Source organism: Tasmannia lanceolata, unplaced genomic scaffold (genome assembly GCF_043159265.1).
Source record: "Tasmannia lanceolata isolate RefF3 unplaced genomic scaffold, GAP_Taslan_0.1 ptg000019l, whole genome shotgun sequence".
Lineage (NCBI taxonomy): Eukaryota > Viridiplantae > Streptophyta > Magnoliopsida > Canellales > Winteraceae > Tasmannia > Tasmannia lanceolata.
The window spans coordinates 18,984,291-19,056,379 of NW_027518696.1; the positions used below are offsets into that span (position 1 = coordinate 18,984,291).

Consider the following 72,089-nt stretch of genomic DNA (forward strand, 5'->3'; position numbering starts at 1 on the left):
ACAGGAAAAGAAATGAATCGGAAAATCAACGGTACATGAGGACCGAGAATGTCAGGGAAAAGAAAATGGAGCGTACGATAGGCTCAGGGAGCGATTCTAATGAATCAAGCTCAGCGATCCTGATCCGCTAAAGATCAGATAAGTGTCACGATCGTCATAGCCTATCGTTGGGCTCAGCGAGGACAATCCCTGTAAAGGGGCCACGCTACGTCGTCGCCCGTCCCAAAACCCGATAAAACGTCAGAAAACCGATAAAACCGGCAAACCACGATCAAAATCGGAAATGAAATGAAAGGAACGCTCCGAGCGACCTGGCAATCACCATCCTTGCCCATTTTGGTTTTTGTATTTTGAGAAAAGCTTGAAAGATATTTTCAGATGCTGAAATGATTTTTTTGAAGGGTTTAAAGGATTTTATTAAAAGGTTTGACTGAACTTGGGGCGAAAATCCCAAGCTGCCTATGTACCCTGTGGAAAGGGATCAAGCCAACGTAGTTCGAAACAGCTTTTCGAAAAACGCTTTTGAGTGTTTTGAATATTTTTTGATGTTTTTTTTGGATTTTTGTTATTTGATTTTTATGTATTTTTTTATCCCTTTTGATTGAAAGGGAGTTTTGGCTCAAGAGGTTGCCGTCCGTCATCGCCTAAACCCGACGAGTGTGTTCCTGTAATCGATGGAATCCCGAAAAATTGAAAAGGATCCCGAGGAACGTGCAAACAGTAATCCCGAATAAATGAAGTTGATCGTGAATGATAGAGATGATTCAGAAAGTCCCAATGGACGACGAGCAAATTAAGATAAAACCCTACAATGACCCCAAATGTCGAAGCAAAATCAACAGGAGAAACAAAAGAGAAGAGAATGAGGGGTTTGCCCTTTCGACCAACTTTTCCCTACGAAACGACGCTGGGCTTGACCAAGATATATCAATCACTTCTACCGACTTGTTTCACGAGAGACTAAATTGATTCTGCCTTGGTAAAAGAGGTCAACTTGTTCCATATCAAACGAGGCCAACTCAATCAGCAAGCACAATCATTTCAACCCACTTGCCCCATGTGAAGCGAAGTCAGTTCGACCAAGGGAGGATGGAGGAGACCCCCCCCCCTTTTTTATCATGAAAAAGAGAAGGATACATGACAGATGGAGATTCGAGCATTCATGAATGGGCTCAACTTCAAATGAACACAAGACTATTTAGCCTATAGGAACAGATGAAGAATCAATTTTGCGAATGGAGTAGAATATTAAATGCTTTCTAGAAAGGTCCCATCTAAAAAAAAATCACCGCATTTGGGGCAAGGAAAATAGAGTGCAAGGAAAGTATAGAGGATCTTTTCTATCACTTACAGACACACTATCCATGATCCAAACCATTCAATCCCATAAACCATAAAAATGAAATGATAGACATTGTGAGAATTACCTAAGATTGAAGACGATCGGCACGGATCGAATGATTTGCGGGAGTCGGTTGTACTCGAAAATTGACGGATCAAAGCTTGAAGATGGTGGTAGATAGAGGGTTTAAGGGATGATAGAAGAAGAAGGCATGGGTTGATAGTGATGATTGTGGCTGAGTGGAGTGGGTGTAGAGGAGGTGGGAAGATGTGGCCGCCGGCAAGGAGCCTGGTGGTTGGTGGCGACAAGGGTGCTCGGACCCAACTCCCCCTCTATCTCCTTCGGCTCCCTCTTTCTCCTTCTATTCTCTGTTTTTTATTTGGAAACTGAGAGCAGCCCCATCTTATCTTTCCTTATGAAACCCTCTCTAAAATTCCATAAATCTCTTTTGCTTCTTCTCATTCTTATTTTCAAAAACCCTAGACAGTCATTTCCCCAAATCGGTGAGAGACAATGGGAGAGAGAAATGGACTTTGGTGGGATGGCCGGAGTTAACGGCGGGTGCCGGAGTAGGGTTTTGATGGTGGGGATTGGTGTCAAGACGGTGTAGAATGGAGGAAGAAGATGAGGATTGTGGTGGGAAAAGGCTATGGTGGTTTTGATATGGGTTTGGAAGTGGGGTTGGGGTGGAGATGGGTTTCGTTTTTTTGAGTGGTGGCTGGAGAAGATGAGGGTTTGAGAGGATTTTCGAAGTGGGTTTGGGGTGGAGATGGATTTCGGTTTTTGGAGGTGGTGGTTGGAGAAGACGAGGGTGAAAGAGGGGGTTTCAATGGAGGTTTGGGTGGTCGGATTCCGGCAAGCCTGCCGGAATCAATGGAGGTGGCTGGTGGTTCGATGGAGAGGAGATGAGGGTGGAAGAGGAAGAGGGTTTGGGGGTAGAAGAGAGTGGCTGTGGAAAAGGATTTTTTTTTTTTTTTTAAATCTGCAGGGGTGAGAAGGATGGTGGATAGGAGATGGGTACGGGCTTGGTTCGGTCGGATTCTGGCAAGCTCGCCAGAATCCATGAAGATGGTGGTCTCTCCCCTTCTCTCTCTCTCTCTCTCTCTCTCTCTCTCTCTCTCTCTCTCTGTTTTCCCCCTTTTTTTCTTTTTTTTTTGAGGATAAGGGGAGCGGTGGTGGAGGATGGTGGTCGGGGTTGATGGTTGTGGGCGGTGGTCGGAGGTGGCACGGCCGGAGTTTGGCTAGGATTGGTTTGGTCGGATTCCGGCAAGCTTGCCGGAATCAATGGGGGTGGTGGTGGTAAATGGAAAAAATCAAAAAGGGGTTTGATGGGGGTTAGATGGAGGAGAAGAGATGGTTCTTGATGGTGATGGCGATGGTCTTGAGGTTGCCGGAATTAATGGCGAACGGAAAAAATAAAAATAAAAATGGTGGGATGTGGAAATGAAGGTGGGATGGGGTGAAGATGGTGGTTTGGGGAAGAGAATGGAAGAGGAAAAAATGGAGGTTGGAGAGGTAGATGTAAAGCTCTTCTCTCCCTCTCTTCCGGTTGCAAAAAATGATGCTCTCCCTCTTGGGGGAGAAAAATGAAGAAGCCCCTTTTCAATGCCCTAATCGGTTTGCCTTTATGGGTAAGAGGGTGTGCTGATTTCAGCACCTCCAAGCTTTGATAATTACACCCATTTGATTCATGCTTTCTCTCTTGGTTTAATACAAATGGGAGTTAGTATAGGCACACCCATGTTTCGATAATCCACCCTCTTTTATAAAAAAAATGATGTATTCAAGCTCTGTTATTCCTTAGACAACCTACTTTAATATGTTCACACTTGCCTTCTTTTTTCTTTTTTTATTTGCTTGCACACGGGTATTGGTAGTGTCACACCCCTGCTTCATAATTGACCCCTCTTCTGCTTAGCGCAATTGATAATGAGAGACAAACTTGTCTTGTCTTTTCCTCTAAATTTTGTTCGGTTTTTCTAAAAATTTGCAGGGGCATTCCTTAGAGCGGTAACAATTTTTCGGAAGTTTTACATCCACTGAAGGACAAGATGAATTGGATAAAATTTTGGACTTTTCTCACGTTTGGATTTGGTTTTGAGAATTTGGGGATTGGGATTTTATTCGATTTTAGGATTTTTATTCGATTTGGGGTGCCTACACCTCGCTCCTACCTCTATCAAGTGGTTTTTGAAAATTATAAAACGAGTGTTCCTAGGATATAAATGAGTAAATGTTTTCTGGAAAAGAGGTTATAAATATAAGGAAAATGATATGGAGACTGTAAGCCCAAGGGTCTACTCTCCAATCTTGTTTTGATGATTCTAAACATAATTGATTGTGTTTTTTAATATTAATCAATTTGCTTTGAAGTGTTGTGTTTAAGATAGGATTGATCATTGAAGAAACCAACACAACATGGTCATGCTTGAAGATGTACCCAACAAGAGTCAAAGGAGCTAAGTGGAGCTCACATCATCACTCAAGCAAGCATACAAAGATGGAAGATCAATTGAAGACCAAAGCTAAAGAGGAATTGAAGGTTGCATAGGTATCATTGTACATCCATTCTCTTTAGATTTTCAAGTCAAGGCAAAACGTTTTCAAAGCGTTTTTCAAAATTGTGTTCACACAACACTTAAAGAACTTCAACGGTTTAGTGAATGATTATGTGGTGGACCAACATGTTGGGACCCTCATAAACATTCCATAATTATCATAGGAGTTGAGTTCTAAAAGCCAAAAATCAAACAAGAAATAAAATCTCAAAATATACAGATTTTTAAGCTTCTCGGAACTCCGAGATTTTTCTCGGAGCTCCGAGCTCGGAACTACGAGAGTTCTCTCGGAACTCCGAGAAATGGTCCAGTAGCTTCTGGCCATTTTCTCGGAACTCCAAGAAATGGTCCAGTAGAATATTTTGTTCTTATGGCCGTTTTCTCGGAACTCCGAGAATGGTTCTCGGAACTCCGAGAACCTCGCGACAAGTAAGAATATAGCCGTTGGGATTTGAATTAATTTGTGAAATTTGATATTTCCACCCCCAAACGGTCATATTCTCTTGAGAGATTATAAATACAACATCTAGAGGATTTTTTCCTCTCTCTTGTTCATTTTGAAAACATACTTGAGCATCAAAGAAAACTTGCAATCTATTTGTGCTTGATATTTTGTTTTCTTCCCAAACTTGCAAATTTCTTGAGTTGGCATACTTAGAGCTTTCACTTGCAACTACTATCATTGAAGAGCAATCAAGGATCTACAAAGAGCATCAAGCTTTCAAGAAGAAGCCAAGCTATTCAATCTTCACTTCTTGTATAGGTGGCTAGGGCATTCCTTTTTTAATTCCCTAGAGAGCAGCCGCTTAGAACTCGGCGAAGAAGGAGAGTCTTTGTAAAGGTGTAAGGGCATCCTCATTTAATATCCCTTGGAAGTGTAACCGCCTCGGAGCCGGGCATCGTGGAGGTCTCCAATAGTGGAAATCCTTAAGGACGATCTTAAGAAGAGTGGAGTAGGGCTTTCCCCGAACCACTATACATCGGTGTGTTCTTTCTTGTCTTGCACTTTCATTATTGTTTTTGGTTTGGCATTTCATTTTTCTTTCAATTATATTTGCAATAACCAAATATTTAATTAAGTGAAGAAAAATTTCAATTAGGGTTCATAGGTAATCATCAAAAGGGCTAATTTAGTGTTAAAATCAATTCACCCCCCTCTTGAGTATTTCAATTGGTATCAGAGCCTCGTCTCTAATTTTTAGAAAACCCTAACCGGTCTAGAGTAAAGATTCTAAAATGGCAAACTACCCTCAACACCATGAAGGTTATTCAAACACTAGGCCACCCTAGTTTGATGGAACAAACTATGGCCTTTCACCAGCTTATCTATATAGTATTTATATATATCATCTTTGTTTGGTAGTATCTACATGAATGAGATGTCAAATTTTTAATCTTAAAAATCACTCAATTGGTACTCTTAGCCTTCTTAGTTCTCTAAGTTGGAGGTACCTTCACTTTAATTAAAATACCTAACATTTTGACGTATGTCAACATCTCGATCATGAACAGGTATATGTGCATTACTTGGTTATATAATTTTATACCATAAGCATTGATTTAGGGGGAGTTATCTACTCCTAAATTATTTTTTTACACCCTTTCTGTCGATGACAAAAGGGAGAGAAGGTTTGAAATTGATTATCTATTCAATTGACTATATGCACCACATGCTTATAACTTGTATCATTTATCTGTGTGCATATAATTGAGGGGGAGTTCCAGTATTCACTTGCCTACTATGTCACTCCACACATACCTCATAATCAATTTTGTTTGTCATCATAAAAAATGGGGAGATTGTAAGCCCAAGGGTCTACTCTCCAATCTTGTTTTGATGATTCTAAACATAATTGATTGTGTTTTTGAATACTAATCAATTTGCTTTGAAGTGTTGTGTTTAAGATAGAATTGATCATTGAAGAAACCAACACACAACATGGTCATGCTTGAAGATGTACCCAACAAGAGTCAAAGGAGCTAAGTGGAGCTCACATAATCACTCAAGCAAGCATACAAAGATGGAAGATCAATTGAAGACCAAAGCTAAAGAGGAATTGAAGGTTGCATAGGTATCATTGTACATCCCTTCTCTTTAGATTTTCAAGTCAAGGCAAAACGTTTTCAAAGCGTTTTCCAAAATTGTGTTCACACAACACTTAAAGAACTTCAACGGTTTAGTGAATGATTATGTGGTGGACCAACATGTTGGGACCCTCATAAACATTCCATAATTATCATAGGAGTTGAGTTCCAAAAGCCAAAAATCAAACAAGAAATAAAATCTCAAAATATACAGATTTTTAGGCTTCTCGGAACTCCGAGATTTTTCTCGGAGCTCCGAGCTCGGAACTCCGAGAGTTCTCTCGGAACTCCGAGAAATGGTCCAGTAGCTTCTGGCCATTTTCTCGGAACTCCGAGAAATGGTCCAGTAGAATATTTTGTTCTTCTGGCCGTTTTCTCGGAACTCCGAGAATTTCTCGGAGCTCCGAGAATGGTTCTTGGAACTCCGAGAACCTCGCGACAAGTAAGAATATAGCCGTTGGGATTTGAATTAATTTGTGAAATTTGATATTTCCACCCCCAAACGGTCATATTCTCTTGAGAGATTATAAATACAACATCTAGAGGATTTTTTCCTCTCTCTTGATCATTTTGAAAACATACTTGAGCATCAAAGAAAACTTGCAATCTATTTGTGCTTGATATTTTGTTTTCTTCCCAAACTTGCAAATTTCTTGAGTTGGGATACTTAGAGCTTTCACTTGCAACTACCATCATTGAAGAGCAATCAAGGATCTACAAAGAGCATCAAGCTTTCAAGAAGAAGCCAAGCTATTCAATCTTCACTTCTTGTATAGGTGGCTAGGGCATTCCTTTTTTAATTCCCTAGAGAGCAGCCGCTTAGAACTCGGCGGAGAAGGAGAGTCTTTGTAAAGGTGTAAGGGCATCCTCATTTAATATCCCTTGGAAGTGTAACCGCCTCAGAGCCGGGCATCGTGGAGGTCTCCAATAGTGGAAATCCTTAAGGACGATCTTAAGAAGAGTGGAGTAGGGCTTTCCCCGAACCACTATACATCGGTGTGTTCTTTCTTGTCTTGCACTTTCATTATTGTTTTTGGTTTGGCATTTCATTTTGCTTTCAATTATATTTGCACTAACCAAATATTTAATTAAGTGAAGAAAAATTCCAATTAGGGTTCATAGGTAATCATCAAAAGGGCTAATTTAGTGTTAAAATCAATTCACCCCCCCTCTTGAGTATTTCAGAGACCTAGAGTACCACCTAAAACGGGACCTGCAATGAGAATGCCACTTGTTAAAGAAAAAATTACTTTTTGGTGATTTCCCTAAACTTAAGGGATTGCTCACGTCATGAGTGATGCTGTGGCTTGAAAAAAATTGTTCGGTCCTCTTTTAGGTCCTACTCTCGGTTTCCCGAGCATTACTCTAAATATAAAAGTCATTAAAAAAAGTAAACTTTCTTACATTGTTCTACACGTGTAGCAAGAGAGGAAAACCTACTTTATTTTTTAGCATTGGGAGAAGTTAAAAATGGGAAGCAAAGTAATAGTTGTCTAGAAAAGTTCATAACAGTTGTCTACTTTTGCGGAAAAGAGATTGCGCCGTTATTTTCAATGCATATTCAAAATATTTTGGTATTCAACAAAGACAATTCAGGTTTCGGGTCGGGTCGGGTTGCCCGACACCCCAACCCAACCCAACCCAACCCGATTTCCAATTCGGGTTGGTTTTTCCCAACCCAACCAAACCCAATTTGAGAAAAAGCTTAACCCAACCAAACCCAAATTCGGGTTGAACCCGTCAGGTTCTGGTTGAACCCGACCCGAGTTGCACCACTAATTTTAAGCCATCGGTGTAGCTAAGTTAGCTACACGTATGTATAGCTACACCTGTGTGTGTGTGTGTGTGTGTGTGTGTCCTAGCTGATCCTAGCCTTCCAATCTATAGAGGTTTCGATATTTGTTGTTCCTCTTAAGGTGCTAAGAATTCGTCAATATTTTTACAGGTGTCCTGCATTCGTAATATCAAACTTTTCGTAATTTGACCCGCACATAGTGAATAAGGAAAAGTAGTTCCCGATTTCCAACCCGACCCAACCCGATTTGCAATTTCCTTAACCCGACCCAACCTGATTTCCAATTCCGGTCGGGTTGGGTCGGGTTGACCCGATTTGATATGGTACCAATTGTTGACCACTTCAACTCAAGCCGGGTTGTTTTGGATTTTGAGAACCAATAGTGAGTCACCAATAATCAGTTTTTAACTCACAATCGGTTCTCAAAATCCAAACCAAACAGGGACTAACAATTAACAAAGGGGAATGTTATCCGCACTACAATATTTTGATGATCACACTCCTCACTTTATTAAAGTACGGTGTGGCCCGCACTATAAGATTATCCAAACCGTCCATTGTGCACTGTGGAGACTATTTCAATGTTGAAAATGAAAAACACATATACAGAACTTCTTCAGATGGAACCCAAATTCGGGTTTCGGGTCGGGTCGGGTTGCCCGACAGCCCAACCCGACCTGACCCGACCCGACCTGATTTCCAATTCGGGTTGATTTTTTCAAACCCAACCCAACCCAATTTACGAAAAAGCTTATCCCGACCCAACCCAAATTCGAGTTGAACCCGAGCCGTGTGGGAACATCCAAGTAACAATGATGGTTTCAAATTATATATAGTGCTAATGTCCTCACTACCATATTTTTTAATGGCACTACTCACCATATTTTGATGATCGCACTCCTCACTTTATTAAAATGTACGGTATGGCCCCTACCATAGGATGATCCAAACCGTCCATTAGATGGGCCATTGCCTACATAGGTTGTGCCCCAAAAATAATTTTCATAGGTTGATTCGAACCCTCCGATCTATAGCGGTATAGGTTGATCCAAACCGTCCATGAGATGGAACACAATATCAATTGGTTGTGCCCGTAAAATTATTTTCATAGGTTGATCATAACCCTCCAATCGATATAGGCTGATCCTAGCCTTCCAATCGATAGAGGTTTCCATAATTGTTGTTCCTCTTCAGGTGCCTTGAATCCGTCAATATTTTGCAAGTATCCTGTATGAGTAATATAAAGTAGTTTTTTCGTCATTGTCATATCTCTTTACCTCTTCTTGGTAGTTTTTTTCGTAATTGTCATAGACAGTTACCATGGGTCGGTACTTTTCGTATGTAGATTACGATTTTACCCTCAAATAATTCCTCATAGAGATAGATGTTAGATATCAGCAAAGGGGTTAATGGTAAAAGAGTAATGCTTATGTGTAAATCTCACAGAAAAAGAAAAGAAATTCCTTTCGTATGTAGATTACGATTTTACCCTCAAATAATTTCTCATAGAGATAGATGTTAGATATCAGCAAAGGGGTTAATGGTAAAAGAGTAATGCTGATGTGTAAATCTCACAGAAAAAGAAAAGAAATTCCTTTTTTCTCTAGCTATATAGTAGTAGATAGATAGTGTATATATATATATATATATATATATATATATATATATATATATATATATATATGAGAAAACGGTTTCTACACACAAGTGTAGATAAGTTATCTACACACTAGCTTAAAATACAGTGGAGGGCATCTTGTTTGGGTGATTCAAACCATTCATTTGATTGACCCTCACATAGATAGGGTGTCCACAAAAAATCAGCTTCATAGGATCATTCCAACCCTACGATTTGTGGAGGTAAAATGTACGTGTAGAAACCTTCACAAATTTGTCCATTTTTTGCCTCCACGGCTCGAAGGGTTAGGATGATCCTATGGAGTTGATTTTTTGTGGACACCCTATCTATGTGAGGACCAATCAAATGAATGGTTTGGATCACCCAAACAATATGCCCTCCACTGTATTTTAAGCTCGTGTGTAGATAACTTATCTACACTTGTGTGTAAAAACCGTTCTCTCATATATATATCAAGCCTAAATTCACACCACGGTGATAATCTAGATTATATTCTTTTACATTAAATATTTGTTTTATTACCCGTTTTGACATTCTCTTCTCGGTTCAGATTAGGGTTGGTACAAAATATTATGTATTTGAAGCATGACAATAATAGAAATAAAAGGATTGGGAGTTAAAAGAAAATGTTAGGCTATGTTCGTTTACGATTTTGAGAATTGATTTTTAGCCCAATACCTGCTTCAAGTCTTAAACCCATGTTTGTTTTGGATTTTGGGAATTGATTTTGAGTCCAAAACTAATTATTGCACGGAAAATTGCTCCATGCCCTGTTCCCTTCGGATTTTGAGAACTGATTTTTTAGTCCAAAACTGAATATTGCACTGAAAATTGCTTCAGTCCCTATTCCCTTCAGATTTTGAGAATTGATTTTGAGTCCAAAACTGATTATTGCACTGAAAATTACAGACAGTCTTCTTTCTTTTTTTCCCTTGGATTTTGGTGACATCGACTGTTATGTTGTTACAGATACGGAATTAGGGTTTTCTATTGGGCCTTATTTGGATTGCAAGAAACACACTTATGAAGGAAAAAATTACCTCTGGAAATATCTTTCCATAATTTAAAGAGAAACAATATGGTAATGGTCAATTTAGATGGATATCATTATAATTTGAAGGGCTATTAAAAAGAATCATTATAATTTGAAGGTCTCTCTGAATAAAAATTGAATATTGTTTGTTCAAGCTACTTTTTTAGTCGGTAAAAAAAGTAGCAAATTTTAAAAATATTTTTCCCTTTCCAAACTTTTCCAAAAAATTATTGAAATTCAAACCGGGGCTTTTCCATAATTTAAAGAGAAACAATATGGTAATGGTCAATTTAGATGGATATCATTATAATTTGAAGGGCTATTAAAAAGAATCATTATAATTTGAAGGTCTCTCTGAATAAAAATTGAATATTGTTTGTTCAAGCTACTTTTTTAGTCGGTAAAAAAAGTAGCAAATTTTAAAAATATTTTTCCCTTTCCAAACTTTTCCAAAAAATTATTGAAATTCAAACCCGGGCTTTGAGTATGTTGAATCTCTCTCTCTCTCTCTCTCTCTCTCTCTATATATATATATATATATATATGAGAAAAGTGTAGCTACACATACGTGTAGCTAACTTAGCTACACCGACGGCTTAAAATACAGTGGGCCCCACATTGTTTGGGTAATGCAAACCATTCATTTGATGGGGCCTCACATAGATAGGGTGTGCCAAAAAAATCAGCTCTATAGGATCATCCCAACCCTACGATTATATATATATATATATATATATATATAGTGTGTATGTATTTCCCTTTTGTTCTATCGCAAATGAAGGGGAAGTCTTCGTAATGTTTATTCTTCTTTTTAGATATATATAAAACCATTCATTTGATTGGCCCTCACATAGATAGGGTGTCCACAAAAAATCAGCTCCAAAGGATCATCCTGACCCTACAATTTGTGGAGGTAAAATGGACGTGTATAAACCTTCACAAATTTGTCCATTTTTTGCCTCCACGGTTTGAAGGGTTAGGATGATCCTATGGAGCTGATTTTTTGTGGACAACCTATCTATGTGAGGGCCAATCAAATGAATAGTTTGGATCACCCAAACAATATACCCTCCATTGTATTTTAAGCTAGTGTGTAGATAACTTATCTACACTTGTGTGTAGAAACCGTTCTCTCTCTCTCTCTCTCTCTCTATATATATATATATATATATATATATATATATATATATATATATAGAGAGAGAGAGAGAGAGAGAGAGAGAGAGGAAACTGTTGGTGAGCTTAAGCGCACCAAACCTATGGTGCGCTTAAGCTCCCCAATTACATGGCTCCCCAATCACATGTGGTGATCCAAACCATTCATTTGCAAGGCCTTATGATAGATAGGGGGTGTACCAAAAATCAGCTCCATAGGATCATCCTAACCCCTCCATTTGTTGAGGAAGTCTGTCCATTTTTGTCCTCCACAAATGGAGGGGTTAGGATGATCCTATGGAGCTGATTTTTGGTACACCCTCTATCTATGTAAGGGACTTTAAAATGAATGCTTTGGATCATCCTAACAAAATGGGCCCCCATGTGATTGGGTGCTTAAGCTCACCATAAGTTTGGTGAGCTTAAGCACACCAACAGTTTCCTCATATATATATATGAGAGAACATTTCCTACACACTTGTGTAGGTAAGTTAATGGACTAATTTGTGAAGGTTTAAAGACATCCATTTTACCTCCACAAATCATAGGGTTGGGATGATCCTATGGATCTGATTTTTTGTAGACACCGTATCCATGTGAGGGCCTTTAAAATGGATGGCTTGGATCACCCAAACAATGTGGGCCCCCTCTATATTTTAAGCTAGTGTGTAGAGAACTCTCTACACATATGTGTAGGAACCGTTTTCTCATATATATATATATATAGAAAGAACATTTCCTACACACTTGTGTAGGTAAGTTACCCACACACTACCTTAAAATACAGTGGAGGCCCACATTGTTTGGGTGATCCAAACAATTCATTTGAATGGTCCTCACATAGATAGGGCGTCCACAAAAAATCAGATCCATAGGATCATCCCAACCCTACGATTTGTGGAGGTAAAATGGACGTGTATAAACCTTCACAAATTAGTCCATTTTTTGCCTCCATAGTTTGAATGGTTAGGATGATCCTATGGATCTGATTTTTTATGTACACCCTATCTATGTGAGGACCATTCAAATGAATTGTTTGGATCACCCAAACAATGTGGGCCCCCACTGTATTTTAAGGTAGTGTGTAGGTAACTTACCTACACAAGTGTGTAGGAAATGTTCTCTCATATATATATATATATATAACTTTTTGTCATTAGTCAATCAATCTTTCTTTTTTTCTTATCCTCTCTTTTGCTCCTTAATGGCCAAACGATTGGATCTTTCATAACCATCCAATTTCTCTCCTGGGATCCCTGGGGAAGAGGATCAAGTTGGCCCTTGCAAACAGTTTGATGCACTATTTCCCTTCAACCCTTTGAGCGAAATGTGGCAAAAGAAAAATCCATAGACAGACCCCATCGTCTCCACCCCGTATCCCTAACTATGCACAGCTACAATCCTAACCCTGGAGCGTCCTATGGCTTCCCGCATCCTTAGGGGGCGCTCGGACGAAGAACCGGCAAATCGAGTATGGAATTATAGCACGGGTGGGGCATACGATTGAGCTTGCCAACTATTAAACAACTTATTAGAAACACAAGACAGCCAATAAAAAATGTCACGAAATCCCCTGCCCTTCGAGGATGTCCTCGGCGTCGAGGAGCATGTACTACGGTGTATGTGCGACTCATTCGGATCAGCAATACTACTAGAAAATACAGTTTCAATATTGCCCATAAGTAATCCTTTGTATAAACGTTGGGGCGGGCGGACACTAAGATGGAATAGTCCCGCATACCATTTATCTTACACACACACAAGGTGTTTTCAATTGAATAAATGCATTTTTCCAAAATTTCCCAAACAATTCCGAAACATGTCTGGGAATTTTTTAAATATTTGCCTCATTGAATTCTTCTTGAATCAAAACATTGTAATTATGGATATGACTAATAATCGATTTGCTTGATTATCGCATCATGAAGTCAAATTACATAGAAATCTCACCAAGAGCCTTTCATCCATTGTGACACTGCTCACATTTTAAGCACTTTCTCCCGTTTGTAAAGAGCACTTGTAAGGAATACATGTTGCAAACTGGTAAAGCACGGTTCATCATATGGTTAGTGAAAATTTGCAAAAACTAGCACATTACGAACCAGAACAAGGTATGTGGTTCAATGCTAATTTTCACGTTCTTATTTACAATTCCTATACATATTTTTTAGTTCCTACCTTTGATTCTCAACTTCTTGCATATTCCTCTATATATTAGGATTTGCCGTAAACGGAAGAAGCCCATCACAAAGGTTCTAATTGGTTGCACGTAGTTTCCTAGGGTAGTGTTGAATTAGAACTGAAGTAGTCAACATGTGCAATAGCGGCGAAGTAGTCTCCTCGTAAAGTAGTGGTAAGCAGTTTTGGTTGTCAACTAAAGTAGTTGGATGACGTGCCACAGCAAAACCAACCAAAACACCTAGTAAAGCTCAGAAATTGTACAACCGAATAGACCCTAGGGAACTAGGCTCATATGTTGCAAACAGTGAACCACTGACCAGAAGTAAGCAAGCCAATGAACCATATAACATAAAACATGGCCGGGTTTCGGTAGGTAATTTCGGACTGAGTCTGCAACTTCGTGGCTGTGACACAAGGCACCTTCCAACCGAGCTAATTCAAGCTGTGAAGGCATGGCCCATTTTGTAATTTTTTCACTTGCATCTCTTTTGATCAAATTTACTCTTCTACAATAACTTAAAACATGCCTTTTATAGGAGAAGAAAATCTAGAAACATTGCTTTTTATAACTTAAAAACGAATTACATGTATGTATAGAAAGTATAAGCACATATATACATGTATGGGCAAGTTTCTTACAGTGAGTAGAGCATGTCACTCACAAAGATTCTGCGAACTGAGCAGCATCCAAATCAAGCTCTTGTCTCATAACACAATTCATGATCCAGTCGCTGGTGTAAGTACACACCCCTTTCTTTGCCGCTGCCAATGCCTCCTCCATGTCTTCTTCACATGCTATAAAGATTGTTTTCGATGGCTTTTGCACTTCATCCAACCCATGAAGAAGCTGAAAGTATGAAAATTAATCTGGTGTGTCTATGCATGGAGTTTAAAATACAAGGCAACACTTTGAGACCATTTCATTTGCACCAGTCACCATTGTAAGCATTCATATACTTCCAATAATCAATATTGAGCCTCATGTGGGTAGGGATTGGGTAGTCAGCAACAAAATTCACAGCACCTATGTTACATGCATGAGTATGGATACAAGTGTCGGAATTTGACAAGGTTATTGATTGTCGGATTCAGCTAACCTCAAAAAAAGGATTCATGGATTCGGCTAATTTTATTTCTTTTATAATATAGATGGTTATACATTGGAAAATTTTGAAGCATTCATGTTCTATGTTATCCAAGGTCATAACAGAAAACATGACCTTGGATAGGATAGAATGGAAGCAAAAGATCTGCGTAGAAGAAGCCAACTAGAGCCAGGATTAGAGCCGGGTAGATTCCTTTGACCTTTTTCATGAAATTTTTCTAAAGGACTCATTTAGCCCACCCCAACTAGTCTGGGGCAAAGGCTTTGTTGAGTTGAGTTAAGTGTAATGTTCTATTTTCATATTAAAAAATTATTATTAGTATTATAATGGCAAATTTGTTGCAGTGTTTATAAAAAACAGATTAAAGAGATCTAGAAGTTTATAAAATAAACAGATTAAAGAGATCTAGAAGTGTCGCAGTGAATCGTAAAGTATTGGTGTCCAATAATCAATATTGACTTTTGAGTAGGGATTGTGCAATCAGTAACAAAATTCCCAACACCTATGTTGCATGAGTACGGATGCGAGAGTCGTAATCCGATATGGGTATTGAGTGTCAGATTTGGCTAACCAAAAAAACAAAGGTTTGTGGATTCGGCTAATTTTAATTCTTTTAGAAGATAATATGGTTATATATTGGAAATTTTTGGTAGATTAAGTATATGTAATGTTCTATTTTCATATAAAAAAAACTTACTATTAGGATAGATAACATGTTACAATTGTAAATTTGTTGGGAGTATTTAGAAAAAAACAGAGATCTAGAGGTGTCAGTGAATCCTAAAGTATTGGAATCCGACAAATGTCCAACATGGGTAATTCTCCGGGTCAGAAGTAGTCATGTACCATAGCCCAACACTGATATCTTAAACATCAATCTATTCCATGGTTAGATTTGGCAATAATCATTAGTCACTTAAATGCTACACAAATTCAAAACCACGATACTGTAATTTTGTTGTCGAAATAGACTCGACAACAGAGTCAAGTGGCATCAGCCACTCTTTTTTTCTCTTAAAGGTGGAGAACACTGAGAAGAAAGAAACAAAAGGGAAGGGAGCCCTTTTGTAATAACTGAAATTCAGTTGCAGGAATAACCCTGGATTCAAGAGTGCCACAAAGAATCAAAGGGAGTAGAGCACCAAAGGTAGAAAGATTCATCCATCTATAGCTTAAAGCGAAAACCCCGCTGCAATTTATCATGGAACTATAGAATAAATGTGAAAAAAAAGTCAAGGCAAATTCTTTTAGCAAAAAAGAACTTGCCCAGTTGGGAACTCTTTTAGGCCATGAAAAATCATTGGGATTATTTCTTCAGAAAACAAACAAACATTATTCATAAAATGCTGGAGGTTACAAAGAGACCAAAAAAAGATAAGTTCATAAAAGCTGAGAAGTACATTCATAGTTATCAAATGATCAAATATATTTTAACCACTTGGGAAAAAAGGCGCAAGCGCATCATACCAGCATGACTTTCTATGTAAATACGCATATATGTATATGAACTTTTCTAAATATGCAAATGTGGTTATTGTTGTGTGTATATGATTTTCTATTGCAATAAACATAACCAATTCCAATGACGGTAGATATGATTTGATCTAAATCCCACACCTTATTTAAATGATGTTCACTTACATTTCCACCTGCAGACTTGACAATGGCCATCAGGATATCAACAGGAGGCTGGACATGTGGACCAAGACAGAAATCATATCCTTTGAGTAAAGCATGAGGCCTTGCTTTTGCCCTAAGTACTGCATCTTTCAATTCCGATCTGTATTTCAATACATAATCTTCATCCTTTAAAATGAATGGCAACTCACCTATAAAAAGGAAAAAAGAAACAATTCAGAACAGGATTATCAAATGACTTTATTTAATACCAGATACTAAATGGCACTTCAACTGACCCACAAATCTGCTCTCCCTGAAACTGGTCTTTAACCAATTGGATGAGATTACCCAAGCTCTGCATCATAGGTAATAAATCACACATTAAGATGACTAATAAAAAATACATGTACATTTGCATAAATAGAACCATGTAAAAGTGTGCACACTAACATGGAAGAATTCCCATCCATCTGTTGGAACCCTAAGGCTATCCCTAAACCCTAACCTCATTCTCATTCAACCCAAAACCCTAACCCCTATACCTACCCAATTTAAAACCCTAGACCATCCCTCACCAATTGAAAACGTTAAACACCAACCCATCCCTCATCAATTCAAAATCCGAAATCCGAAATCCTAACCGTAACCCTCACCAATTAGAAACCCTAACTACATCCCTCACAAATTTGATTCCATGAATCCTATACTTATCCACACCCCAATCAAAACCCACCCTCCCTCCCTCCCTATCTGAAACTCTAACCCTATCCCTCCTGAATTTGAAACCCTAGTCCTCGTCTTTCTTCTTGAAACCGAGGGTTCCTTTTCTTGTTCTCTGCTCTTTTTTTTATTGGGTAACAGAAAACCCATGGATGCTCAATGTTTGTTGCACTCTAGAGTCCTCCAGTTGATCTACTCTTTCGGAGTTAAATTAAGAAGTAAGATGTGCCATGAAGCTGTCTTCAAGAAAACTGGACAGTGGTATTGCTGCACCTAAGCTGTGAACTGTTGTGCCATTGTCTGAAGCCTAGTGTGCCTGTGTAGCAACCACGGTTTGCGGGAAGACTGTTGTGTCTTAGTGTGGATGTTGTGGTCTCTTAGTGGGCTGCTGTGCCTCTGTCTAGACTGTCATCCCTTCATGTGGGTTGTTGTTGTTTGTACGGACTGTTCTACTCTTGTATGGACTAAAGCCCCGGTACATGGATTGCTGCGCTGCAGGGTGCACACTGCACAATGCTATCCTTCTAAAGGTTGATGTAATCTTGCTGTCCTATTGTTTTATGAGTGAGTTTCAGATTATTAGTACTCCGGTTACTACTATCATTGTGAATCTCCATGATGAGTGAGAATAAGCTCAATCTTTCAAAAACTATGGAGATGCAAGGAGTACAATTTATTTCAGTTAAGCTAGATGGCCCAATTATCTGATCAAGCAATAAAGGTAGCCCTGAGTGCAAGGGGTACACTGCAATTTGTAACTGAAGGCAGACCTAGTGTATCTGATAGTAAAATCAAGAAATGGCTCAAAGAGAGTTAGCAGATCATGACTTGGCTTTGGAATAATATCAAAACACAAGCTAGCACGAATGTGATGGTGGTTAGAGAGTTCTTAATCGAACTATTTACTATCATTTGATGGGAAGCCTCATTTACTTTGCCATTATACATCCTGACCTTGCTCACGCGGCACATATAGTGAGCCAGTTTATACTGAATCCTTTTCGCTCACATCATACTGCAGTACGCTGCATCTTTCGGCATGTTCAGGGTATTACAAATTGGGACTTTTTCCTCCCCACTCCATATTCATTAGATTTGGTTGCCTAAGCTAAATTGGTAATGTTAAGGGGAGAGGATGTTCTAATTCCTACTGATTTTGTACTGGATGATGTATGTTTCTGGGTACTGCCATCTTTTTGGAAACACAATAGACAAGACACCACTTGAAAATCGACTGTAGAAGCTGCATAGAGTTCATTGTCATCCACATGCAGTGAGATTATATAGATATGTGCCTTCTTGCTGAATTTTTTTTTCTAATACTACACCACTTTGCTCGATCCAACTAATACCAATGCCAATCAAAATGATATCTGCCCACCCAACATCAATAACGGCACACTCAGTTTTGTCATTTCTTGAAATATATGGGCTGTGGTGGTAATATTTTGATTATTTTCCCTCTGTAGGCTGTCCTACCCTTTTTGATATTAAAAAACTGAAGAATGTTGGCTGCATTCTCTTCCGCAGGCCTCTCACACCCACAATGATGGTATTTCCTTCCGTAATGTTTGGTTCCATTTGCTTATGACACCAAACCAATGGAAGTTTTGATAAGTCTTGAGATTAGCTAAAGCCAACACCACCATCTCCATTGTGAAAGAGTTTCTGATCGAAGCCAACTAGGGACTGAAAGTTGTTGCCGATGGTGGCAGCTGGGATGCCGGTAAGTGTGAGTATTGCAGGACACCATCTCTTTCTCCACTGCTCTTCATTAAGGGGCTTTCAAACTCAGGCCATTGTATGCAACTCCATACTCTTCAAGTCTATTATTTCTCACTGTTATTTCCTCTTGAAAAAAGCCATAAGATGTTCATGTTTCTGAACGTTTCTTTCATTTCTACCGTGTGTTACAAGAAGTTGTCTTATATGCTAATCAATGCTGGTAATCAACATGAACCAAGCCATTTACAACATTTTCCTAAACTTATCAGACCTTGTGTTACCGACTTACTGGAAGTTGTCCCACACCTCCGTTCTATAATTCTATATTTCTATTAACCTAGCTTAAGTCACAAGTATCATTCTCAGGAATTTTTCGGCAAAGGAAAATTTTGGGATATATTAAATTTGTTTTATATTTCGGGTTTGTATAGGGAAGAAGACAAAAAAATTATTTAAAAACATAAATTAAGAAAAAATAAAAAAATAAAAAATCACATTAAAATCATTTTCAAAAAAAAAAAATCTCGTAAAAATACTGTAAAAATATCATGATATTATCGCAATATTATCGTAAAGGGCAGCCCAGTGCACGAGGCTCCCGCCATTGCGGGGTCTGGGGAGGGCTAGATGTACGCAGCCTTACCCTGCTTTGCAGAGAGGCTGTTTCCATGACAAGAACCCATGACCACCGTGTCACAATGGAGCAACCTTACCGTTGCCCCAAGGCTCGCCCTCTATCGCAGTATTATCGTGGTAAATGAAAATATCGCTATATTTTTAAATTCTGGATATTTTATCGTTTTATCGAAATTTTGCAATAAAATCGCTATATTTTGAAAATATTGGAGATATTTGAGACAGAGAACCTAGCCACAACCAAAATTTGCATGGGTTATATGCCTAAAACTGGGTATCAAGTTATCAACGACCTGTTTCCCTTCTCTTTTCCTTCTTTCTATATCTTGCCAGTTGTTTCTCAATTTCTTGACCATTCTGGCTTTAGAAAATCAAACTCCAGCAAGAATTTAACTCTAATAAAAATAAAGGGAATAAACTCTACGAAAATTAATATAATATACCCAAAAGCTATGATTTGGCCGACACTTCGAATTTATTACCGGCACGCATGTCGTGTCGTGTCCGACACGACACCCGTGTCCACACGTGTTTACACGCCTTTAAACACTTTTAAATGTACTGCTAGAAGTGTCAATAACTTTACATGCATGTACGTGTATGATTGTGCTACTATTCCTATATTTTTAGGGGTTGACGTGTCATATACCCCCGTATCCGTGTCAAAACTCGGCACACTAATCTGCGTCCACAAATCATGATTACATATATGTAAGCCCAAGGGTGCAACCCACCCATATTTTGATGATCAACAAACCCAAATTGATGGTAGATTACTAATGGTTGCTCTAGTGTTGTGATCAAGACAGGAATAATTGAAGTCATCACTAGAAGCAAAGAGAAGAAGGGCTCAACTTGGAGCTAGTCAAGCCTTGGTGGTCATCCTACAAACATTGAAGACCCAAGGAAACCACATGCACAAAAGCAAGATAGAAGACTCCTCCAAGTGAACATCTCATGCAAGTGCCTAGAAGACAAAGACTCAAGAAGACTCAAGGTTCACATAGTGTATAATAGAGTCCTCTTGGCATTAGTCATTTGCATGGATTTATATTTTCAAAACCCTTTAAAATGTATTTTGACAAACTTATAAAAGTATTTGAAAACATAGGACAAAAGCCCAAAGACCTTAGCCCATTGCCCCATGGTTTTAAATTGTAAAACTAAATTTCAAAGCAGGGCCGGTCAACCGGGGTCCCACGGTCGACCACAGAAGGGTTGCTGGAATTCCAACAAATACCTTTCAAAAGCGGGTCGGTCGACTGCGGATATGCTCCTGGATTTATTGGAGCAATTCAGAAAGGTCTTGGCGGTCGACCGCACCTGGCTAGGTCGACCGCGAATAGGTTTTGAATGAAAAAAATAAAACAAACAGGAAGCCCTCGGAGGACGACCGCGGCGGTTCGAAATTCAAAATAAAAAATGAGCGCCCGATAACGGCGGGCGACCGCCGTAGCTTAGTCGACCGCCCCGGTCTGGCAAAAGAGCCGTTGGGGCTTGCGCAGTTTACTTTTTCTTGGTCAAATATTTACAGTATTGCCCCCAAACGGTCATAAAAGCACTTGGGCTATTTAAACCTCATTCAAGACCCTTCCAAAGAACCTTTTAAACAATCATTTTGCAAACCCTAGAGCTTATACTCTCAAAATCAAAAGGATTCTTCTTCAACCTCTTGAAAGCATTTAACCTTGCATTTACTCCTAGTCAAGAGGACTCCATAGGACTTTGCAATCATTTGGAGTTGTCAGCTTGAGAGATTTGTATTTGCCTATTTAGAGGATTGTGAGCTTGATCTTTCCTTTTCTTTCTTGTATTTGCAAAGAGGAGTTGAACCCTTTGAGGCGGTGTGCGAAGAGGGTTGATTCCTTGGAGGCGGTGTTTGCAAAGAGGGTTAATTCCTTAGAGGCGGTGTTTGCAAAGAGGGTTTGTTCCCCTGGAGGCGGATTTTGTTGTAAAGGCCCGGAGATTCGGCGTGCGGAATCTCAATATAGTGAAGGAAAATCCCAAGGAAAAGACCAAGTACTTGGGTAGTGGAGTAGGTTCGTTTGTGACCGAACCACTATAAAAATCTCCGTGTGGTCTCTTTACTCTTCTCCTCCTCTCCTTGGTGTTTGATAATTTCTTTCCTTAACTTGAAATTTTATCTTGAACAAGGGTAAGCATAATCTGGGTTTAAATCTCACACTCCTTGTAGTTATTTAGAAGAAATTTTTAAATAACCCAATTCACCCCCCTCTTGGGTTGCCCTTTGGGATTTCAATGTACTTCTATTTTAGCCGTGTCCCCGTTTCTAAATTTTAGGAGTTTGTCGTGTCAGACACTCCGTGTTCGTGTCGACACGTGACACTCGTGTCCGTGTCCACAAATCATAGCCCAAAAGAATTATAAAATAACAGTGACAAAAAATAAGCTAAAGAAGTCCAGAAAAAATTTGTAGAAACCTATGATTTGTGGACACGGACACGAGTGTCGAACACGGCAAACTCCCAAAATTTAGAAATGGGGAGACGGCTAAAATAGAAAGTACATATAATCATGATTTGTACACATAGATTTGTGTGCCGGATTTCAATAAGGATATGAGGCATCTGTCATGGAATCCCCTAAAAATCTAGAAATAGTGGCACACTCATACACGCACATACATACAAAGTTACTGACACTTCTAGCAGTACATTTAGAAGTGGCTAAAGGAGTGTCGACACGTGTGGACACGAATAAATTCAAAGTGTCCACCAAATCATAGTTAGAAACAGATTAGCATGTAACCAGAACTTTAAAAGCACATGAATAAATAGCTGGAAACATATAACTGAAGGTAATAATTTGACAAAATTGAGTGTTAAATGAATTGAAAGGAAAATTGGGTATAACTAATTTAGTCTACTTGTAGCTATAGTTTAAGCAATATATCCCTCCACACTATAGTTCAAATAATTCAAATAAGACTAACCCAGAACACAAAGCAGTGCAGAAGTTCATTGTTCTTCTTGCTATTCCCGTGACAACATGTGTGCATACACTTCCATCCAAGGTAACAACACCACCAAGCTCTTCAACTATCTGCAATATCAACATCAAATCCAAGTTAAATATATCTTCAAAAAACTAGAACTAGATGAACCACAAACTGAAACCACAACATATTGTCTAAACATTTTGATAGAATATCCAGTGAACATTATAGAAAGTATCCAAGATCGGAAGTATATGAATAAAAATAAAGGAAATATATTTCTCAACCTCAATTCATGGATGTTAATGCATTGCAGGAGGTGCAACTCCAGTGTCATATAGAAAGAAGTATTTCTCAGAGGATATTTGATGTAGAAAATCACGCAAATATCAAAGGGTCAAGTTGACCAGTCCAGATCCAACAATTTGAGTTAAAAGGTAGGCAAACTGGTGGCATAGACTAATTGATCCAGGATTACACATTAACATACAACTTGTGATGCATTATTACATGGAACTCGAATACCACGGCCCCACAAAGCCACACATCAGATTCTCTGTAAAAATTAACCTCCCTGAGGTAAGCATAGATTAACATTTTACACTTAAACAATATATTGCCAGAGTGAGACAAATCATTGCAGAAGCACAAAATCCTACAAAACATAAGTAACACAAAGGAAACTAGATGTTTGGGAAGACTACAGTCGAGCATTATGCACCTCGTTGAAGTTATAAACACAACTTTATGTCACAGGGCTTTTCTGTTACTTGGCTACCCATGTCAACTAAATTTCATTTAGTGTTTGCTACCACTATTTTTCAAGGAACTAAACAGCTGCTTGCATAGCCAATAATCTGGTGTTTCATGAGCAGATAAAGCACATTGCAGTAGATTGTAACTTCATTTAGAAAAAGGTTACTCGCAAGCAAATACTTACTTCATGTGATATGCGAGACTGTGAGGTCTAAAGATAGTAGACAGATATTTCAACAAAGTCACTCGGTCGAAATAGGTCTACACATTTTGTTCAAAGATGGGTGTTAGAACTTAGAAGTGTGTAATATGCATAAGGGCAATTTAGTCTTTGTACCCTCTCGCTTTATATAAATATATAAGTGAGGGGGAGTTCTCTCTAACTCACTAATTCTCTCCATTCTCTTCTTCTCAACATCATATCAGAGCCCTAGGGTTTTTGGTGCCCTAGGGACCACCATTGGAAGCCTCCCCTTGCTTCCTTCTTCTTCACGCCTCCACCTCTCGCTCCACCACACCGTAAGCTCCACCCTTCCTCCACAACCAGCGTCGTACGCTCCATCTTCCTCCATCAGAGCCATACGTCCCACCCTCATCTTCCTCTCCTTCACCACCACGCCACCAACATTGTTCTCCTTCACTCACGCCACTACCTCTAAACCCTAAATCCAGGCTAAACCCTACACTCTCACGCTGTAAATCCTACGCAAAACTCCCTACACCACTCCACGACTCCACACCTTCACTCTCTATTATTGTCAATCCAAACCTACTTCAAACCCTAATCTAAAAGGACACTCGCTTTTTTTCCTTCTTTCTCACTCGGGGTTTAATCCCCTTCTCTTCAATGGCCTAAATCTTTTTAGTACCTTTTTTATTCCTTCTCACGGCTCCGGTCTCCTTGATTGTTTCTCCTCCTTGGTCGGCGTACTATGTCTCTTCTCCGGAGCCACGGTGCCTGCCACGTGTTTGATGAAATGTCCGAGTGAGATGTTGTGCCTCCGATTTCTCTCCTAGCCTCTATTCTCCTCCTGACTAGTGATCATATGTCTCGTTCTGCTATGTCTCTTCATCGGCGACGCTGTATCATGACCGGACTCACCGTGTGATTCTCAGTTTTTTGTTGGCTCTTCTGTTGTTGTTGTGGTTGCGAATATTCTTCTCTCTTTGTCTTCATGGTGCCTCCGGTCAGTGTGGATCCCTTTCTCGGCACGACCCATGAGGTCCGTGCAACTCCACCTTCAGCATCACCTTCATCTCGCTATTCTCATTCTGTGGAGGGTTCATTCCCCCAGATGACTTCCGTCGCTCTCGATGGGTCCACTTCATCCATCCCCGAGATCTTTTCTCGTGCATCGTACTGTATGCAAAGACATAGGTCTCGTGACCCTTCTCTTGAAGATTCTATTCCTGTCATTTACGTTGGTGGTGACCGTCCTGGCCGTGGCGATCCTAGTTTTGCCCGTGGTCAAGATCGTCGAGGCCGTGATCATGACCGTGATTATGGGGGGGTTGCTAGTGGGCGTGGGCTCCCTCTCAGCACTAATTGTCAAGTAGCGGACCATACTGTGGGTACGTGCTATGCCTTACATCAGGAGCTCCATCCGGTCTGTTCTAATCAAATCACCTGTGTTCGCCTTCCTGGTGCCTCTACTTCCTCCTCCTCCGGCCCAGACACTACAACCACCAATAGCAGTTGTTGAACCAGTAGCTCTAGATCGAGAGCCGGATGCACCAGTAGTCAAGGCCTAGCCAGTTTACCATCACTAGAATGGATTACATGTAGCACTGAGGGAAATTCCCTGCTGTGATCGAGGAGGATTACAGTGACGCGACTGGAATTCAGATCATGAATATTCCAAGTCGGTGTCTGCCTGGGTCTTCATGTACAGAATGAAAACTTCATTCTCGATTCTACGAGAATTTTTATGAAAGCGTTTCATTTGCTTCTCTTCCATGACTATGTCCACGTCTCCAGGGTCGACTATGATGAGTTTTTACGCTTGCATGCACACAGTTTGTCACCTGTTGCGCCTTCTGCCAAGCCTGATAGTTCACCTACTTCACTTCTTACTACCTCTGGCTATTGTATTATTGATTCTGGGGCCTTTAACCATATCACAGGCAACCCTACTTCCCTTAGTTCATTTAAACCCCTTCATCTAGTCTCTACTGTTACTCTGGCCGATGGGACCACTGCACCCATATCTAGTATTGGTACTATTTCCCATCACTCCGGTCTTACTTTATCTTCGGTAATTTGTATTCCTAAGTCGCCCTTTAATTTACTTTCTGCTAGCCAACTTACTAAGAGTCTTAACTGTTCTATCTCTTTCTTCCCCTCTCAATGTGTTTTTTCAGGATCTTTCAAATAGGAAGATAATTGCTTCAGGTCGTGCGGTGAATGGTCTCTATGACCTTGACTGTAACCCTCCTCGAGCTGTGTTGCATAGTTCTGTTGATGCTATCAATGGCATCGCCGTCTAGGCCATCCCTCTATTTAGTGACTCCAGCAGTCCTCAGTTCTTTCTGGCCCTCTTCAGTCCTTTCAGTGTGAGTCCTGTGAGCTTGGGAAACACCATTGTATGCCCTTCCCGTCCAGGATGGTAGATCTCCTTTTTCGGTCTTACATCCTCACCACGATTCCTTTCCTCTTACTCCAGGGGTCTTTGGTTGTGTTTGTTTTGTTCGCAACCTTACTCCAGGTCTGGATAAATTAGACCCTCGGCGGAACACTGTGTCTTTCTGGGCTATTCTTGTACCAATAAAGGTTATATGTGTTACAATCCTGGGCTTCGCCGGCTCTTTGTTTCAGCCGATGTCACCTTCTTTGAGTCCGTCTCTTTTTTTACTGCTCCTGCTAGTCCCATTGTCTCTGCCCCTTAGGTTCGCCTTCCTCTTCATGTACTCCCTGACCATGTTGAGTCCCCTTCCTCTCCATTGCCGGTGACTTCGGCTCCTACTCTTGCTTCTGATATTCATGTAGACTCCTCTATTCCTTCCTGTACTCGTTCTTGTTCTACTGCCCATCCTATTTCTCATTTTGTTACCTATGATAATCTCACTCCTATTTTTCGTAGTTTGTCACTTCCTTGTCTTCTGTTTCCTTGTTGCAGTCTGTGGCAGAGGCCCTTGCTCATCTTGGCTTGCGTGCTGCTATGGACCTTGAGATGGATGCCCTTACGACCAATTAGACTTGGGATTTGGTCTCTCTTCCTTCAGGTGCTCAGCCTGTAGGGTGTCGATGGGTTTTCTCCATCAAATATTTGCCAGAGATGATAGTTGAGCACCTCAAGGTGCGCTTAGTTGCAAAGGGGTATACGCAGACCTTTGGAATCGACTATACTGAGACTTTCTCTCCTGTCACCAAAATTCCATCCTTTCAAGTGTTGCTCTCATTGGATGTTAATCATGGTTGGCCTCTCTATCAGCTCGATGTGAAAAACGCCTTTCTTCATGGTGACCTCAATGAGGAGGTATACATGGAGCAACCTCCTGGGTATGTTGCTCAGGGGGAGAGGCACTCCTGAATTTGTCGCTTGCGAAAATCTCTCTATGGCCTAAAACAATCTTCTAAAGCATGGTTTGGGAGATTCAGTGATAGTGTCATGCGGTTTGGCATGAAACAATATGCCGTTGATCATTCTATCTTTAGTCATCGATCTGTTACTGGGTGTGTTCTTCTTATAGTATACATTGATGATATTATCATTACTGTCAGTGACTCAGTTGGTATTCAGAAGTTGAAGTCCTTCTTGCAGAAAGAGTTTTCCACCAATGATCTGGGTCGCCTGAGATATTTTCTTGGGATTGAGGTAGCTATTCCAGCAGAGGCCTTTCCCTCTCACAGAGAAGGTTTGTATTGGACTTACTAGATGAAACAGGTTCTCTTGGGGTGAAACTGGTTGCTGTGCACATGGGTCCAAATGTGAAAATTCATCCAAAGGAAGGAGATTTGTTAAAAGACCCTGGCAGGTACAAGAGGTTGCTTGGAAAGCTCATATATCTCAGAGTTATTCGTCCATATATCTCTTTTGTTGTAGGGGTAGTCAGCCAGTATATGAGCTCTCCACATACCTCTCACTGGGCAGCAGTGCGTCAAATTATCATGTATTTGAAAGGTGCTCCAGGGAGAGGCTTATTGTTCAAGAAGCATGGCCATGATAGGATAAAAGGGTTCACTGATGAAGATTGGACAGGATCCTCAGTTGACAGATCTACTACAAGATATTGTACCTTCGTAGGAGGTAACTTGGTGTCATAGCCAAGAAACAAGATGTCATAGCTAAATCCAGTGCCAAAACCGAATACAAGGCCATGGCTCACACGAGTGGAGAACTCATCTGGCCACGCTCCCTTCTGTCAAAGATTGGTCTCACCCCCTCCTCTCCTTCTTCGTTGTATTGTGACAATAAGGCCACCATTCACATTGCTACAAATCCGGTTTTTCATGAGCGGACTAAACACATTGAGGTGGATTGTCATTTCATTCGGTCAGAGAATCCAAAAGGGGGAGATACACATAATTTTTACTAGATCAGCGGATCAGTTGGCTAATATGTTTACCAAGCCATTAAGTAAGGCTAAGCTGAGTGACATTTGTAACAGGCTAGGAATGTATGATATATACATTCCAGCTTGAGAGGGAGTGTTAAAAGTGTGTAATATGCCTAAGTGCAATTTAGTCTTTGTACCCTCTCTCTTTATATAAATACATAAGTGAGGCGGAGTTCCCTCCAACTCACTAATTCTCTCCATTATCTTCTTGTCGACAATGGGCATGGATGATATCGACGCTCTGGTGTGTTAAGAATGTGTTCAAAGTGCGTTGTAATGAGACCTGTCGTTGATGAGTGGCATGCTTGTAATTTGTAAGCCCAAGGGTTCCCATGGGTCTAATCATTCACCTTACCTCTTGTTTTGATGCTAGCAAACACAAATTGATTAGCATTTATGGACTAATGTGTTGCTTTGAGGTGTTGTGTTATATACAGGAATTTCATGTCATAATCGCCATTACACAACTCATCTCAACACATGGCTTGTGGATCTACACACATGATGATCAAGAGCTTGCACTCATAGTGAAGACATCACCATTTGGAGGATGTTCAAAGTTAAGACGCTCAAGTTCAAGATCCCACAAGTTCCCTATCAAGTGTCAAGAAGGAGCTTGGAGTTGAACATGTTATGGTGACACCTCATGTACCATTCAACATGTATTGAAGATTGAAGAAGGTCACAAGAGCTAAAACGAGGTCAAGATGTTCACTCAAGCCGAAGTAGTCCAAGGAAGTGCAAAGGAGCCGATACATTCCAAGAATACTCAATGTTATCATTTTTAGAATGTATTTAGAGTCCTCTTGATATTTTGTAAAATGCACTTTCAATAGGTTTTCAAATGGTTTTCATACTTAAGTTTTTATATCTTTGAAAACCATACACATACTCAAAAATATGTTTGAAAACCTAGGACTAAAACCCAAAGACCATGGCCCAAAGCCCCTGAATTTTAAATGTTAAAAAGGAATTTCAAACAGGGTCGGTCGACCGGGGTATACCGGGCTACTGCGGAAGGATGGCTGGAATTCTAGCATCGTCCGAACAAAGGCAGGCCGGTCGACCTGGGTAAGCCGGACGACCGCGGAAATAGTTTTGTGGAATCAGAACCATTCCGTCATGGGTTGGTCGACCGAGATGGTTTTTGAGTTTAGATTTTGAGCGGACATGGGGCCGGTCGACCGCAACGGTAAGAAATTTGAAAATAAAAACGGGCACCCGATAGGGGCAAGCGACCGCTGTGTTTCGGTAGACTGCGACGGTCGGGAAAAGTAGCCGTTGGAGCTTTCGCAGGTTGACTTTTTCAACCTAGTTTTTTACAGTTTTACCCCAAATGGTCATATTTTCAAATACACTATATATATATATATATATACATATATATATATATATACATATATATATATATATATATATATACACACAATCAAAACCCATCTAAACAAGCTTTTGAACATTTTGAAAAGATCAAATCCCATCTTTAACCTTCAAATCAAAAGCTAAAACCTCTTTGAGCTTGTATTTCCACATTCTATCAAGAGGCACTCCATAGGGCTTCCATTTGCTTATTTTCTTGGAGTGATTGTGAGCTTACAAAGTTGTAATCCGCCTATTAAGAGGCATTGAGAGTTTTTCATTGTTGTTCTTCATTGTTGAGGGTCTTCTCTTCAGCTCGTTAAGAATTGTGAAGACATTGTGAGGGTCTCCTCTTCGGCTCGTTAAGAATTGTGAAGACATTGTAAGGGTCTCCTCTTCGGCTCGTTAAGAAAAGTGAAGACATTGTGAGGGGTCTCTGATTCGGCCCGTTAAGAAAGGTGAATCATGTAAGAGGGTGTGTCCCCTCGCAAGGCTTCGTGCCAAAAGGGTTTGTCCCCTTTGGAGATGGAGAAGGTGGTTGTAAAGCTTCGAGATTAGGCTTGAAATCTCATTTTTAGTGGAGTACCCAAGAAGCTAAACTTAGAAGAGTGGAGTAGGTCTTGTGATAGACCGAACCACTATAAAAATCTTGTGTTCCTTGTGGATGGCTCTTCTTCTCCTTCCCTTGCACGTGTGGTGATTGGTAAACTCTAACCCTAACTTGTATTTATATACTTAATTGAACAAGGGTTAGTAAATGTGCTTGATTAGTTTGTCTAAACCCTAGATTTCACTAGCATGCCTATTTGAACAAGGGTTAGACTAATTAGTGCTTAATTAAGTGGATTAACTTTTAATCTTCCACCTAATCAAGCCTAAAAATTTTAATTGACCAATTCACCCCCCTCTTGGGTTGTCACACTTGGATTTCATAATTGTTATTTCTAGAGATAATATAGAACAACATGGAGAGAGTCATGGGGTTTAACTTTCAGACTACAAATCCCCTGATTCTCTTCATGCTCTTCTTGCTCTTCTTTTTTTTATTTTTACCTACACTCTAACCCTTTCTTCTCCTCTCCTTTCTTTCCTATGCCTAGCATGTTTAGGCTCTGTTTAGGTGTTCCTTGGGTCGGAAAACTCTCGGAAAAGACGTGGTGAGAAGAATTAGAAAAGGAAAAGAAAATAAAAAACTGAGAAAAAAGCATTTTATTAAAAGGAAAAGAAAAAGAAAGATAAAGAGGGGTGGCTAGCGGGGGAGGGTGGTGGCTGAAGCAGGAGAGGGAGCGAGGTGTCGCTGCTGCTTCCTTCGCTGTGCCACCAGATTCTTTCGAGGAGACTCCAGGACCTTCGTGTAAGCGTTGGACTCATGACAGAGGTTTGAGAGAAGAAAACGAAACTGGTGAGAGAGAGAGATGTGAGCAAAGAAATCGGCTTACCGCCGATTTCCTTTTTGTTTTCTGCTTCTGTGAGAAGAAAAAGAAATAGAAGAAATTAGGTGACCACTTCAGCCAACAGGGAAAACACAACAGCTGACACGTGGAGATAGAAAATGCCACAGATGGTATCTTAACATGCGGTCAAATGAAATTTGACTGAAAATCACCTACTTTCTGTGTTAGTTTAAGACATAGTCACAAATATCTTCGATATTTTTTAAAACATCGCAACCCAAGACAAATATCTGCGACTATGGTTTGAGCTTCCTTCATTTATCATAACAATTATAAACACTAGAGAATGTCCCCTCCCAAGATAAATGTAGTATTGAAGTTGTTTTCACCCCTTATAGGAGCTTAGAATACTCTTGGAAAGCTTTACATCTACAAACACGGCAAAATCTTATGCATTTATCTAGTATCAAAATAGAAAACTGAAGAGGTCACATATTGAAACTTAAGAAAATAAAACCAGTTATTCCTGACAAATTATCTTACAATTGCTCATAAAATAAACAATTTCAAGGATTTACCTTCCTAAGGGATGCTTTCTTAATGTCATCAGCAATATTCATTAACATGATCACAGGATGTGCTCTTTCTAAGGGTGGATCCTCACTAATGTGATCTTCAGTTGATGTGATATGAAGAGGTCTATTTCCTTCAGCATGAACTGTGAAACAACTAGTCTGTAGAGAAACTTTAGGAGTTATTTTCACCAAAGATATGTCCCCAGAATAATCCAAGGAGCGGCCACCAAAATCAGCTTCATTTTTACAATCATTTTCATGAACAAGATCCCAACTAGGCTCCAGGTGACAGTCAATATGATGACCACCCTTGACTTTCTTTGACTTTAATGAGTATAAAGAGGCCTCCCAAACTCTCTTCTTTTCCCCTTGTCCATAACAGGAACAGTGTTTTACATCAGCATTGCATCCATTTTCGGCTATCCCTAAATCACTGGCAACATTGTTACAATCCACACCATTCAACGGAACCAAGTCTGTGCGACCCTTTATTTTATCACTTATAGGAAAGGACCCTGCCAAAAGCAGATGAGATTGTAAACAGATGGTAGAAATACGCCAAGATTTATTTGAAAAATGAAAGCATGTGAATCTAAAGTATCAGTATCATGATAGTAGAGGGTTATTTAGACAGACGTGAAAAAACCAGCATGGAAAATCACAAGACTTTACCTACCATAAACTTTTTGTTCACCCATTGAACATCCGTCATTCAATAAATCTTTGGATTGATGATTTTTTAATTGGTCAGTGATTAGATTCACTGCATTATCATCCTTAGAAAGATCAATCTCTGGGCAAACAAAGCATTCAGATGAAGGTGGCTTCGCACGAGGGTCTAACGGGAAGCATGATTTTGCCTGTTTTGGGGAGATAGCTGGAATCGAAAACTCCTTAGCAAGATGAGAAACCATAAGAGTGGAACCACCAGGAAAGCACAATGCCCTACGGATATCCGCTTTGATTGGAAGCCTGCCAGCTCTACCTTTGGTGTCCACCTCTGCTATTGATATAAAACCCTGCATCAAATCCATTATAACAATTTTAAGAGGGCGATGATATTGTCACCCCCCCTAAATTACGCATTCGCTCCCCTTTTGGCTTGATTTGACGTCAAAAAGCATTAATAAGGGGGGCGAATGCGTACGCAGGGGGGGTGACAATATCATCGCCCTTTTAAGATAGAAAGTATCCATTATAACAATTTTAGGAGGGAGATGATTTTTTCACACCCCACCCCCCTGTAGGATTATTCGGGCCCCTTTTAATGATAATTGTGGCAGACTTTAACGCTTTTTGACGTCAAATCACGTTAAAAGGCGCATAATCCTACAGGGGGGTGAAAAAATCATTTCCCCTTTAAGATAGAAAGTTGCCAAGGCAACCTGATTTTACAAAAAAAGTACTTTGGGCTTAAAAATGACAAAAATATCTCAAATATTCTCAAAGTGTCTCAACTTTAGCACCATGGATTTTCAAGGATAACCCAGATGCCTACCCAAAAACAGAAATGGAAGATTAAATTACAGTATGACAGGTTGACTCAAAACAGGAAACCTGTATTTCACAAAAGCCAGGTATCAGAGTCTGCCGTTCAGGTAACCTAACCATCTGGGAAAATAACCCTTTCAGAAGATGGATAAAAAATGAAAAAAAAAAAAGGAAAAAAGAAAAACCTATTCGGATCCTGAACTAATGTTTATCTTGTGTGAAAATATTGATTGTGTAATTTTGGTGCAGAAAATGTGGGGATACTTTCTCACAGAATTAGAGAAAGCAACTACTACTTTTGGATTGTGTAGTTTTGCTTTACTGATTTCCCATATAGGTCCACTGCCATCTTATGTCAAGCTCCATTCAAGATACCTGCTTAAGCCAAAATCCTTCAGATTCCTGATCTCCCCAGCAGAATATTGTTGAAACACCAACATTGTGAAGTCTCTTTCTCAACTCCATATACAAGAGATGACCAATCCCCTGAAATTTTCTAAGGTTCCATTAGTAGACTTGATAGAAAATGTAGAATGTGGTAGGATTTGTTTACACATGAGACATGACATTAGACAAAATAAATGAATATATGAATGGTGGCTGGATTTGTTTTATAAACACGACATCAAACAAGATGAAAAGACAAATTCATATATGAAAGGTATATTCAGTCCATATGATCTAGAAATTTCTGCATGCCAATTTTAAAAGAAAAAAAAAGTGCAGGCATATCAAGGCCTCCTGTGAGGACACGGGGAAAGATGAAGACATACAAATCTTTCCTGTAATCAACCTAAATTTTTGAGGTATAGATGCATGTATTAGTTGCTTGGGTATTAAGTTACTTTTTAGGGTTTCTTTTATTATAAATATATGTTTTGTAAGCATTGTAATGGACTTTGATTATTAAGTGAAATTTCCCTTTAGGCTTTTGAGTTCCTATGAGAACTTTTGGTTGCTTGGATTAGCACCTGCAGGAGTATTTTCTAGTTTCGCTCTGAGAAACTCGACTTCGACGGAATCGAAGTAAATCTCATCCCCTTCGACAGTGATCGAAGTATTCTATTCCCTACGACGGTGTTCGAAGGGCCCCTTTTTTCATTTATTTTATCAATCTTGCATCTGCTGCTGTGCAACGAAGAGCGTTCAGATTTTTGGACTGCATCAGTTGGTATCGGAGCTGACTCCTTCCTTGCGTTGAAGAAAAAGTTTGGTAGCGAAGTTTGCGTGGATTCATGATGGCTATAGATTATCTTAGATCACTTCAGGGAAGAATTGTCGAATACCAAGATTAGGAGGTAACACCACACTTAAAATCATTTTATTATTACCAAGAGGAAGAAATAATAAATTGGGACTCACCAGCAATTTATGATGAATATTCAGAAGATGGATATTTGATTATTGCTAAAAGTTCAGATCAGGAGTCATTATCTTTTGATGGTGACAAAGTGATCGCCGAATCACTTGAAGCGATGATTGTTGTGCCTCTTGAAATCAAGGATGAAGAAACAAAAGAAAATAGATCTGATAGTATAATAGAGGAACTATGGGAGATTAGAGAGATGGGCAAACGGAAAAATATTATATCAATTTCTTCATTAAATTATATTGATCCGTTTTTATTGGATGTTGTGCCGAAACCTACGGTGAATATTTATGAATTCAAGCCAGTTCAAGTTCAAGATAGATTCTATTTTCCTCTTCGAGATTATGAAGAAAGATTCGATGTTCGACAGTTTCAATTGATGAATGTTCTTCAGCACTTTAAAACTCGAGGACGAGTTTTTTTGAACCGGGGGAGTATGATGCGGACGTAAGTCACCAATAATAGTTCGATTCGTTGGCATGGAAGAAGTTTCTTATTTTTTAATTTTTATTTGTAGTATTTTTTGAGGTCATCAAATCTTATTCTTTTGGCCTGATTTTGGTGTTTTAAGAAAGGTTTTTCGATTACCTATCTAAAGAGCCTAAGATTACACGATTTGGACTTGATTTGACAAAGTTATAGGCGTTTTACAAATATGGTATATGAATATTACGAGATTACTATTTTAGGTAAGTTTTAGTTGAGTTTTAGGTTTTATTTATCTTATTTTAGATGGACGGTTATGATTAGTTGCTTGGGTATTAAGTTACTTTTTAGGGTTTCTTTTATTATAAATGTATGTTATGTAAGCATTGTAATGGACGATTATTGAATGTAATTTGCCTTTAGGCTTTTGAGTTCCTATGAGAACTTTTGGTTGCTTGGATTAGCACCTGCAGGAGTATTTTCTAGTTTTGCTCTGAGAAACTCGACTTCGACGGAATCGAAGTAAATCTCATCCCCTTCGACAGTGATCGAAGTATCCTATTCCCTACGATGGTGTTCGAAGGGCCCCTTTTTTCATTTATTTTATCAATCTTGCATCCGCTGCTGCGCAACGAAGAGCGTCCAGATTTTTGGACTGCATCATGTCTGCACAAGAAGACTGGTGGAGAACGCCATTAGTCGACAGATAATCCTGAAAGCCATGAGATCTTGAGAAATACTCGCGAGCATTATCTGTGCGTAAACACTTTAAATTGCAATTGTATTGAGTTTTTATTTCAGTATGAAAAGAGCAAAAAACAGAGAAGACCTCAAAACGGTCTTTAAGCAAATACACCCATGTCATACGTGAATAATCATCAATAAAACCATTAAAATACTTGAACCTATTATTTGATGCGACCCTAAAGGGTCCCCATACATCTGAATGAACTAAAGCAAATGGATTAGAGACTCGACTAACAACTCGGGAAGGAAAAGACACACGATGGTGCTTCCCGAGTTCACAAGACTCGCACAAAAACAACGACATAATGCTAGGGACAAGAGACGTCTGCTGGAGCCGCTGAAGGGAAGGGTGGTCAAGGAGACAATGCCACTGAAAAGCATCAACAGAACTTTGTAAGGCAGCAGATGGTGGTCGACAGTCGAGACGGTAGAGCCCATCCACCTCATGACCCGATCCAATCGTCCTCCCAGTTGAGAGATCCTGAAACAAATAATAAAAAGGGTAAAATGGGATAGAGCGATTCAAAGATTTAGTAATCTGACTAACAAAAAGGTGATTTAGGAACAAATAAACCGAAGACGATGGAAGACAAGGACAGGAAAACAGTACCAACACCAGTGATGGGTGTAGTGGACCCATCAGTAAGAGTAATGGACTGAGAAGCAGATGGAAATGAGCGAAAAAGAGTAAGCTGAGAAGGGTTGCCAGTCATGTGGTTCGAGGCCCCTGAGTCGATAATCCAGGACCCGAAACTAGAAAGAAGGGTAGCGGGTGAACTACCTGGCTGTGCAAAGCCCGCAGTGGGAGGGCGAGCAATCAAGCGAAGTAGTTGAAGCTCCTTATAGTGGGCACTTGAGATGGTAAATGAATCATCAGCTGGGACAGGAGCAGCAGTGGATGAAGCAATAGACGCCTCAAATGGGGTAGTGGCAGTCAGATGCGCCGAGCGAGACTAGGGAAGCTCGACATGAAGAGTCTAACATGTGTCGATCTTGTGGCCCTCTCTCTGACAATGAGTACAATAAGGGTGGCCATGGCCACATCCTCGACCTCGGCCAAAGGAACCGCCACCACGAACAGATAGACTACCATCACCATAGGCTGCTAGAGCGAACCATTGGAAGAGATGATGGGTGAAGACTCTCCAAGACACTATTGGGCACATGAATAGACCTCAGTAAGGGACAAAATAGAACCAGGCCAAATGATCTGATGGGGTAGATGTATGAACTCAGGGCCCAGACTGTCAAGATAATGAACCACACGAAGCTGGCCCGCTAACGACGAATCACTGTAATATCGGAGGTAAGGGGCATTAAAACATCTAGCTGCTGGCAAACAGAGATGAACTAGCCATAATGTGCAGCAAGACTCATATCACCACGACGTTTTCATAAATTTGGGTCTGGTAACGAGACAGGTGGTTGTGGTTTAGCAACTGACCTACAGGTCTAGTGTGGAAATACTTGAGCTTTACACATGAGGACAAGATCTACGTTCTGAAGGCCGAAGACTACATGAAGAGGAAGTTGTCGTAGAAGCTTTGCCCTTGCTTTATAGAGATTGTTATGAACTGACTAAATGACTAGATTCTCCCGGAAAGCTAGAAGACATGGCACAATTACATATGAGGTTGTCAACCACTAGACAGCGGTGTGGTATGATCCCAGATCTGCTTCAAGGTGGGAAGAAGCATCATTGTGGCAACAATGACGGGGTCATACTCTGCCAAAGCGTGTGAATCAAAGCATCCTCCTGCTCCCAACCAGCATAACTAGGATCTGTAGTAGAGGGAGGATCCTGACAAAGAAGACTAACCATGCCCCGAGCAAGGAGATATGTCTCAACAACAACCTTCCATGATAAATAGTTGGTTCCATCTAACTTATCAGTGGTCATCTGTGGGAAAGAACCCTCCACAGGTGACAAGTATGAAGCAGACGAAGAACCCCTAGGCGGGTGTGTGGCACGGACCTCAGTGGTCGAGCCAATAGAGGGATCCACAATGACAGGTGGATCCATGACGATAACAAAGGACTAAGAACGGAGAACACCCACGCAATCGGAAAAATAAAGAATGAAAAACAATCAAGAAACCAACTAATGAAGTGGAGATATCATATCGCAGCTCCGATGACGAAGGAGGAGGAGACAGAGATAGCCATAGATGATGAGATCGAAGCCGCGAACGAGAAGAGAAGATCAATAATAGAGGATCTAGGACATAGGTGTTTCCTCCCTTTTTCTATTTTGATATTTAGGGTTTGGAAAGGAGGTTAGGGTTTGTGAAGGAGGGGTATGGTGCAGGGTTAGGGGGGGTAAGGGATGGGGTGGTGTCCCGGGTTAGAAGGGGGTTAGAGGATGGGGCGGGGTGCAGGCGAGGGTCGCGAGGGGGGCTAGAGGATGCCGTAGGGGTCGGGAGGGAGGGTGGTGTTGCCGCAGGGGGTAGAGCGGGGGGTAGGGGTGGAGGTGGGGGTCGGGAGGGAGGGAGGTAGGGGATGCCGCGAGGGGGTAGAGGGGGTAGGGGTGCAGGCAGGAGAAGGGAAGGCGTAGTGGTGCAGGCAGGGGTAGGGGATGCCGCGGGGCATAGGGGTGCAGGCGGGGGTCGGGAGTGGGTTAGGGTTGCCGAGGGGCGGTGCCAGGGGTGGTGGTGATGGCTGCGGATGTGGGGGCAGCAAGGGTGGGAGTAGGGAAGAAGAAGAAGAAGAAGAAGAGGAAAGGAGAGGTCCAAGGTGGTCCTTAGGGATCCAGAACCCAAGGGCTCTGATACCATGTTGAGAAGAAAGAATGAGAAGAATGATACCATGTTGAGAAGAGAGAATCGTGAGTGGAGAGAACTCCCCCTCACTTATGTATTTCTATTAATGAGATAAAGTACATAGACAATTATACCCTTATAGTGACTACTCACTCTAACACCTCCTAAGAGAAGGAACACTAGTATCTTATGTATTCAACAAGTAGAGAATTTGCTAAACCTATGATGCTTCTACATCCTATACTATGTTTCCATTATGAAACCGAAGCCCACCATCAATTAGTGCAACAGACAACATGTAACAGAGAGATGATTTTACTCATTACAAATTAAAATAAATGATCTCAAAAGAAACAACACCATATAAGGAAAATGATCTTGAAGACAAGACATACCAAAGATATTAGACAGACGGAAATTTGAAATGATGTCTCTAACCTTGTGATGGTAGTTTGAACTAACGGCAGCAAGAGGAATTTCAGCATACTGGGTATCAGAGGAGATTATTTGAAATGACACTGCAGCTATGACCTGCATGTTTCACAAAAAGAACAAAATAAATAATTAAGTTAGAAGGAATGTCTAAACTTGTTTTTATTCGCATGCATCACAGTCAGTATATGAATTGCTGTTCCTAGCAACAATTATACCATAATTTTGTGGGGAAAAAGTGTAAAGACAAATATGTACCATATCCCATAAAGAGCATGAAGATATGAAGAAACCACATGCAAATCCGTGAGGAGAAGTCATGCAACTCCAAGTTAACTAAAACACATAGGACAGTTATGTTGTGAGGTTGAGTGGTCTTTTGGATTTTTCTTATTGGCAATATTGATTTTTACGTTTTTCATCTCTTTTGGGTTCTAAACTCCTAGTTTATATGGTCGTGTAACCAATGACATTTCAATCTTTCTTTGCAACATGTGTTGTGTGATGTTGTTTTCGTGGGAAAAGTTGTGCCCCATCTGTTTCATTTTGCTCTAAACATGACTTTATGTGAATTTAATCATCTCAGTTCAGTTCTTTTTAGGTATGGTCAGTGAACATTCAGAACAGAATGCGTGTGGTTTGGTTATTTTGATCTCTCTTTGGTCAGAAATTGGCGGTCCGTGTTGTTGCAAAGGGGTTTGCCGAGGAAGATGCAGTGGACTATCAAGAGATATTTGCTCCTATGGCAAAACTGAGTTCCATCCATGGTTTTAAATTTCGGTCGAAATTTGGGATTTCGGTCGGGACCGACACCGAAAGTACATAAATCCGAAATTTCGGCAAAAATGCAAAATTTCGGAATTTCGGAAATTTCAGCCGATATATTGGGAAAATGAAATTTTTTTATTTTTTGTGAAATTTATTTTTTCCAAAATTTCGGCCGAAAATAATGGAATTTATTTTTTACCGAAATTTCAGTTTCGGCTATGTCTGAATTGATGCAAGTGCATCTTCCATGCTCATGAAGATCAACGGTCCAAGATTGCTCATGGAAGATTTACTTTATTAGGAAATTAATTTAAATGTAATTTATTTTCTTTTGGTCTTTTACGCTACGTAGGAATTTGTGTTGAAGTAGGAGTTTAAGTGGCGTTTGCAAAGTCCTAGTTTCAATAGGATACCTGTTTTGAATTGGATTTGTGTTTGAGTTCTAGCTAGAGTAGGTCTTAGAGTTTGAGTAGGATTAGGAAATAAGCTTTACTTTGAATAGGATTTCTTTTGCAAAGTCTATAAGGGTCCGTTTGGATACCTCATATTTTGTATTTGGATTTGGAATTGAGTTTTGAATACAAAATGAATAGATCCGCCAGCTCATGTTGAGGGAGGCAGAGAGGGAAGGGGGTACTTCCGACTGGAGGGGAGAGGTTGAGGAGCAAAGAGGGTGAAGGAAACTGCCAGATCTGTGGATTTCCAAGCACTTATTCAACAGCATATTTGGAAATCTGATTTTTTTCACTGTCAGTCGCTGATTTGGAAATCCAAGGATTTGAGCCGGATCCAAATCACAATACAAAAGGGCTGCAAATGTGAGAAATCCAAATCAAAATCTTCTCGGCATCCAAAAGGACCCTAAATAGACTTCATCGTAATTAGATTTGACAGCTTTATTGATGAATAAAATTTATTTTTAGTCCCTGTCTGTTCCGTCTAATTCGCAAGCCACCCGCTGCTTGTGTTCGCAAGCCACCCGCTGCTTGTACGTTGCCTCAAGTCCCACCGGAAAACCAGCAAGATAGCCATCCGAAGGTTAGTTATCTTCTCAGCCTCTTCCTCCATCTTCCAACACAAAACCCCTCTAATAGCAGACTTGAACCCATACTTTTAGCCTCATATATTTCCTTAATCCTAACCAAAGCAAGACCCTCATAATTCTTAGCCCTCCTTTATAACAGTTGCAAATCATCCGTATTCAACCTTCCATTAGTCACCGATACCAACACACCACCCTTATAGCCTTTATTTTCAACAGCCCATTACCACTTTATTCAACCGATTAACCATTAGCACCTCAAACAATTTCACCAACCTTTCCTGATATTTAGTTTATAGAGACTTCAAGATCTTGCTTCTTTAACCCATGCACCCTTAACCAAGCCCCAACCGATTGCCCACAACCTTCTGGATCCTTTTCATTATCATCCCATTAAACTCCCCAAATCCTTCCCTAAATAATTCACTTGCCTTAAAAAAAAAAAAATATATATATATATATATATATATATATATATATATTTGCATTAATTTTTGCTTCCGCTATCCCACCCCTGCACTATTTAGTATCAGAGCTCAGCGAACAAGAGATTACATCTCTCATGTAATCCTGGAGAAGAAAAGATGACAAGGAAAGCCCGATATTATCACATCTCTGGATCGCACATACCATTCTTCTACGGCGAAGGCGAAGACGAAGACAGGTGCCTTGATTGGATTGATGCCATCGATGAGTACGTTGAAGAAGAAGATCTGAATCAGGAAGAGATAATTGAGTGCATCGAAGATACTGTCAGAGGCTGTGCCGAACGTTGGTGGGAACATATGAATTGGTCTCGAGAATTCTTTAGCGAAGCACCTTGGAATAAAATTCGTGATCACTTACTAAAAGCTTTTGCACCAAAAGCTTTCGAAAGGTTACAAGATAAATGGCTACACAAAGAAAAAGCTCACCGGACATACTCTCTTGATCCGCCACGACAAGCTCCAAAGATGGATCAAAGCGTCAAACCACAAAATCCGACGGAGTTATTGAAACTCAAGATCCAACACGAGACAATTAAAGTATAAGCTCCAGCCGTTATTGAAGATTTTCAAATGCCAGAAGAACCCCTCCTTGAGGATTCACTCGTGGAAGAAGAGGGCATTGATGAAGATGCAGATGCGGATTCGATTGAGAGTGAGCTCATACCAGAAGAACATCCGGTCCGCCTTCACGAATACAAAGCCATTGATGCCGATCAAAGCGAGAGCTACTTTTTGCCGACACAACCAAAGTTCAATGAGCATATGAGGGCTTGCTTTCCAATCGAATCAAATCTCACCGCCAGTCGAAGAATGCTAGAGTAATTAACTGGTGGAAGTATCTAATTCGTTGGAAAGGCCTCCAATTCGAAGTTGGAGCGAGAACCACATCCGACTTGCCGATTTTTACTTCATTGACCTTGATCTGAACTTGTGGACTAGTTCTTTTCAAGAAGGGAGGTATTATTCAGGTGCATCTTGCATGCTCATGAAGATCAACGGTCCAAGATTGCTCATGGAAGATTTAGTTTATTAGGAAATTAATTTATTTGTAATTTATTTTCTTTTGGTCTTTTACACTAGGTAGGAATTTGTGTTGAAGTTGGAGTTTAAGTGGCTTTTGCAAAGTCCTAGTTTCAATAGGATAGTTGTTTTGAATTGGATTTGTGTTTGAGTTCTAGTTAGAGGTCTGGGATTAGGAAATAAGCTTTGCTTTGAATAGGATTTCTTTTGCAAAGTCTATGAATAGACTTCATTGTAATTAGATTTGACAGCTTTATTGATGAATAAATTTTTTTTCTAGTCCCTACTTGTCCCGTCTAAGTTGTAAGCCACCCGCTGCTTGTGTTCGCAAGCCACCCGCTGCTTGTGCATTGCCTCAAGTCCCGCCGGAAAACCCGCAAGATAGCCATCCGAAGGATATCTTCTCAGCCTCTTCCTCTATCTTCCAACATAAAACCCCTCTAATAGCAGACTTGAACCCATACTATTAGCCTCATATATTTCCTTAATCCTAATCAAAGCAAGAGCCTAATAATTCTTAGCCCTCCTTTATAACAGTTGACAAATCATCTGTATTCAACCTTCCATTAGTTACCGAATACCACCACACCACCCTTATAGCCTTTATTTTCAACAGCCCATTACACTTTATTGAACCGATTAACCATTAGCACCTCAAACAATTTCACCAACCTTTCCTGATATTTAGTTTATTGAGACTTCAAGATCTTGTTTCTTTAACCCATGCACCCTTAACCAAGCCCCAACTGATTACCCACAACCTTCCTGATCCTTTTCCTTATCATCCCATTAAACTCCTCCAAATCCTTCCCTACATAATTCGCTTGCCTTCAATAAAAATAATAATAATAATATTTGCATTAGTTTTCGCTTCCGCTATGCCGCCCCTGCATTAGAAACCAAAACCGAAATCTTAAACCTTGGTTCCATCAAGGTGAATTTATCTATAGCAGCCACTTATCATGGCCTCTATATCAGCTTGATCTTTGGAACGGTGTTTCTTCATGGGAAATTCAAGAAGAGGTATATATGACTTCCCCCCTGGATTTCAGCCAAAAAGAGAAAGGGAGGATGTTTGTAGACTAAAAAAGGCTATCTAAGCCCTTAAACAGTCACCTCGAGCACCGTTCAAAAACAAAAAACAGTCACCTTGAGCATTGTTCAGTAAATTTATTAGTGTTACAATAAAGACAGGATTTCAAAGGAGCAGTAGAGATTACAGAATGTTTGGAAGAAGGGTAATGACTAAGGAACTATTTACTCATGGTGAGTGTTGATAAAAAAGTAGTCAGAGGTGACAATCCTAAAGCCCTTCATGACATGAAATTATTTTGGGTAAGTGTTTGGCATCATGAACCTGGAGGGCATTGAGGTATAATGATCCAAGAAAGGAGACTTCATTTAACAATGAAATTATACTCTTGATCTGATGCAAGAGACGAGAAAACTTGTGGCAAAAGCTGCAAACCTTGTGACTCTCCCTTGGAATGGAACAAAACCATCAACTTCACAATCAGAAAGGACCGCCATTTGATGATGTTGCAATGCATGAACTTGTTAGAAACAAATTAATGTAGAAAAAATATACAATTGACGCTCTGATACCAATTTATGATGAATCTATTTACCAAACAACAAAAACCAGAAGTCAATGGATAACTTTTGGTTACAGATCTAAAGAAAATTTATCAATCTTGATTCAATTCAGAAATAATTCTCAGAAACAAAATAATTACAGCACACTGTTTGTTATTAACACATCCAATAGATGAATAACTGCTGTAAATAGATTGTAATTACGTTGATTACAGTTGTGGTCAGATCTGGTAAAACTCTGCAAAATACAGCTGCAGGAATTTCCATACGGAATTTTTTACCAAGAAAGAATCCCAAGAACAAATAAGAAACCTGAAGAAAACCCTATGCAAGACTATCCTGCAGAAAACCCTATTCAAGCCTATCTTTCATCTCACATTCCAAAAAGCTCATCTAAACTGTTTTAAAACCCAAACCCGATTGCATATATTAACCTCCCTTGGACTTCTTGCAGTAAAATTAAAACTAAAAAACCCACGACATTTAAGCTGATGATCATCAATAAAATAAAGTATTAGAACTTAATAGTTGAAATAAAGCAATAAAACTAATGGAAATAAAACAATGAATTAAAACTGCAGCTGTAAGAGTCAAATAGCCTCCCCACAAACAACAGCCTTGAAGTTGAACCCATCATCATAAAGATACTCATCATTGTAGAAAAAAAAAGAGATCTTCAATCTCACAAAATAAGATCAAACACGATGCGCAGCAAACGTCAAGAAGAGATGCAAGAAAAACACAATCACACAAAGCAAGAACACAAGATTTGCGTGGTTCGACAGTGTGCCTATGTCTGCGGGAGAAGAGTTTCACTATTTCGATTTAAGGTTACAAATGTGAAGTTAGTGGCCACCAAATTGCACGTGTATGCTCTGGTTTGGTAGGAGTGTAGGACCGTAGGACTAACTCCAAAATAATATGATAAGGCACGGGAAAGAAAAGATCAGATAGTGGGAGAAGATGAGGAACTCAGAAAAAAGTTCCTATCCATCACCTATGTCTGAGTTCTCCATCCACAACCATCCCAACAACTCAACAACCTCTTCTCAAGGAGTCTAACGCCAAATGACTTGCTTGAAAGACTCCCACAAATGCATACTTTCAGCACTACAATGATATAGTGCATGGATCAGCTTTGTCACCTTTGCTGCATTACCGGGTGAATCCAACGAAGCATGAAGGACTTCATTGACAGGTAATCAGTCAACTGAAGAAATGATTGATATGAATAGGGTTCTAAATTTCAGTTTCAATTGCCATGGAAACGGAAACATTTCGATTTTGGTTGGAAATTTCAGTGCAGTAAAATCACAGAAACGTATGGAAACATACAAATGATAGAATTTAAGATGAAACTTCGGGAAATGATAGAATAAGCGCAAATACACACTTAGAAACCATCACATAAGCAAGATAACCATCCACAATGGTTTAAAAACATAGGACACATATTGACATGCCTTATTGTGTAGGTCTAATAATTTAGTACATCACTCATTTCACATGTAATTCATATAAATATAAATATAAATATTATATTTTACATGCAATTCGTATAAATATAAATCTATAAACTTAATACTAATAGTATCCACTAATACACTTACGATTTTGGTTTCATTGTGAATTTCAATTTCGGTATCGGTTTCAGTGAGGAGGGAAATGGAAACATTTCAGTCATTTCGTGTTAGTTTTGGTAGAAATTTAAAACCATGGATATGAGAAAGCAGGTTTATTTTAAACCAAGTTATACATCTGTTTTAGGCAGGTTTGGAGTCATTTACTTTAATGACAATCATACCCCAATAGTGGTTATTCAACACCAAAGATTACATGTTTTCACCAAAGGAGATTTAGTGATAGTGTATTATTGACGAGAAAGGTCGTTGGTAGTAACCTACAATGGTCTGTGCTGAATTCTAATAACAAATCAGCAATAATTCCTACAAGGTTGAACAACCAGAGTGTCACAATATCTTCCCAACATTCCAGGTTGTTGACTTGTTCAAGTTTCAAAGCAAGCACTACAGATGACATAGAAGTGCATATTCCCCCTCTGAAGAAGTCAGATGAGCATCTTATCTATATTCTCAAAAAAGATACAAGATCTCGCATAAAGACTATTAATAGATACATTGTCCAATGGAAAGGAAGGCCTCTAACTAACAATACATGGGCGACAAAGGAACAACATAAAAAAAAATGTGAGTTTATTTGATGAATATTTGGAAGACAATTCAAAGACGAATTCTCAAAAAAGATACAAGATCTCGCATAAAGACTATTAATAGATACATTGTCCAAAGGAAAGGAAGGCCTCTAACTAACAATACATGGGTGACAAAAGAACAAAATAAAAAAACATGTGAGTTTATTTGATGAATATTTGGAAGACAATTCAAAGACGAATTCTTTCTAACCAGGGGAGAATGATGCAGAATTTAATCACCAAAAATACCCGAATATGGTCAAAATTCAATTTTAGAAAAAAATAGGAGGGGGGGAGTTGGCATTACCAGTGCCCATATGAGGCCCCCAAATGGTTAGTATGGTAGATACAAACAACCGCAGTTTGGTGATTTTTCCAATAATTTTTGGAATTATTTAGCAGATTTTTAAAGTGTCCCTACTTTAGAAGGTATGTACAAGCAGCACAGCTAAACCCTTGAAGAGGTTGATTGTATAAGGACTCTTTGGTAGACCCTTGAATATTTTGAGCATATCTGAGTCTTGATTTTCATTGTTAAGGATTCTAGGGGTGACTATTTTATAAATAAGGGCTATGGGAAGCCCGAGCAACAAGTTTCATAGTATTTTACTGTTCATACAAATTGCTAAGTTTTCCTCTCCAGCTCGAGAGATGCCACATTCTCTTTTATTACTCTTTCAGAAAAATTTCTTGTCTGCATTCAACTTCAGATCTGTGATTTCTTTTTGAGATTAACTTCTTTCATTGCTTATAATGTTTTGGAGGTTTCTCTAAGGTAAAAGATTCATTCACCACTTGCGATGCTCAGAATTCACCTCTTAAACTCCTTGTTTACACGGTTGTTTCCCCATGCAATCTTCAGTTTTCAGATGAAGTTATAGCCAGTCTAAAATATTCAGGGATCTGAACTTTCATGGATCTGTGATTCCAGAAAAAAATATTGTTTTAGAGATGCACCTTGGATCAATAGATTAGCTACTGAAATTGTATACAATAAGATTTGCGGACAAGCAGAAATTCATATATTTTTCTGAAAATTTATAAATGATAACAGATATAATGTATCAAAGAATTAAATAAGAAATTTCCAGTAAATAAAGCATAATTTAGCCTGGGTTCTTAGCCAGTTTGTGGCTGTAAAGTACTCCTCCACGCGAAAGGGGCGTGAAGTTGAATTCGTTTTCTCAAAATTCCCTCCCTACCCTGATTTCTGATTTGTGAGGTGCGTGCAAAGACCATGGGAACAGTTAGAAATGCTAATGTACAGGAATGGACCCCAGAGGGTTTATAGATTAAATTTAATGGTACTAGTAAGGTCATTTAGTATGTGAGTGACAAGAAAAGGACAGGCTTTCTTGGCTTCATTTCTGACTACAATGACGTCATTATTCTTTCTTTTGCCGGCCCAGAAAGGGACATGAAGTTGAATTGGTTCTCTAAAACTTCCCACCCTACCCTGATTTTTGATTTGTGAGGTGCGTGCAAAGACCATGGGAACAGTTAGAAATGCTAATGTACAGGAATTGACCCCAGAGGGTTTATAGATTAAACTTAATGGAACTAGTAAGGTCATTTAGTATGTGAACGGCAAGAAAAGGACAAGCTTTCATGGTTTCATTTCTAACTACAATGATGTCATTCTTCTTTCTATTGCCGACCCAGCAGCCAATGCTCAGACCAGTCTTGGGGGTCTGGACAAGTAGCAAGTGGAGTTAAATGGAAATAGGTAACTCTTTGCAAATACACATGTTAGAAGTTCCTGGGTTTTATGTAGAAGTGAACTTTCTTAACTGAATAATCCCATGAACCGCCAAGACTTTTGGGTTTTTTTCTTGAAGCTCCACAATATTAGACTAACAACTCCACAAGTTCAGCTCTGTTTCATAGTTTTCAAAGCACGGGTGATTTGCCTACATCTACTGTAAACATAAAATATTTTCCAGAACCTTATGCAATCACAGTCTATACTCTATACTACTCTGTAAGGGGTATTTGTTTATGTTTTGAAATGTCTTCTCCATATTTTTAAGGACTTACCATTTGACCAAAAGTACCTTAAGTCATATACTCATCCCTAAGCGTTATTGTCACTTCTCCCTTCAAAAGCATCCAGCACTCATTTATAAGAATCTAATCCATTTCCAACTCAAAGATTCATTTTTTCATACCTTTGGTCAAAAACCGTAGAATGCCTTTTCTTCTGAATACGACCGTAAGGGTTTCTAATATGACGTATAGGCTATATTTTCTCATAAAACTCTTTCAAAATTCCAAAAAAAAAAAATCCAAAATTACGAAGTTCTTTTAGTTTTATAATTTCTATATAACATATAATGTGCGCGCGCCGTGTGTGTGTGTGAAGATTCCCCCCCCCCCCCCAGGATTATGCGCCCCCCTTTTAACGTGATTTGACATCAAAAAGCGTTAAAGTCTGACCACAATTCACTTAGTGTGAAAAAATCATCTCCCTATATATATATATATACATACATATAGAGGAAAGTGTTGGTGAGCTTAAGCTCACCAAACTTATGGTGAGCTTAAGCGCCCCAATCACATATATATATATATATATATATATATATATATATATAGAGAGAGAGAGAGAGAGAGAGAACGGTTCCTACACATATGTGTAGATAACTTATCTACACACTAGCTTAAAATACAGTGGGGGCCACATTATTTGGGTGATCCAAACCATTCATTTTTAAGGCCCTCACATAGATTGGGTGTCCACAAAAAATCAGATCCATAGGATCATCCTAACCATTCGAACTGTGGAGGCAAAAAATTGACTAATTTGTGAAGGTTTAAAGACATCCATTTTACCTCCACAAATCGTAGGGTTGGGATGATCCTATGGATCTGATTTTTTGTAGACACCCTATCTATGTGAGGGCCTTTAAAATGGATGGCTTGGATCACCCAAACAATGTGGGCCTCCACTGTATTTTAAGCTAGTGTGTAGAGAACTCTCTACACATATGTGTAGGAACCCTTCTCTCATATATATATATATATATATATATATATATATATATATATATATATAGAGAGAGAGAGAGAGAGAGAGGGACACAGTACTTTCAATAGAGTTGTAACACCTTTAGCTCAGTTTCTAATAGTGGCTGTGTCTCTAACGTTTCTCAATACATAAATAATAGGAAAAAATATGATGAAACATTTTATTCAAACCATCTTTCAGGAACCCCCAAAAATGAGAAAAAGCCTACCAATAGTAATGCAACAACTCACCTCTCCAGATCCTTTGACAACATGGGATTTCATAAGCAATGTGCGATATTTCCTGTAGAATTGAAAAGGATGAGAAACTAAAATATTACCAAAGGTCACATGACTTCCTCAAAAATGAGTATTTTCAGCGTACAAAGCTATTAAATCCAAAAAGAAGAAACAATTCGTTTGAGGAACCAGTATGGGCACATTAAGAGTTTCTAACAGTGTCTAGAATTCAGCCAATCACAAAGAAAAGCAATTTGTGCATAGTTAGTAAAGATCCGGAAAAAATAAAAGGGAAGAAAAATCTATCCTTACCCACTTAATACACATCTTTCAAGGAAAGCTGATTCCTTTCCAGTGTTTGCGGCATAATTCATCATAGGCAGCTCTTTCTTGTAAAGGTTTAGTACTTTCTGCAAGCACATTCAAGTACAAGGTTAAGGTCAACGTAGTTTTCAGAAAAGAGTGGTGATTGAAAATTTGTCGAAATAATATGAACAGGGGAAGCAAAAAGTTCCCCGAGATAACTAAGATAGGAAAGCGTATCATAAGCAGAAAGTGAAGTGCGTATGCAAGTATCATAATCAGAAAGAGAAGTGTGTATACATTAGCGATGACCAATGGGATATTAAGTGCCTACTTTACTCACTCTATTCCTCCTTTTATTATCATGAGATTTTGTTTTTAATTATAAATAATCAAAGTCATCGAGTTTTATTCTCATGTATTAGGCATTGAGCCATTATGCCATTGACACATGACGACAAAAATACACGTCTTCTCAGATCTTGAGAATATAAGTTCTGAAAGTTACAAGGCAGTATCAATGTATAACCATTATGGGGTGGGCAGGTCTCTTGGAGGCTAACAAATCCAATAGAGGAGATCTCTAGTATTAGTGAAACATTTCAGTTCTTCTTCCATCGCATGCATCAAAAGGCAAATACGAACACAGATGTGTTTGCGGCTTGCCAGGGAAAGTTAACTAGATCTCAGATTGTATTTAACCTTCAATTTCCATTATCTGAGTTCATAAGGCTCCGTTTCCTTCGATGTAAAATGGCATTAAACAAATTTCACGCCCATTTTTAACTGGAAAAATGAGCCAAAATTTTGTTTTACCCCCCCCCCCCCCCCCCCCACACACACACACACACACCCATTTTAACAATAAGTTTCGTTATCAGTTAAAAAACGATATTAACCATTGTAAGCAGTCTCTATGCAAGTTGGCATCACAATACATGTCTATTTCATTCTATAAGGATGGAGAATGAAATGACAGCCACTTGAAGAAATCTCAAGCAGTTAAACAAAAAGTGCATACACTGATGAACACAAGCAAACAGTGTACGCTATGCACAAACATCATTCATGCAAAAATATGTGCTTTTATGACCAAGTTATGAGATAAAAAGAGAGAGACAGATGGTATGATCAAGAGCTTAAATTGATGAGTTCGCTACCCAAACAATGAATGTTAAGATCATGGTTATGAATTTTCTATAACATTGTTATACTACATCAGTATGTATTACATAATTGTTTATATGAATTGCATGTGAAATGAGTGCATGTACTATCTATAAATATTTATGTGAATTACATGTGAATTTTGGTCTGTACCAAATTATCAGGCATGCACGGCAGTGCATGTCACTAGGTGTTCGATGTTTTTAAACCTTTATGTATCGTTGTATTGCTTATGTGATAGTTGCTAAGTGTGTATCTGTGCTTATTCTAGCTTTTCCCAAAGTTTCATCTTTAAATTCTATCATTTGCATATGTTACCATGACTTTACACGGCTTCCACCACAATTCCAAACGAAACCGAAATGTTTCCATTTCTGTGGAGACCAAAACCGAAATTTAAAAACTTGATTAAGATCTGATCATAATGATCAACCTTGGGACATGAAGCAACCTACATGATCTTGGTCCCGTGCCACACAGGCACTGCATCTGTAAAATCAATGCCAACAAAAACAATGGTTTATCTTCTTTTGGTGGGCTACTGAAGATGCTTTATTAACCAGGGTCCTAGGATCATCCAATTGTTGCGGGACCAGATGCAATGGACTATGTAGACACCCCCATTTTGCTCCACTTTATCCAACAAAGGTTTTTTTTCTCAAGTCTTGTCTATATTGTAGGGTTATGTTCTCAGCTCCTCTCTAGCTTCACCCGGTTTCTTGTTTTCTTCTCTTTCCAGAGCCCTTTGAGTCTCTTATAGACTCTCCCGGGATAATTCCCTAATATTTCTGACCTCCAGAGTATTTTCCAGGGTATGTCTATGATCTCCATTTACAATTTCCTATTTGTTAGGTATTTTCTTACTTTTTAGAAAAATTTCCTAATTTCTCTTATTTCTAGGAATATCTCTCACTTCCGGAGATTTTTCTCATTTCCAGGGGCTTCCCGGGAGGTCCACTAGTTGTTCCTTACTCATTTTTCACTCTTCCTCCTTTCCCATTTTTCCATGGGAACTTCTTAAAAATTTCCATGGAATTTTCCTCTATTTTTCCCCTTTTTCTTTCATTTTCTTTCTTTTCTTTTCCTTTCCCTCACCTTCCACCAAAACAGTCATAACTTTTCAACCACTTCACTAAATCAAGAGTGTGAACATCCGTTAGAAAGAGCTTTTAAAGGGCTACAACTTTCTAGTTTATGACTTTTCCAGATTCTTCCATCTAATAGTCCAAAAACAGGCTTCAAAATTAGCTAGAAACATTGTGACGGGAATAAGACAAGTCTTCTATAAGATGGGCCCACCAAAAGGAGTTATAATTCAAATAAAAGGAGGAAACTAATGAACCTAATCCAAATCAAATCCAAACACATCTAATCATATTCTAAATAATAATAGTCTCTCATAACCATTAGATCAAAGATCAATGGTCCATGAGTCCTTTTCTCAAAACAAGCCCAAACCAAGTGGGATTTGAAAACAACTAAAACAAGGGTTTGATACTATAATAAGGGACTTGTTCCAGCACTTCGAAAAAAAAAGGTGCAACTCCCCATCTTGGAGAAAACGTCCAACTCCCTTCGCTCTCTCTATTTCATCTCTCATCTCTCTTTCTTCATCTATCTTAGAACAACAGTCACATATTTCAAATTCTATTGGTAGTTCTTCTCAAATTTGTTGGGATTTAACTCAAAGCTTTGATTAATCTTACATTTTGGTTGATCCAAATCTACCAAAAAAGGTATGTTTTAGTTTTTGATTTCTTCTTATTAGAAATTGCATGCTTTAGATTCTTTTATCTATGTTTAAATTCTATATTTTGATTGTTTATGCTTTAAAATCAAAAGCTTGATTAGAAACTGATTATAAACCATGTTACGAACCTTAATTAGGATGAGTTTTCATTCATAATTCGAGGATTTTAAGAGTTTATGAGCAAATTTGTAAAAAAAAAAAAGTGTTTTTCACCTAAAATGGGAATTAAAATTTTGATTTTGATCTATAAGTTCTATGAAAGATTAGGTTTTTCCACTAATTCTCAACAAAACAGAGAAGTCATTTCTAGAAACATAAAAAAGATTGAAGATTTCATTAAAAACTAATAAAAGATTAATTTTTGAGAATAAATACAAGAAAAATGTCTATTTTCGGGGAGAAAAATGTCTATTTTCGGGGAGAAAAATTTACAAATTTTGCAATTCATCAAAAATTCAAGAAATATGCTTTATTCTGCAAGAGAATAAAAAAAAATAAACAATCCTATCCGGTTAGGACCAAAAAATAATAAATTTAAATCAATTTCCTTTGAAAAATAGGCAAAATAATGGAAAATCTAGATTTCATGTTAAAACTAATGCAAATTACGGTTTCATCTCATAAAACACTAGGATAAATAGCTTCAAGTAGAGAAAATATTTAAAATATAATTTAAAATAATTTTCCTTTGTAAAGATCAATTTTTAGGCTAAAAATTAAGAAAAATAGGACTTTGATGTAAAATTTGGAAAAAAATTTATTTTCATGATGTAAAATAATTCAAAATAGTTCTCTAATCAATTGATTGATTTTTCATAATTTTTCATAGTTTTCATGATTTATTAAGATGGAAATTCAATTTTTTTACAAATATTAGGACAAATTGCTCTTCTTGTGATTATAAGCCTAAAATTTTGCAACTTAGGATTTGAGTCTCTGTAAATTCAACAACTTTTTCAACTTTGAACTTTCAAAGATGAAAAGCAAATTTTCATAAAATTTTCCATATATTTAGGAAAATTTTCATTGTTTTTTAGGGTTTTTAGGGTTTTTATTATAAAATCAGTTTTTTGAGCTTCTTTCTGTTAGAATTTAATTTATTCATGATCACTGCTACTGGAAATTGTAACCTCTAATTTTTCAAGAATTATAGTAAATGGTTTCTAATTTTAAGTATAAAACACCAATTTTAATCAAATTTCTTTAAGAAGAACCCCTTATTTCGAAATATAGTTAATAGAAATAAAATTATTTTTCGAAATTTCTTTCCTGAACTTTGTTTATATGGATAAGATCAGTGTTAAGAAATATTTTTAGGATTTTTTAAGAATATGAATCTAATTTTGGTAGATTTATGTGTTTAATTCAGATTTTCTTAATTATTGAATATTAATTGGTTAAAATTCTAGAAAACTATTGAAAATTTGTAATTTGATATGAAAAACCTGAAACGTTCACTCTCTGATATCATAAGCATTTTATATTATTTTTCATCATTAAAATCGAATAAAATGGATTAATAAGATCAAATTCATAGAAAATACCTAAAAATACTTTTAAATACTTAAAAATCACTAAAATCCGAAATTCCAAAAAAAAATATTGAACCAGAACTTTCATAAGATGTTAATTACTTAAAGAGAAATAAAATTCAAATAATAAGAAAGCATTCAAACCCTAAAAGATTCAACAAACCAAAAAACTGTCAAAATTCCAAAGAGTTGTGAATTCAGAATTCATTAGAAACCTTAGGAATCTTTAGGTATTAGGTTAGATGAGCCTTAAACTAATCCAATCTTAGCTATAGGTCGCATTTGTTGTCCCCTTGAACCCTTAGGTCAAGCCTAGTCGAACTTAGAAATTTAGGTCCCTTGCATTAGTTTTGGGTGCATGTAGAATGTAGATAGATCCTAGGTGGAACCCTCACTCACTCAAGCACTAACAACAATTCAAGCTAAGTCAATCGTTCATAAGCTTTAATCACAAGTCACAATCCATAGGTTAGGCACCTAAGCATCTTAGGTAGGCACCTTAGGACCGTATGAACTACGTGATGGCTTGATCCTTGATGTTCAAGGTACGTAGGCAGCTCGGCGGCACCCAAGTTCAGACACACTCTTTCTTTTCTTTTTCTATCCTCATTCCAGATTCATTGCCTATGTGATTAATTTCTTTCATGTATTGACTATTCCATTGCTTGTATAATTAATTGTTTTCTTCTAACAAATCAAATAAAACATTAGGCCCTGTATTATACTAGATCATCTTAGGTTGCATGTCACGTAGCTCTTATTTGTACATAGATCAAATAAAACACTAGGTCAAATTGCAATTAGATCATTTAGGTTGCATGTCTTGTAGTTCTCACATATCGGATCTAATAACCCTTTTAGTCAAGTTTAAGTGAATGAATTCTTGGAATTAAAGACCGGTTTACAGGGCGAGAATGGTGCCTAACACCTTCCATTCTCGTAACCAGGTGACGAACCTAGACATATGGGATCATAGACTAGTTTTACAGTGTCACTTATGGGTCTTAGGTCCCTAACTTAGGTGGCGACTAATGACTATGGTCATCTTTCTTTTGCGTGAAGTTTGGATTTTATTTAGTCCAAAATTCACGAAAAAGATAGTCTATTCACAGAAAAATCAATAAATCAGAAAGGGCAACAAAACAACACCCTCCCATGGGTGCGGAAGGGATAACCTGCCGAAATGGTACCACAGCCTAGACTTGTGGTTGCCCACCAATTGAATGGATATGATTCTAAAGCTTGCACATTTGGAATGATAGATCATCTGATTATAGAGGAATCAAACATCCTCTGATTTCGTAACTTGGCAAAAGCCCAATAAAAGAAAATGAAAAGAGAGGAGACCCACTTGCAAATTTGAAGGAAATCATTTACGGCATAACAAACCTAATGTAGAAGATTGAAAACTGAAAAGAGTCCATTAAAATTTTGGAGTTTCACCACCTCAATGAACTAAAAGGTTTGATTCGTAGGCATACTTTTTTTAGTCAAAGCGTGGCTTCTAATATACCAATTGAAAGATTTTTCTGTCTAGTTTCCAATAGATAAAACGGATCATCAATCGGAGTTTTCTACAACAACGACCTAATCAAGGGGCTAACATTACTTCTATGTCCCGTACCGGCTCGAAGAAGTGTGCGGCTTATATGATGGGGGATAAAAACCCGATCCCCTCAGATTATGACACATGGCGCAAGATCAAGAAGCGTCCAAGCTAACTTCCCAAGTACGTTGCGAGTAGGGGCACATAGATTACTTTAATATAGTTGTTTGTAATGTAAGGTATTTACTAGTTATTGAGAAATTTGCACAAGATATATGGTACTAATGGCTATAAAGAAATGTACATTTATAAGGTATTTGATATCTATAAAGAAATTTATATTAATAATGTTTTAAATAAATTGAGGCTTTGTCCATGTCTAACCGAGTTTTCTCTTTGTATAATACTAATGGCTATAAAGAAATCTACATTTATAAGGAATTTGATATCTATAAAGAAATTTACATTAATAATGTTTTAAATAAATTGAGGCCTTGTCCACGTCCACACCGGTTTTCTCATTATATATAGTATAAAATTGTGGTTGCCCACCGTTTCAATGGATATCATTATGTCCACGTGACATGAATGGGCCTAGAGCCATCTTTGTTTTTCTTTTTCTTTTTAACTAGACAACCTTGGATTTAGACTATGGGATAGTCTAACTTTCATCTTTTTAGGAAATTTTGTTGCTATGTGGAGAAGTTTCCATACAAATATATATATGGGAAAACATATATATATATATATATATATATATATATATATATAGAGAGAGAGAGAGAGAGAGATTCCTTCAGGGTGCGTTTGGATTACAGGAATTAGGAATCAGTATGGGAACCGAATTCCAATCCTATTCCAATTCCTCCCGTAAAGGGAATGCCGATAGCAATTCTAATGTTTGGGGAGACCATTCTTGGAACAGGAGAGAGAGAGAGAGAGAGAGAGAGAGAGAGAGAGAGAGAGAGAGAGAGAGAGAGATTGAGAGAGGGTTTAGAGAGATTTTTTAGGGTGAGCTTTTCTCTGAGAGAGATATTAGGGTGGAAGAGAGATATTTTAAAGGGAGAGAATTCTTGCAACTAGAGAGATAAAGAGATTGAGGAAGGGTTTATAGAGATTTTTCCTAAGGAAAGAGACGTGCGGTGAGAGCTTTTCTTAGTGAGATTTTAGAGAGGGAGAGAAATTGTAGAGAGAGAGAGATAAGGAAGGAGGGAGGTGGAGAGAGAGAGAGAGAGAGAGAGAGAGATTTTAGCCTTTTAGGAAGGGGGGAATCTAGAATACCACCTCTTTTGGCGGTAACGATAGACCCCCTTCTTTTCACTGTTTTTTCCGACTCGCCTATTCCAACGGGCCAAAAATTAGTTCCAAACGCCTGAATTAGTGGGAAGGGTATCAAATATCGATTCTTCATTCCAATTCCAGCGAACCAAATGTGCCCTCACTGTAGTTTTTTTTTTTTTTTTAGCATTTAATAGCCATGGGGTAACATACATTTATAGGATATACGATAATTGATGGCTAAAAAGAAAGGTGCATTTATAATGGTTTTACTAGCTATAAAGAACTTTACATTTATAAGATTTTATAACTTAGGGCATGTCCACTGCCTCCCAAGTTTCCCCATCAGATTTAGTGGTTTTAAATTTCTCCAAAACGATCCATTTCCATCTCCTCCGAAACAAAATCCCAATGAATTCCTTACACATAATTATTTCCAACCGAAATTCCCAAAATTCGACCGAAATGGTCGAAACGACAAAAAAATGGAAAGCTAATGTAATTTGCATTTCATTTAATTTCATTTCATTAATGTAGAGAATGATATTTGGTAGGCAATATTATTGAACTGCATGACAAAGTGACTATATCTTATGCATGGGATGTCAAATCTGCATGGAACCAATAATACCCCGTTACTCTATGTGGTATTGACATAGAATTGGGGTCCTTGGAGATGAGACTCGTCATTGCATTTTCTTATACTTCATTACATCGTACTTCTTTATTGACTTTATTGTTCCAAAAATGTGCGACAATGCATGTCACTGGGCGTTCGGTGTTTAAGCCATTATGGATAGCCTTCTTCCTTATGTGATAGCTTCTAAGTATGTATTTGTGCTTATTCTAACATTTTCTGAAGTTTCATCTTTAAATTTCATCATCTGCATATTTTTCCATACATGTCCGTGACTTTAGAAGAGTTCCATCAAAATTTCCACCGATTGAAATATTTATGTGCTGACTGAAACCCAGACTGAAATTTAAAACTTCTGTATAGATACACAACAGGTGCTTCGATTACTCGTGGAGAGGGATTCCCTCAATGTCAGTAGATGGATAAAAGATCGGAAAGGTTATATGTGGCAATTAGCGGTTGAGATCAAGAAAATTTTGGTCAAGAATTAGGGTCATGCCACTTCTTTCCAATAAACTTTTCGTTCTGCCAAGTGTAAGGCAGGTGCCTTGGCCCGTAGTGTTGTTGGAAGTTCTGTCCTTTTGGTGTTTGACAGTCTCCCACATTGATGTTGCCTTGTATTTTCATTTTCTTCCTTTTTTAATGGCTTTTTCATTTTCTTCCTTTTTTGTTTTGTTTTCTTTCTCTTCCTGAACCATCTCGGTCTAGGGCGTTGTTCTTTTGTTTGGTTTTAATGTAATTTTACCATTCAAAAAAAAATACGACATAGAATGTTGAGGGTAAAATTGGTCCTATCCTCTATGATTTCGACACGTGGCTGAGTATGATCTGGCGGTCTAAAATAGATCACCTGTCGCCTTCCTTCCATAACAAATACCATGATTTCTTTTAAGCCACGTAAGCTCAGGTCGTTAGAGATCGGATCTCACGATCACTTGACAGCGACAGCTACTTTAGCTAGTAGATATACCGAATATGATCAAGGTGGTGACAGACAAATAAGAGAATGCGATGTTGATGATATACAAGAATAATATGTATGATCCCCTCTAGTATAAAAGAGGACTCTCCCGCTCATTTAAGGGGAGAGAAAGTAAATCAAAGAGAGAACATTGTCCTGGTGAGAGAACTTCATCTTTTCCGATCTGTCTCCGATCTGAAATCCGATCACCAGAAGATATGTACTCTAATTAGTTTTCTCCTTGCTATTACTCATTCATTTGCTTTGAACTACAAATGTATTCTTTAGATTCTTGTTCAATCAATAAGAGAATTTTGTGTTTGTGATCTCAGTTATTTCATAAATTTCCGTGATAATTCTCTATTAACCGTCCGATCTAGAGGCAGGAATTTGACGATAACATAGAAATCATTACTCATATCTGTAGTGAGGTAGCTGTGTGTTTATTCACAAAAACACAATTTAAGAGAAACTATGAGATAGAGAGGGTACCTTAAGAAGCAAATTGGTGCGGCTATCTACGTCTTTAGGATTGATTAGCAAGAAATAACAATCGTCCATAGGGGTATCTCCATCTATTTCACTCGAACGCACTGATTCTTAAAGGAAAAGAGAAAATTAAACTCATGAAAGATTGGATAACCATGAAAATGATAAATAAAGCATCCATACTTCTTTCATGGAATGTAACACTCAAGAAATTGCAATATTTCTTAGTCTTACATACTCTTGATGCATTCAGTTCCCAGAAATAGATCCCATTTTTTTTTGTAAAGGAAAATACTCTTGATCCATTCAGTGCCCAGAAATTTCCTTCAACTCCAAATTAACCATAATCACATCATTTCCCTCTAAATCATCAAAAGAAAATATTTTCCCAATTAACCTTTTCCATCAGATATGTTTTTTCTGGCAATCCAAACAGGGTTTAAGTAAACATAACCTACAGAATCCCAAAAGAGGTGGATACAATTGAATAAAGGAAATAATAAATGAAAGAGATTTACCATATATTTTGATTTTTGCTGCTTCCGAAACTGAAATGAGGAGATTTTTTTTGTTCGATTCATAAATGAAATCGTTCCCTTCGATCTCGACCTTGCAATTTCCTGTGGAAACAGAAAAAGGATACGGTGAAGATCAGAGTTCGTTAGAGAGGAGATTGGGTTTTGAATCTACTGATTTTTAAGGTTTAGGGTTTTTTTTTTAGAGATTAGGGTTTGTGTTTGAAGGTTTTAGGGTTTGGTTACCTATTGAAAATGTCGAAGCAGAAAATCGCCTTCTTCCCGCCATCGCTCCTTTACTTGAGAATACGAAAAATGAGGTGACCTTTTAATACCGCGTTGGTAGAGAAAGATAGATTTCCGCAGTCCTCTTGTTTGATAACGGCACTCCTCGCTTTTATGATGTTAGAACTTAAAACTTAGAATATGTGTGATTCAACGGTTGGATTGGATTATGATCTCAACATTGGATCATCTTGGAGATAGATTAGGCAAGTTGGCTAGAAAGGGGTAACTTAGCTAGATTAGGCAAGTAGACTGGATTAGTAATTAGGATAGATTAGAATATTCTACCCTTATCTCTTTCCATAGTAAATCATCCAAGAATAATAGAAAATCTCAGGTTTTATCATATGAGTGAGAAGAAAAACAAGTGGGTCCTGTTTGTTTTAAGATCAAAACCGTTCGTCAGGATCCTCTCCCATTGGACGATTCCAACCGTCCAATTTGTGGATGTGAATATAAGTGAATATAAACCTTTGTTTCTTTATTTTATCCCCGTCCATTAAACTGATACAAATTGAAGGGTTAGAATTATTTAAAGGAAGTGGATTTTGATGCATGGACCCTCCATAGCAAGGCCCAGCTGGTTAATGGTTTGAATCATATTTCAAGTGGATCCTACCTGAAATAAATTATGTGCATCATATCCAGCATAAAACCTCCCAATGGGCTGTTTGGACTTTGGACACATGTTTTTTTAAGGGCTTTGGATACATGGATTTTATAATCCCGAACGCAAAATCCTAGATTTTACACGCTAAAACCTCGATTTTATAAGATAGAATCCAGGTTCTGGCTTATAAATGGGAAATGATACCCTCTCCCACACAAAAAAAAAGGTTTATGTGAGAATGGGTCACAACTTGAGGATAAATTCACCCCCTTTTACTTTTTTCTTTGCCTTTAAAACTTAACGAATAACATGGGGCGGGGGGAGGGGGATGGGATTTTTATCCATCTGAGGGGGGGAAATATCATTTCCCTTACAAAATCCTTGTGTCCAAATGGCGAAGTGTAGAAATTCATGGTGTATCTGCATCCACCATAAAACCTCCCAATTACTAAGTGTAGTTTGGGGGGTCATTAGAGGAATAATCCATGTTTGGATTGCAAGAATTTGATGGAAAAAGCTTGGAATGGAAAATATTTCTAAATTTTCCTACTTTTTTTACTTAAAAAAAGCAAAACTGAACCAACCCTAATCAACTTTTACTTAGAGAGACCTTGAATTTTTAATAATATCCCTCTAAATTAACCATAAACATATCATTCCCCTCTAAATAATTGGAAGAAAAATATTTCCCAAGAAGAAGTTTTACATCAGAAATATTTTTCTTGCAATCCAGAGAGGGCCGGAGTGCAGAATGACACGAAAAGTGAGTGGTCAATTCATAGAAGCCCAAATGCTTTTATCTATCCTTGCAAGTTGCAACCCTTTCGAGAATTGATTTTGAGTCCAAAATTGATTATTCGACTCAATTACATGAATGCCCAGTTTGTTTGAGATTATGTCATCCGATGGTGAGCCTCCATTCCGATTATTGGACTCGAAATTACATTGAACTAGTTGTAGACCCGTCCGTTGCACAGGAACTCCGTAATTTTATGACTGATCGGTTTTTAGCTTTTATATGATGTGTGCCCTGTAAATCCGTATTTTCCGCAATGTAAGGTACCGTCCACACCGTAGGATGATCCAAACCGTCCATTTGATGGGCCACAATGTGATTAGATTGTGCCCCAAAAATCATTTCCATAGGATGATCCCACTCTTTGATCTATAGAAGTTTCCATAATGTGCAGTCCCTCTACAGATCTCTATTGATCAGAGAGTTAGGATCATCCTATGGAAATGATTTGGGGGAGCCACCTACTTGACGGTTTGGATCATCCTATGGGCTGGCCGTACCGTATTTTTGGGAGTTTGCATTGCTAAGCTCCCTATGCAAACTCTTAGATTCTCTTTTCCCTAATGGGAAAGGATGAAATTTAGGAAAAGTTTTTCTTTTCCAAACAAAAAAAATAAAAATAAATCTTGAAGTAGCATTTGGTTACCTTGCCTGGGAGGTTTCCAGGTACTTCGAGATTCGAGCACCCTGAAACCATACAATATGACAAAAATGATCTTGACCGGATTCCCACTCTCCACGAAGCTCTCTTTGTTGTGAAGCAAAGAAAGTCCACCGACAAATGACATCATTTTTGCTACTAACAGTCGCATCATTTCGTCCTTCCTGATACATTTTTTGGCCTTTGCCAGAGAGAAAGAGCGAGGAAGACATTTTGTAAAGAGTCAGAGAGCATTTGAAAGCATTACCCCTATTCCATGATATGGACTTGCTGCTCTTGTTATTATATAGATAAATCATTCCCAAAGTGCTCTTCAATCTTACCAAAATTACGTGCCTACCATTTTTCTTTGGCTCTGTTCACTTCTTTTCCCTGGTGCTGTTTTCCCTAGAAAACAACCTTTTTTCCCTAACAAAACCTTGACAAGATAGAATTTCTGTGTTCATTTCTTTTCCAAGGAAAAATATTATCAGATGTGGAATTTCTTATTTAAAAGCTGAAAATGACGTGAAAATTGACTTTTTCCCTGTTACTCGAGATTTGGTTTCCGATTAAATATATCGGAAAGAGGCTTTCCAAGGAAAACGAAACATTTTCCTTGACAGTTTCCCTGGATTCCTTTTCCTTTTGCCATGTCACCTACAAAGGAAAGGAAAACGAAATCCTTTCCTTTCCTTTATGGGGAAAAGACGTGAACAGAGCCTTTGTAAATGGTTGGAATTCTTTAAATATTGAATTTTTCAAAATAGGCTGGTTAGAAATATCAACTCTCTTTTTTAGCTAACTAGGACTAAATAAATTATATACCTTAGTTCATCTATATTTGCACTCTTGTTTCAACGGACCACATCCCATTATCAAAATATGGACATGTGAAAAGGGAGGAATGAACAATTTGGTGCACAGACTTTAGAGGTGGATGGCCCGATGAAAATTCGTTCATGGCTCCGCATGTCCCACCATAGATGGGCTATCTATCAGAACTAGCACTTTCAAATCTTTTCCCTTCCTCCCATCATCCACTTTAGATGAGAGTGAAATTTAATATTCCTTAGCTATACGACTTGCATTATAGTAAAGAGCAAATTAAGGAAAATTGTCAACAAAATGATTATTTTTAAATCTTCTTGGGAATTTTAGCATGGCATGGGCATTTAGGTAGTTCATTTGAACTTGGGGGCGGTTGCTAAAAGCCGAGTGTGAGCCTCACCCACCGTATCCTACGCCACAATATGTTTAAGATAAGTGCGAATCTTATCGCCCATTGTTACCTGGCACATTAAATAATTTGCGCAACGTGTTGTTTAATGAGGAAAGTTTTTCTAGTCGGCTAACTAGAGAAGCTTCTCTAGTCCGCCGACCAAAAACACAGTGGGCCTATGTTGTTTGGATGATCCAAAGCATTCATTTGATGGGCCCTATCATAGATAGGGTGTGCCCAAAAAATCAGCTCCATAGGATCACCCTAGCCCTTCAATCTGTGGAGGTTAAAAATGGACAGTGGAGGTTAAAAACACAGTGACCCCACGTTGTTTTGATGATCCAAAGCATTCATTTGATGGGCCCTGACATAGATAGGATGTGCCTAAAAAATCATCTCCATAGGATCACCCTAACCCTTCGATTTATGGAGGTTAAAATGGACACGTATAAACTCCACAAATCTGTCCATTTTTAACCTCCACAAATCAAAGGTTTAGGATGATCCTATGTAGCTGATTTTTTGGGCACACCCGATCTATGCCAGGGCCTATCAAATGAATGTTTTGGATTATCCAAATAATATGGGCACACTGTGTTTTTTGGTCGGCGGACTAGAGAAGCTTCTCTAGTCGGCCGACTAGAAAAACTTTCCTCGTTGTTTAATATCATAAATGTTGAAGATTTCAATGAGACAACGCAGGAAAATTCTGAAATTGCGTCTAACAGGTAGCCACTTGATTAACACAAGAAACTAGTTGTCAATTTCAAATTAATTGTTTTTTACATTAATAAAATTATGTTCTCAATTTTACATAGTAGGCCATTTTTCATTGGATATGAAACATCTATCAAGGTTGTCAATAGGGGTGAATGGTCCAATGGATATAAATGATATGGGAAAAGGTTTCTGGGCTCGAGCTCAGCCTGAGCTAGAGCTCAGAAACCACCACTCCCATAGTTGTTTGACTCATCCAACCCATTCATTTAATAGGTTATGATTAGGTTATGGTTATGGTTAAGATTATAGGTTATGGTTAGGGTTATGATGTGTGGAGGTTTAGAATGGATGGCTAGAATATGGGCTTCTATAGATTGAATGGTTAGGATTATGGTATGGAGATGATTTGTTAGGAACACCTTATTGTGGGAGCCGATTTTTTCCCGTGTGTGCCCGGGTGGCGGGGGATCGCCACATCGGGTACTCAAGGAGTGTTTGTTGATCTGTGTTTCTTGTGAACTCGGGATCATGGTCTGGACTTCACAAGAAAGAGAAACTCAGAGTCGCCACCTAGGTTAGGGTCTAGGACCCGTGCCTGTTCTTCTAATGAAAATGGGATAAGTACTTGAGTTTCATTGGAGGAATAGTAACCAAAGGGGTTCTTTTGCTCTGGGCCTAGAACCTTTAATTTTGCTTTGTTTGTTAAGGCATGGTCCTTACAGATATCTAGGAAAGGGTTATGGTTACAATCGGGGAAGGTGTTAGGCACCCCTCTTGCTCGGATGAATCCAGTCCCTTACTTGATTTGATATTTTTGAAGAATGTAATCAGGATAACTTATCATTTTATCCTTTATTTGGATTATGCTTAGTTCCAGAATGTAAATAAAATGAATTTACAAAAAGAGAGAAAATAAGCGTTAGTTTTCCTGATCGATATATGAGTCCCGAAAGATCTCGCAGCTGACCACAATCAGGTTAACTAAATCAAACGGAAAAGACAGTACAGAAAGGAAAAGAAACTCTGGGTTTATTATTCCCTCCGTTTGTCCAACACCGTGGAGCGCCAGAGCTCTTGTCTCTGTCTCGTTTCTCTATGGTGGGACCGGAGACAGAGTGGTGTGATAAAGAGAGGGAACGTAGCCCTATTTACAAAGAGGATAGGGGTTTACGTTACAGGATTTAGGGCAAAAGGAGCCCTAAACCCCGTAACTACCCTGCACCGAATTTTGTAATATAAATGCAGAAAATAGGGAAATAAATGTAAATTTACCAAAGGAGAGAGAGAACTTGTCGAGAAATTGGCGGTGTAACGACGCTGATTAGACGAGAGGACTCCGATTTTGCCGAGATTTCGGCAGAACAAAGGTGTTATTTAGGTAATAGGGCCTTGCGTTCTCCAAAATTCAGCAGAGTAACGGCTTTGTATGGATGAAGGGACTTCGGGTTTTCCGAGATTTCAGCAGAACAACGGCGCTATTTAGTAAATAGGACCTCGCGTTCCCCGAAATTTAGCAGAGTAACGGCGCTATATGGACGAAGGGACATCGGGATTGCCGAGATTTCGGCAGAACAACGTCGCTATTATAGAAAAATAGCTCGTAGTTCTGCGGAATTCGACAGAATAACGACACTATTTGAAGGATGTGGCTCCGATTCTTCGGAAATTCGGCAGAATGCCGACGCCCAGTGTGAGCTAGCTAAGAATTTCTCTACTTTCTCTCTTCTAAAGCAAAGAAACTAGGGTTTTCTGATATGCAGAAGGGTTTTTGAACTGCAAAACTGGAAAAGAAGAAAATCCAGAAGTTTAAAACTGAAATCCCGAAGGACAACAACTAAGAGGTGGGTGAATTGGTGTTTTCAAAGTTTTCTATTTGAAAAGTTAGGGCAAGTGAGTTTGGCCTAATTAGTTCTAACCTTTGTTCAAGTGAAATTAAAAATAAAAGGGAAAGAGATTACCAACACCACAAGAGAGAGGAGAAAGAGTAAGGAGACCACACGATGATTTATAGTGGTTCGGTTACAATTTGACCTACTCCACTACCCAAGTACTTTGCCTTTCCTTTGGATTTTCTCCACTATGGTGAGACTCCTTGACGCCGTCTCACAAAGCGTATACACATTCACCACCTCCACAAGGGGACACACCCTTGTATTACAAATCCACCTCCAAAGATGTTCTTCTTCGTTGCACTCCGGTCTTGAAGCAAGAAACTCCTCTTTGCAATCTCACATACACAGGAAGGGAAAAAGAAAGGAAAATGATGAACACTCAAGCCTCTTATAGGCGTATACAACTCTCAAAGCTCACAAGACTCCCAATGATTAACACTAAAAGCTTAGGGAGAACCTCTAGACAAGAAATGAATGCAAGTTTAAATGCTCAAGAGATTTGAAGAAGAATCATTTTGATTTTCAAGAGAAAAGCTCTAAGTTTGATTTTCAAATATTCAAAAGTTATTTAGAGAAGGTCTTTGATGGGGTTTAAATAGCCCTGGTTCATTTGGGAGAGAGCAAGGGCAAAATTGTAATAAAACTGGGTGGTTGCACCAAACCACTGCACACCCCAACGTCTCTTTTGTGAGTCCGCCGTGGTCGACCGAGCCACGGCGGTTGCCCTCCCTTATCGGGCGCCCTTCGTAAATTTCAAAATCTTTATCGCTGCTGTCGACCGAGGTAGTTGCGGTTGCCCGCCGATAGCTTACTGTTTTAGAAATATTTTGGCTTAAAAAGGTTACGCGGTCGACCAGACCTTCGCGGTCGCCTGCCATGGGCTTACTGTTTCTAAAATTCATTTTGCCTAAAAACTTTTCGCGGTCGACAGAGGAGTTGGCGGTCGGTCGGCCCGATAAATTTCGAGATGTCTTGGAATTCCAGTAAATATCTCGCGGTCGCCCGGCATGTCTCGGTCGACCGGCCCTGAGTGAAAATATGTTTTTAACTTTGAAATTCAGGGGCTTTTGGGCCATGGTCTTTGGGCTTTAAACATGTGTTTTCAAATACATTTATGTACTTAGAAAAATGGTTCTAAAGATGATTTGAAAACATTAAAACATGCAAACACAAAATGCCAAGAGGACTCCCATGCATTCTACGAACTATAACCTTGGGTCTTCTTGATCTTCAATCTTGTTTGGCGCTTGCACGATCTTCTCCTTGTCTTGAGATAGTCTTCAAACATGTTCTTGCACTTGTGGATCCCTTGATTCTTCAATACACCATACGGCTTGAAGGGAGACCACCGAGACTTGACTTTCTCCAAGACTAGCCCTTGTTTTTGTTGCTTCAAGTATTGACATGAATGGACCCTGTCTTAATCACAACACTTGAGCAACCATTAGCAAACTACTATCAATTTGGGTTTGTTGATCATCAAAACAAGAGAGATATGTACCCTTGGGCTTACATTCTCCCCCTTTTTGATGATGACAAGCCTAAATTGATTATGGAGTTGGACGCTCCCCCTTGATAAAATATTTATACAAATTTTGCCTCCCCCTCAATATATGCTTATCATAAATATAAAGATTAAAAGATATATGAATCTATTTGGAATAAAAGACATTGAGCACAAGATAAGCATAGGTAAAGCTAACATGGTGGCTAGGGAAAGCATATGCATGGATCACAAAAGTGTGAGAACACACATGTATACATAAGCAATTTACCATTCTTCTCCCCCTTTCGTCACATAAAAAAGAATTAGGAATGATAAAAGCAAGTGAAAAGCCCCCTTTGTGGTGATATATATATATATATATATATATATATATATATTTATAAAAATCGGTTTCTCCCCCTTTTTTGTAGAATACATGCCTAGATATATATAGTATTTAGAGAGCAAGTAGACATGATCATGATCTTGATGAGGCATGAAGCCTAATGATTAGATGTCTTAATTAGAATGTGTGTGTACACTATCCATCTTACGGATAAGAGGACTAAGAGTACAAATTGAGTAGATTTTAGGTTTAAGTTGACATCATGACCATGCTTCCCATAACACACAATCATTCAAATATATATATATATATATATATATATATATATATAGTATATGTATATGCATGCCAGTTCAAAATTCTTTTACCTGTTGAAGTGACCGCATATTCAAACCACTCCTAAGATCACAAAATCTCTCTTCACTTAGGGGTTTGGTGAATATGTCAGTAAGTTGAGCATCACTGTGAATGTACTAAATTGATATATCACTTTTCTGTGAATGATCTCTAAGAAAATGATGTCTTATCTCTATATGCTTTGTCCTAGAGTGTTGAATAGGGTTCTTGGTTAGATTGATAGCACTAGTGTTATCACAATGAATTGGAACACACTTAAAGGTGAGACAATAGTCTTCCAAGGCGTTCTTCATCCAAAGGACTTGTGCATAATAAGCTCCTGCAGCAATGTATTCGGCCTCTGTAGCGGATAAGGCGACTGAATTTTGCTTCTTACTAAACCAAGAAACAAGAGATCTACCTAGGAACTGACAAGTGGCGCTTGTACTTTTTCGATCCACTCGACATCCGGCAAAGTCAGCATCCGAATACCCTACTAGGTTTAAATCATTGGACTTTTCATACCATAAACCTGGGCTAGGAGTCCCCTTGAGATATTTGAATATTCTCTTGACACCTTGCAAATGGGATTCCTTAGGGTCTGACTGAAATCTAGCACATAGACAAACACTAAACATAATGTCCGGTCGGCTAGCAGTCAAATATAGTAGACTCCCTATCATACTCCTATATTTTTTGATCAATAGATGGGCCAAGATCATCTTTGCTTAGTTTGGTGGATGTACTCGTGAGAGTAGGCTTTGTTGGAGAGCTATCCATCCCAAACTTTTTAAGCAATTCTCTTGTATATTTTTCTTGATTGATGAATATGCCATTTATTAATTGATGAATTTGTAGACCTAGGAAATATTTGAGTTCTCCCATCATGCTCATTTCAAATTCATCTTGCATACATTGAGCAACCTCTTTACACATACCCTCATTTGTTGATCCAAAGATGGTATCATCAACATATACTTGTACAATGAGTATGTCACTTTTTTGACGTTTGATGAAAATTATTTTATCCACCAACGCATATCAAAACCTTTGTCTAATAGAAATGAACTAAGCCTGTCATACTAAGCTCTAGGAGTTTGCTTTAAACCATACAAGGCTTTGTCCAATTTATAGACATGGTTAGGAAATTTGAAATCTTCAAATCCGGGAGGTTGCTCAACATAAACTTCCTCCATTATGTATCCATTTAGGAATGCACTCTTGACATCAATTTGATATATCTTAAATCCTTTATGGCAAGCAAATGCAAGAAGCATCCTAATGGCCTCTAACCGGGCTACGGGTGCAAAGGTTTCATCATAGTCGATTCATTCTTTTTTATTGTAACCTTGGGCTACCAATCGAGCTTTGATTCTTTGAATCTCCCCTTTTTCATCCAACTTATTTCTATAGACCCATCTAGTACCGATCACAGGATGGTCTCTAGGTCTGGGAACTAATTTCCAAACTTTATTTCTTTTCAATTGATTTAGTTCCTCTTGCATGGCAATAATCCAAAAATCATCTTTCTCCGCCTCATCTATACTCTTAGGCTCTATATGTGACAAGAATGCAGCAAACTCACAAACATTTATATACTGAAACCTTGTTTTTACTCCTTGAGAGGTATCACTGATGATTTGGATACTTGGGTGACCAGATATAATCCGTTTTTCTTTTCCTTGATCATCAACCTCTTTAGGAGGACTTTATAGCTCTAGTGTCTCTAGAGTTTCGCTAATATTATCAACAGACACTTCATTTTCAATTTCATTTAGGTTTGTGTTTCGGGGAATAACCTCATAGTCTTCATCATCATGTGATCTTTTCATTTCTTCATTAAGTTCATCAAATTTCACATGAATAACTTCTTCAACACATAGTGTTCTTCTATTGAATACTCTATATGATTTACTTCTAGTAGAGTATCCAAGAAAAATACCTTTATCGGATTTGGCATCAAATTTATGAAGGTTATCTTTTATATTCAAGTATAACACTTACATCCAAACACCTTAAAATATTTAGTATTAGGCTTTCTATCATTCCAAAGCTCATAAGGTGTCTTGTGAGTGTGAGGTCTAATCATGACTCTATTGATGACATAGTAAGCCGTGTTAACGACTTCTGCCCAAAAAATTCTGGGCACATTTTTGTCATGAAGCATAGATCTAGTCATTTCCTGAAGAACCCTATTTTTTCTTTCCACTACACCATTCTGTTATGGGGTTCTAGGTGTTGAAAAATTGTGATCAATTATATGTTCTTTGCAATATGAACTAAAGTGAATGTTTTCAAATTTGGTTCCATGATCATTCCTAATTTTTAAAATCTTACAGCCTTTTTCAACTTGTAATCTATTGCATAAGTACAAAATTTTTCAAACGTTTCATCTTTGGATGCAAGAAAATAATCCCAAGTAAATCGAGAGAAATCATCTACAATCACAAACACGTATCTTCTATCATTAAGACTACATGTTTTCATGGGACCAAACAAATCCATATGCAATAATTGTAATGGTCTAGAAGTAGATATGATATGCTTGGGCTTAAATGAATCCTTGTGTTGTTTACCAAGTGGACAACCTCTACATACAATATCATTCTCATATTTCAACTTGGGTAAACCTTTCACAATTTCTTTTGAGGCAAGCCTCGACATTAGATCCATATTCGCATGTCCTAGCCTTTTGTGCCAAATCCATGAATTGTCTTCCGCAGAGGAAAGACATTTCACGTCTTGGTCATTTAGCTTTTCTAGGACCAATGAATATAGGCTTCCGTCTCTAACCGCAACAAATTTAATTTTACTCTCATTTTCTTTCTTAACTATGCACTAGTTATTTTTAAACAAAATTTCACAATTAACATCACATAGTTGGCTAATACTTAACAAGTTTTGATGTAAGCCTTCAACAAGAAAAATATTTTTTACACTAAGATCTTTGAATTTAATAGTACCTTCCCCAATGATTTTTCCTTTGCCATTGTCTCCAAAGGTAACATGTCCTTGATTTCCCATGACAATGCTTGAGAATTTGGTGGGGTCTCCAGTTATGTGCCTTGAGCATCCACTGTCCAGGTTCCATCTATCCGTTGTGGCTCTTGAGCTCAAACACCCCTACAACGAAGATTTAGGTCTTGCCCTTAGGTACCCAAGCTATGTTGGGTCCTCCAATGTTAGTATCAAAAGACATCTTTTCTTACCCAACCAAGTTTAGATGATTTTCTCTTTCTACATGCATAGTTATAATGTCCAAGTTTTCCACAAAAATATCATGTTGGTGAATAGATGTTAAAATTCTTGTAAGGGGTTTTAGACTTGACAAACTTGTTTTTGTAAGCAACCTTCTTTTGGGACTCTTGGTAGCCAAGACCTTATTTCCCAATAGAAACCTTGCTTGCTAAAGCTTCATCGAGTTTGTCTCTTCCACATGCATGTCTAAGAACAAATATATCATTTTCACTTTTAAGTTTCTTGTTCTCATTGTATAGTTTTTCAATATCAATATACAATTTTTCATTTTCTTCTTTTAAGTGATCAAATTTATATTTTTTATTTTCATGCTTTCCTTTTAGTAAGGTGTTCTCCATAAAGAGTTGATCATTTAATGAAGATTTTTTATCAAGCTCATTCTTCAAGTTTTCAAATTCCTTGGTTATCATTTCAAGAGACTTTTTCAATTTTCAATTTTTGGAAACTTCAAGAAGTAGTGCTTTGTTGACTTTTTGACAAGTGTCTATTAATTCATTCATGGTAGGTTGTTCATTTTCATTTTCACTTTCACTACCAATACTATTATCACTATCACTACATTGAATAAAAGCATCTAAGATTTCACTTACATTGAGTTTTGAGGAATCACTTTTCATGTAGTACACGAAGTTGGATTTCTCATCTCCACTTGATTTGCTGTCTGATGTGTCGCTAGCCCATCCCAATTAGCACTGAAGCTCTTCTTCTTCTTGTCATATCTTTCTTTTCTTCTATCTGTCTTCTTCTTTAATGATGGACAGTGAGTACGAATGTGTCCCTCTTTACCACATTCGAAACATCGAATAGTATCATCATCATTATCTCTTCTTCTTCTGTCTTTATCTCTCTTTGGGGAGGTGCTTCTTCTTGAGCTTCTATTTTTCCGATTGAACTTTCCAAACCTAGAGATCCGTTTGGAGAGGAGAGCCATTTCCGAAGTTAGGTTTTCCATACTTAGCTCTCTCTCGCTGTCATCTTCTTTGCTTTCGACCCTTGCCTTGAAAGCCACATCCTTCTTCCTAGATTCTTCTTTCCTTTTCTTTTGCTTTTCCTCTTATTCATCTTCATCTCATGAGTGATGAGGTTACCCATGAGGTCGTTTAGTTCGAGGGTATCCAAGTCTTTTGATTGCTCTACTATCGTGATCATTGGATCCCATGAGTCAGGAAAGCATCTTAGGAGCTTTTGGACCAGTTCATAATTTGTATAGATTTTTCCTAAAGCATTCAGCTCATTTATAATATTAGTAAATCTTGTGATCATGTTGGAGATAGATTCTCCTTCATGCATTTCAAAGGCTTCAAAATCACTAATAAGTATATTTACTTTAGATTTCTTCACTTGAGTTGTCCCTTCATGGGTTGTCTCAAGTGAGGTCCAAATTTCTCTCACTGTCTTACAAGTCGAGACTCTATTGAATTCTTCAGGAGAAAGAGCACAAAATAGTAGTGTTACTCCCTTGGCATCCAATGTAGCCTTTCTCTTGTCGACAGGACTCCATTCCTTCCTATCCGTTGTGGGTTCAATGTACC

General features: G+C 38.5%; 1 protein-coding gene across 2 annotated transcripts; it reads right to left on the reverse strand.

The window, feature by feature from the left end:
* Nucleotides 1-14,334: 14,334 nt before the first annotated feature.
* LOC143852944 (N-acetyltransferase) lies at nucleotides 14,335-59,344 on the reverse strand. Of its 2 annotated transcripts, none has more exons than XM_077362615.1 (13): nucleotides 59,213-59,344; nucleotides 58,970-59,071; nucleotides 58,455-58,555; nucleotides 49,101-49,198; nucleotides 48,801-48,852; nucleotides 38,423-38,515; nucleotides 33,059-33,169; nucleotides 31,869-32,211; nucleotides 31,196-31,707; nucleotides 22,549-22,658; nucleotides 16,811-16,869; nucleotides 16,536-16,723; nucleotides 14,335-14,635 (listed from the first exon to the last, which is right to left on the reverse strand). In XM_077362615.1, the coding sequence occupies exons 1-13, from the start codon at nucleotides 59,253-59,255 to the stop codon at nucleotides 14,447-14,449; spliced, it is 2,001 nt and encodes a 666-aa protein (XP_077218730.1). In that variant the 5' UTR covers nucleotides 59,256-59,344; the 3' UTR covers nucleotides 14,335-14,446. The 2 variants fall into 2 exon arrangements, with proteins under 2 accessions (XP_077218730.1, XP_077218729.1); XM_077362614.1 differs by having other exon boundaries at nucleotides 58,455-58,561.
* Nucleotides 59,345-72,089: the final 12,745 nt, after the last annotated feature.

Excerpts from the sequence above, each read along its gene's own strand:
- LOC143852944 (XM_077362614.1), bottom strand. The coding sequence starts at position 59,255 with ATGGCGGGAAGAAGGCGATTTTCTGCTTCGACATTTTCAATAG. Across the intron at positions 33,170-38,422 it reads GTTCAAACTACCATCACAAG|GGGATTGGTCATCTCTTGTA; the intron begins GTTAGAGACATC and ends AGAAAATTTCAG. Across the intron at positions 16,724-16,810 it reads CAGGGAGAGCAGATTTGTGG|GTGAGTTGCCATTCATTTTA; the intron begins GTCAGTTGAAGT and ends TCCTTTTTATAG.